Raw genomic sequence first — 72,089 nt, 5'->3', positions numbered from 1 at the left:
CATTGTACAAGCAATTTAAGCATATTCTCCCCACATTCACCTCATGAATCCTTTTATTCAAACAAGATCACATTTTCAACTTCATCATATTACTATCAAAACCTAATACGTAACACATGCATCAACATAATCAAAATAATCCATATACACATGCTCATCATAATCATTATCATACTCATAAACATGGGTTTCATTCTAAATCACTAGATAACTAAAATTTAACCAAGATTCAGCTTAAACATGATAACATTAGCAAGATTTCATCCTGATTTAGATCAAACCCACGAATTTAACAAAACCCACTCCTTGGTTGTTCATCAAAACTGAAAATTAAGACTTACCTTGGCTAGAACTTGCTTAGATAATCACTATTTCGACTCATGCAAGTTCGAATTCAGCCCAATTCGCATCCAATTTCGTTGATTAGGGTTCATGAGGGGTTTCCCCCTTTCTTTCTCTTCTCTGATCGAACACACACACGCCCAGGTGTGTGTGTTTGGGGGTTTTTATTTTTGTTTTATATTTAGACTTTCCCTTTATTCAAAAACCACCCCTCATGTTTGTTACTTGCTCATTATTTAACTCAATTTCATAACCTATTTGTTTTAACCAAGTTTTTAACTAGGTTTAATAACCTAGTTATTCCATTCCTTTCTTTTAAACGTGATAACATACTAATAGCTAACGAACTCGAGTTTTTGGGGTGTTACAGTATACCCCCACAATTAAGGTCCAAATCATCAAAGGCGTCTCCGAGAATTCACATACCCTGTTCGAGCTTGAAAAAATATGCCCTTCCGTACAGTGGCGAAGCTTGAGATTTCCGACCGGGGGTCGAAAACGTATATACCTAATAAAATTATAAAACCGGAGGGTCGAAAACGTATATACCTAAAAAATTCTATACAAAAACTACATACCGGACACTACTGTAATGTTTTATTATTATTTAAAAAAATAATAATCAAATTAGTATTGGGCTCAATAAACCTAATGCCAAGTGGACTAAATTCTAAACCATAAAAAATAAAAAATAATAATCAAAATAGTATTTGGATCAATAAACCTAATCCCAAGTGGGCTAAATTCTAAACCATAAAAAAAATATTTGTAAATGGGTCTATATTGGAATTGACATGTGTTTACTATTTAAAAAAATAACATATACATATCGGATTTTTTTTAAATCACGTGCCCCTCGAAATCACGGGCCTTGTGCGAAGTTTCTCCCCACACACACCTTCAAAGCCGGCACTGCAAATCATGCAGGGTAAAACATATAAACACTTTGGGATTCATTAATTCTCTTGAAAATAAATAAACTCTACCTAGATAGAGATTAACCAACACTTGCACTATTATAAGTTTTGCAACTTAATTTGACACTTCAAACTTTTACACTTTATCTCAATACAATTTAATAATTATAAAGAGTTAACTGTCATTTTTGTCCTTTTAGTTTGTCTAATTATACCATTTTAGGACAAGTTTCAAATTTGCACCATTTCTGTCCCTGACATTCTTGAAACATGTTAGTTTCGTCCAAAAAAACATGTGAGTTAACTGTCATTTTCGTCCATGTGATTTGTCCAATTATTCGATTCAACCTTGGTTTTTTGGACGGAACTGGAATGTTTCAAGAATGTTAGAGACGGAAATAGTACAAATTTGAAACTTGGCCTGGATTGGCATAAATGAACAAATCACAGGGACGAAAATGAAAGCTAAGCAGTCAATAGCGGTGCTATAGCGGTTAGCGAACCTCAGGGTGTGTAGCAGTCCAAATAGCGGTTCCGCTATTAGCGGCGCTAAATACCGCTATTTGGCTGCTATTTGCCGCTATTTGGAAACCTATATAGCGGTTATAGCTTCAACTCATTAAAAACCCAAGTCGAAGAGTGTACTGCTTGGTCCTTAGTTGCTAGGTAATAATAGAGAAGAAATGGTGGCTAATCGAAGTTGTTGTTGGTGCATTTCATTTGTTGACTTCGTCTTGGATCGAGTCATAGTGTTAGAATGTTAGATCAGGGCTCGTTGTACGAGAAAATAGGATATTGTATAGGAATTTAGAGATAGGTTCGCTTTTGTGGACAGAATGTGGTTCGCTTATATGTCAAGAATCAGGTCCGCTTATATGACCATAGGTGGTCCGCTTATACGGACTCATTCCTTTGGAGCGAACCTGAAACTCTATATATAGCCACAAAAGCGGTTCATTTGTAATGGTTGGATGAAACTCGTACCGAAGTGCTGCCGGATCGAGAACTGCTTGTAATTTGTTATATCTTAATGCATTAGAGTGTTTAAAGTGATATTTTAGCTGTTCCTGAATCAAATACTTGTTTTCCGCACCTGTATTTGATAGAATTACCTCTGAACGACTCGTTCGGGCCACGAAACGATCCTACAAGTGGTATCAGAGCTTCAGGAGGAGGAGTTCTACAGAGAATAGCTGAGATTCTTCAAAATTTCTGTCTTCTACACCTTTGTTTTCTGTTTCAAGCATTTCCAACGGTCAGAATTAGCTCAAAATCTCAGGGATTGTGCGCAACTACACAGAGACAAACCCTTGAAAGTTTGGTGTCAAAATTCGAAGGAAAAATGGGTTAAATTGATGTCCGAATGTGGTCCGCTTTTATGGACAGGTTATAGGTTCGCTCCTGTGTGCACCACTGGTCCGCTCATAGTTACAGTTTTCAGGAGATCCGCTCAAAAACTCAGGTCTGGTTCGCTCATAGGAACCAGTTGTGATTCGCTTATTCATACCAATACAGATTCGCTCCAAAGGTTTTATTGGTCCGCTTTTGTGTCCATTCGGCATTCTGGTCCGCTTTTGTGTCAGATTGGCATTCTGGTTCGCTTTTTTGTCAGCTTGGTATTCTGGTCCGCTTGATTGAACAAGTCTGGTTCGCTCATACAGACTGAGTTGGGTTCGCTCATTAGTCAGTACACATATCCGCTCTTGTGATCATTCAGAACATTTCAGATCGCTTTTAAGGCTGTTATTGAAAATTTTCGAAAAACTTAAAAATGGACGAAGAATTTTTCAACGCATTCGCTACACCAGTAACCCCAATCACTCTCGCACAAAATACGATGCTCGAAAACGAAACGGGCACAATGCAAAAACCACCAAGGCTCATGAACATAGAAGAATTTAAAGGTTGGGAAGGTAGGTTTGAGAATTGGGTTCAAGCGAATTATCTTGATGCTTGGGAATGCGTAGAGACGAAGTATGTTCGACCATTGAACGATGACGAAGAACCCGTTCCGATAAAAGATCTTACTGCTGATGCTAGGAAGAAGTACAAAGATGAGAAAATGATGCTTAGTCTTCTTCAACAGGCAGTGAAGGAAGATATCATGGTCCTTCTACAGCATAATGGAACTTCGTATTCGATTTGGAAAGCGTTACGGTCGAAGTTTAGAGGAAGTGAGGAGATGGTAAAGAGCAAGAAATCACTTCTAAAGAAAGAATTTGATTTGTTCCGAGGGCTAAAGAATGAGAGTACGAGAGAGATTATTGAACGTTATTGTAATTTGCTTGCAAATATGAAAAGGTTAAGTATTGAGAAGAGTACTGATGAGCTGATTGAGAAGCTTGCTGATGCATTGCCTTATGAGACGTGGGGCACATATTTGATGATGCTCAGAAACAAGAAAGGTTTCAGTAATCTGACGCTTAGTAAGTTCATTGAGAAAATAGAGGCTCAGGAAATGGAACAGAGAAAAGTGATCAGAATGAAAGATTTCGATGGTGAACAGGACATCGGGCTGTATTATAAAGCAGGGGTTAATGAGAAGAAATCTTCAAATCTATCTTCAAAGGTTGAGACTGCTTACAACGCCAAGAATTCATCTGGAAGTCCATCATCGGGGTCTAACAGCAAAACCAGCTTTACTCCATTTTCATCATATGATCCAAACATCTCTGCAACTAAAAATGGAAGAAAATTACAGTGCAACATAGTGTTAAATCTTGAGAATGATCAAGATTATTCTGAGGAAGTCGCCAAAAACCAAATGTCTTTATTAGGAATGGTTTTGGAATCTTACACTTGTTTTGTTGCAGGTCGTATCGAGAATCCAATGTTAACCATAGAAGATTACGATCAGATAGATGCTGAAGAAATGGAGCTGATGGACATAAAGTGGTGTCTAGCTAGTGTTTTACGGAGAGCTGAGAAGTTCAAACAAATCACGGGGAGAGATGATCTTCGTGATGCAAATGTCTCTACTTTAGGTTTTGACAAATCTAAAGTTACTTGTTTTCGGTGCAGGGAAAAAGGACACTTCAAGAGAGAGTGCACAAACCGAGAAGCAAGTGGAGCTCAAAATCCGTTCAACAACAACAATGATTATTATCGAAAAACCATCTATCACCAAGTTGGTCAATCATCTCAACAACAAAAACATCAAGCTCAAACTGCACATGGAAGGGATGTGATTGAAGATTCAGGAAAGAGAGCATGTGTGGTAAGTCAAGACGGAAAGCAGTCGTTTAACTGGGATAAATATATTCCAGATAATGGAAAAGCGTGTTTGATTGATCAAGAAGATGAAAAGCTACCAGAGGGTTTTAGCTGGGCAAATTTCACTTAGGATGATTACATTCCTGATCAAACTACAGCTTACACTGCTTTTACAGCAAAGATTGTAGATGATAGTGATGATGATACAGAGTATTGGGCTAGAAAATATAGAGAAGATATGAAGTTGGTTGCTGAGAGTGATAGTGAAGATGAAAAAGTCAAGAAGAAGAAAAAGAAGATCAAAACGCCGGTGAGTAGTGATGATGAAGAAGTGCCGGTGGTGAGAAGGCAAAAGGTGACAGAAGTGCCTAAGTTTAAAGTTGAAGAACAAGTTGATGCAAAAGAAGTTCCTATAAAGTGTGAAAATTGTGAAGCTATGAAGAAGCAGAATAGCACATTGATTTACAACTTGAACAGTCTGAAGGAGTCTTATGATGTGCTGAACAAGACGATGAATCAGTACAATCAAACGAGTGAAGAGCAAGCTGTTGCTATGAAGACACTTCAGGGAGCGTTTATGACAAAACAAAAAGTTGTAAACAATTACATTGAAAAGTGTGCTGCTTTAGAACAGAAGCTTGAGTTGCAACGAATTGTAACGGAAAGAGTTAATCGTTTATTGAAAAGTTACTCATGTACTTCCTATGTGATTGACAGGATTTATCCGACGGTTGAGAGCATGAAGGTATGGGAAGAGGATGATGTAACTAAAGAAAAAGCAGCTGGAAAAGGTGTTGATGAAAAGGTTGTTGACAAGAAGGAGAACAGCAAGAAAAAGGACACTGAAAAGTCTTCATCTGGTAAGAAGAAAGGTGTCAGTTATAACAATTGTCCACCCCCGCTGGAAAATGGATATTTGCCCAGATATCCAAACGATGAAAGAGTCAAAAAGGCCACAAATTTACAGTGGGAGTCAGAGTCGTCGGTCAATCTTCCAAAAAGTATTGATGTTGTGTTTACATCATCTGACACTGATCAACAGTCTCAATTGATGAAGAAAGTCGTGGATCATGTGTTAGAGAGTGATGATGTTGAAGAGTCAAAGTCTGGGTCATGCACACAGAGTCAAACAGAAAAACAGGGCAAATTTGTTTATGATAGAAAGTTTCTGTTATCAAAATCTAATTTGGATGATGGATTGTTTAAAGTTGCTTACACTTTGAATGATTCTGACAAATTATATTCTGATGAAGAATTTCCAATAAGAGGTGTCAAAACTGATTTAATAAAAAAAGGTTTTTATACTCACAGAAATTAATATTTCTGAAATAAAAGACTTATGTCTTAATGTAAAACCTAAACCTTACACCTCAAGAGTTCAACAGAGATTAAACAAGAAAAGGAATTACAGTTCTGGTTCAGATTTCCAAAAGAGATCGAATCATAACGGTAACTTCAAAAAGAAAGGACTTGGTTTTACTCCTACAGAAAAACAGAAAAATGAAAAATATGTTCGTGATTTTAAATCAAAAATGTCATTTGTTTCAGGCACATCAACTGATGAAGAAGAAAAGACAAATTTCTGGAGGGAATCAAATAGTGAGTTTCTTGCGAAGAAGCAAGACGAACAGAAGCGAGATACAAGAACCTGTTACCGATGTAACACTGTTGGACACATTGCAAAAGATTGTTCGAATGCGATACAATCAAAACAGGGAGTATTTCGTAAAATCAAAGAGAAAGTGTTTGCATTCGAATCACCACTTGATAGAACAAAACTGTTTAAAGATTCTATTTTTGAAATTGGTGAGAGTTCGAACAAGTTTTACAAGAAAAGAGCAAAATCTGACAACCAGAAATGGGTTGTTAAGAGTATTGGTGAAAGCTCTAGCGATGATTCTGATAGGTCGAAATCAGAGGAGCTATCTTCTGGCGATGAAACTGATTCCACAAAGTCAGTTGAGCCACAAGTTGTTTCAAAATGTGAAGCAGATGTAAAAGATGAAAAATCAGTTCCGATTGTTAATGATGAGGAGTTTCCATTACTTCGGACTGAGAATTATAAAAAGAAAATTGGTAAAGTTGAAATTTCTAGCCAATCTTATCATGATGAACAGGAATTTGATGCTGAGAAGGTCTTTAACCCCAAGGTAAAACACATCTTTGGCAAGATGATTGATGGAAAAGTCAAAGGGGTTAAGGAATTTTATGAGAAGAAAACAACGAAAGAAAAGGTTGAACCATCCCTGGTTTGTGACTGGGATGGTACATATTATGAACAGTAAGTCTCAGGACTTGCCGGAGCTCCCAGGTTGGTAAGCGTGGAGCATGAATCGGCATCTTTCTTGAATTTTATTCGGTAACGTCAATCATACAAACGGTAAAGAGGTTTGTTTATGTTTGTTGATTATAATTACACGTGGTTAGATGATTTGATTTCATATGGTAAATCAAGGACTGATGTGGGTTAAAATACACATATTTGTCCTGTGTAAATTGTATAGTTTTTGTATAGTTTTTATTTGTTTTATTTACTTTTTAGTATTATATTACATTATTTGGTGTTTTGGCAGGTCTTGGTGCAAATGGAGTGAACATGAGTAATAACTAAATAACCTGCCAGTTGAGTAGAGTAGGGCGCCAATGACCGAACTAAAATCGCCACTATTTTCTGTGATTGGACCGAACCCACTTATCTCTATATAAAAAATTCAATGTTGTGGGCCTATTTATGCACATGGAGTCAGGTCCAATTCATTATTTGTGATCCGTTAGAAGTCAAGTTTAGTGAATATTGGGTGAATTTTATTGGACCAAGCATATATATATTTTTGAGACCTACTGTTCCCTAGATGGTTTTTGAGGTTTTAGGGAGTTAATTGAGGAAAGGAATTAAACTAAAGGAATTAACTAAGACAAACTAGATTACCTAGACGCAGGCTGAAGGCTACTAAGGTGGAATCAAGGATGAGAAAGTACTACCCAGATTTGGAATCCTATCTGTGACTCTCAGTTTTCTCTCGGCAATGGTAACTATGATGGAACCAGGTTCTAATAATACGACACTCTAAGACTAAAGATAAGTTGAATCTCCTCCCGGTCTCATCAACTTCTCCTAAGGTCCTAAAGGTCAAATAAAGCTCGCTGGTATGGGTTGGATCACCTCCCGGTCTCTCCAACAATACTAAAGTACCCAAAGACTAGATCTCCTCTCGGTCTCCAACAATACATGTAGTGGGTCTAGTCGTTTTTGTAAATATATGTTTATTAGTTAATTTTTTTATATATATTTTTATCATGTGTTTTATCTGTGGAGGGCCCCATTACACCAAATATTGTCCAAACGATTCGGGGTGTCCTATAGATTTCGATGTTAACCCTCTTATGCAGCCACAGTCATATCAGTCTTGGAATGGGCAACCTGAACGAACACCAGAGGACTTCCGTGACTGGGTAAAGGCTGCTAAGGAAGAAAGAGAAAGGGGAATTCGAGCCGCACTTGATAGTTTAAATTCACAGAGCTTAAAGAGCCAAGGCCGTTACACGTATGATATAAATGGAAATTATCTAGGATATCAAACAGCTGATGGTGAGATGGATTATACAATTTTAGATCCGGGGGGAGAAATGTGCATTGGGATCTCACAGTCAGGTAAATATTACGATTCTACTTTTAATTATTATAATTCTCATGAATCAGATTTACCCTTGTCTTGTGAGGATGATGTCGTTCAGGTTTCACATTCTGAGCCCTTGTATGAAGAAGATGAGGATCACACTCAGGAACCGGAGACGATAATGGACATTGAAGTCCCACCTCCGGTTCAGCAGGTCGTTAATTCCAGTTATTGGTGTCCCACGCCATGGGATATTGATGATGGATTTTGGAGTGATGATGATGAGGGGGTAGTAGAAGAGGCAGAGTTGGAGGTGCCTGACTACACCGTAGACAAGAGTGAAGAAGTTGAAAAGGAGCTACTTGACAAGATGGAGGATGAGAAAGGTAAGCATGTACCATCTTGGGAGGAGGAGTTTGGTGATGAGTTGGTAGGTTTGCCAACTCTTGAAGATGAAGAATTTGACCCGATCGGTGATCTCGCCTATCTAGAGACATTACTTGTAGAGACGCCGACAATGGAGATCAAATATGCACCAAACGTAGAAGAAGAGATAGTGACTGAAGAATTGGATAGCTGGCCCGTAAAGGTTTTAGATGTTGGATTGTTGCACACACCAACTAGAACACGGGAGAGGGCGAGAAAGAGCTTGGATCAACACCAACTAAGGATTCAAGGATGGTACCGAAGGAAGAAGAAGGAGAAACCATTGAAGTTTGCACAACACCATCCTTCTCATTACATGCCACGAATCAGGTTTGGTCCAGGTAAGTTTAAGTATTGGTGGCCTGACCCATTTGAAAATGTTAAAAGGTTTATAATTTCCACCCTTAAAATTTTAATTTATAATAAGGAACGGGTGGAATTAAACGGGTTGGACCGAGGTTGGATAAAGGAGAAACCTCCTGATTAAATTCAAGTGTGGGGAGGTTTTGTATAGTTTGTATAGTTTGTTCGGTTTGTTTGCAGTTTTCTATTCTTTTTGTATATTTAGTCGTTTATTTTGTACCATGAGTCTAACTTAGTAGTTTTGAGTCGTTTTTTTTAGAGTCGGTACTGCTTTGGTTTTGCTTGTTTTTGTTAATGCAGGTTTGGATATGTACCACCCGTACTCAATCTCCATTCGGGTGATTTTGGAGCTGCTTATCAGATATCAGGCATTTTCCAAGTGTACTAGTTAGAGTCAAAGCCGATCGCGAATGGAATGCTATACGATCGAGCAGGATCGTGTACGAGTTCGGATTGAAGACGCGCGCAGCTGGCACTGATTTTTATCCTAACCAGCTAAGTCCTTTCCAATTCGTTATCTTTTGTATATTATTTTAGGTTTTATTTCTTATTTATTTTTAGTTGTCTTTCATCCTACATTGGGGACAATGTAAATTTTAAGTGTGGGGATGGGAGACTACGTTTTTTAGGTAGAATTGAGTCAAAAAAAAATAAAAAAAATTAAAAATTTGAAAAAGAAAAAAAAAGTTGGTTTTGTGAGTCCCGGTCTTTAGCGCGTAGAAAACAAGAACCTTTTCAAAACGTCGGTCAAAAACGGTTTAATTGTCGAATTTACGAGTTGGAAAACACGTGTTTCTTTAAGTTGCGGGATAGTAGGTTGACTGAATCGGTTTTTGGGAAGTAAAAGGGTTTGGGATGCCTAGGATAGTGGATGGAGCCGGAGAGTTAATTAGTTGTGCATTGTCGATATCGGTAGCCCTTATTTACCACATAATAGTGAGATTTGAGCCTTTACATGTTCATATTTATATGTTCACTACTTTCGTTTCATGTGTGTTTACCGACTTTGTTGCATCACTTTAGAACTTGTGCGTTTTGATACAGTTTGAGACTTTCGGTTAGGATTTGACATGGATATGATAGAGGCATTAGGATCACCTTGTTTGTGTTACCTTTGTGTTTGACCTGTTTCATCATTACCCCTAGATACACCACTTTGAGCCTAGCCATTCGTTTGTTACCCGTTTGTGATTTGATAGCCGGATCGTGTTATGTGATTATTATATATGAAAAAAACGAAAAAAAAGAAAGAAAAAGAAAAAAAGGAAAAAGAAAAAGATGAAAAAAATAGAATAAAGTTGTAGGTCAAAATGACCAATATGTTAGTATTTGTTTCGTGCTTATCCGGTTTATCGTGTGATTATGTGTTTAGCCACTTATTCCAAAAAATAAAAATAAAAAAATCCTACCTTTAGCCCTTACCTGCCCATTAAAGCCCTCTTGATCCGTGTTGAATTTTTAACAAGTAGGTGGAAATCTGATTGACGTACAAGCTTATGATAGTATGCTTCATAGTTTGGTTTTGAGAGTTCACTCAAAATTACATATTTATCAGCCGAGAGATGAGTGATATTGTGAGGGGTGTTGACAGTGCATAATTGATTGCTTGAAGGTGAGAAAAACATGATTAGGTGGGCCGTTTTCATTTAAATATTATGATTCGTCAACCTTTTGAACTTTGTAAGTCTTGCAAAACCGCTGTGTTTGATGATTCGTAGTTCGCGTTATAATTTGTTCGAGACTTGCGTTATTGTTAAGTGTTTAAGTTGGACATGTCGCTTAGGATTTTGCTTAGGGACAAGCAAAAGGTTAAGTGTGGGGATATTTGATGTGGGTTAAAATACACATATTTGTCCTGTGTAAATTGTATAGTTTTTGTATAGTTTTTATTTGTTTTATTTACTTTTTAGTATTATATTACATTATTTGGTGTTTTGGCAGGTCTTGGTGCAAATGGAGTGAACATGAGTAATAATTAAATAACCTGCCAGTTGAGTAGAGTAGGGCGCCAATGACCGAACTAAAATCGCCACTATTTTCTGTGATTGGACCGAACCCACTTATCTCTATATAAAAAATTCAAAGTTGTGGGCCTATTTGTGCACATGGAGTCAGGTCAAATTCATTATTTGTGATCCGTTAGAAGTCAAGTTTAGTGAATATTGGGTGAATTTTATTGGACCAAGCATATATATATTTTTGAGACCTACTGTTCCCTAGATGGTTTTTGAGGTTTTAGGGAGTTAATTGAGGAAAGGAATTAAACTAAAGGAATTAACTAAGACAAACTAGATTACCTAGACGCAGGCTGAAGGCTACTAAGGTGGAATCAAGGATGAGAAAGTACTACCCAGATTTGGAATCCTATCTGTGACTCTCAGTTTTCTCTCGGCAATGGTAACTATGATGGAACCAGGTTCTAATAATACGACACTCTAAGACTAAAGATAAGTTGAATCTCCTCCCGGTCTCATCAACTTCTCCTAAGGTCCTAAAGGTTAAATAAAGCTCGCTGGTATGGGTTGGATCACCTCCCGGTCTCTCCAACAATACTAAAGTACCCAAAGACTAGATCTCCTCTCGGTCTCACTAATCATATAACTGAGAGTCACAGATAGGATTCCAAATCTGGGTAGTACTTTCTCATCCTTGATTCCACCTTAGTAGCCTTCAGCCTGCGTCTAGGTAATCTAGTTTGTCTTAGTTAATTCCTTTAGTTTAATTAGTTAAAACCCCAAAATCCAAACAATTAAAACCAGTTAAGTATTAGTTGAGTCAGAGTCTAGTTAGCGTCGCTAGTGTCTCGTGGGTTCGATACTCGGACTTCATTAGGCTTTACTACATACGATAGGTACACTTGCCTGTTAGTGGTCTAGCATTTAGAGAGTCTTAGTTATAAATTTAAAACTAGGGTGTCTAGATTAGGTTAGTTTTTTTTACAGACCACATTTACCACATCAAGTTTTTGGCGCCGTTGCCGGGGACACTTAGGCGATTGCGTTATTAGCTTTGACTGATCTTATTTGTTTAGTTGGTCTTATTTGTAATTTGAGTCTTAGGATTTGAGTTCTAGAGTTTGTGTCTAGTAGTAGTGTGTCGAGTCATTATTTTTGTAAATATTTTTTTTATTAGTTAGTTTGGTTTTTCTTTCCTCTATACTTTGTGCTGTTTTTGCTACTCTCTTCATGGCAGGTTATCATAGCGAGTACCCTCCCTATGTTTGGGCGTTCGTGGAATCATGTCAAGTATTCGCTCAGATAACATCAACAGCACAGGACCAAGGAGATCCGAGGTTTCCCGAAATGTTCACCATTCTTCAGCGAATGATCGAGACACTGGGTCAGATGTTGAGGGAAGGCATGAATCAACATGTATATCCAAGGTGTCAGGACTGTGGTGGACCACACTGGTATGAAGATTGTGCTGTTTACGTGAATCAAAAGAAAAATCAAAGTACAATACGGTCTACATGGGATGATTACTATGGTAATGATATTGGTTTTGAGAGCTATGGGGGAGAAGAAGAAGTAGTAGAGTTAAAAGAGGTCGAAGAGGAGCTTCCCAATAATCTAGAGTTGTCTGGTATAGGACTGGAGACGACAACGGACGATTCAGTCCCAACTCCGGTTAAACAGGACGTGACGCCTAATTGGTATTCCACGCCATGGTATTACGGTCCTGAACCCATTGATGATGACTTCTGGAGAGAGGATGATGAGAGAGAAGAAACTAAAGAAGAGCCACTCGCCAAGATGGATGATGAGGAAATTGAAGAGCATATACCATCTTGGGAGGAAGAGTTTGGTGAAGAGTTGGTGGGTTTACCAACTCTTGAAGAGGGAGAATTTGACCCGGTTAGTGTCCTTGCATATTTAGAGATATTACTTGTAGGGGGCCAACCATGGAGATCAAACAAATACCAAACGTAGAAGAAGAGAAAGTGGCTGAAGATTTGGATAGCTGGCCCGTAAAGGTTTTAGAAGTTGGATCGCCACCACAATTAAAATCACGGGAGAAGGCACGAAGAAAACGCTTGGATCAACATATCGTGAGGGTGCAAAGATGGTGCAAACAGAAGCATAAGGGGAAACTGAAGTGCAAAGACAACCATCTTCCTCGTTACATGCATTTTATCAGATTTGGTCCAGGTAAATTTAAATTTTGGTGGGTTGACCCGTTTGAATGTCTAAAAATATTTTCTAGTTTCATAGTTAACTTTTTAAGAAATAATGATGAACAATTAGAATTAAACGGGTTAGACCGGGTTCAGATCAAAGAAAAACCTCCTGATTAAATTCAAGTGTGGGGAGGTTTTGTAGAGTTTGTATAGAGTCGTAGTTTTTTGTATATTGAGTCTTAGTAGTTTTTGAGTCGTTTTTTTGTAGAGTCGGTACTGCTTTGGTTTTTGCTTGTTTTTGTTTATGCAGGTTTGAATTGTGCCACCCGTACTCAATCTCCATTCGGGTGATTTTGGAGCTGTTTTTCGAATATCAAGCATTTTCTAAGCATGTCAGTCTGTGTCATAGCCGATCGCGAATGGAATGCTATACGATCGAGCTGGATTGGACGAGAGTTATGGAGCATACGCGTTATAAAACCAGCTAAGTCCTTTCCAATTATGCCCTTAGTCTTTTTATTTCTTATTTATTTTTAGTCTTTTGAGTCGGTTTCCATCCTACATTGAGGGCAATGTAGAGTTAAAGTGTGGGGATGGGAAACTGTCGTTTAGGTCTTAGTTAGGGAGTCTTGAGTCATAAAAATTTAAAAAATAAAAAAAAAATTAAATTTAAAAATAAAAAAAATTAAATAAAAAAATGTCTTTTGAATAAAGAAGTTTGCAAAATTAATACGGAAAATGATAGAAAAGATGGGTTTTTGTTCGGGTTCAAATAATGATAATATGAGATTAATTAAGTCGAGCTTGTGTCTAGTTAGGGATATGTGAATAGGCCCGGGTTTGGTTTTAGGTCCCTTTGATTTAATATTACCTTAATTGTCGGTCTACTAGTGGGTTTTCATCTAGGGAAAATGGGAAATTGAAACCGCCAATAAGAGTATAAAGAATGCCGTTATAAGTTAAAACCGTTAGAATTTTTAATCTTGAAAAATAGAAAAAAAGATGAGCTAGAAACTGAATGAAAGTAGCGCAGACCAATGTAATCTTGGTTGGGGATAGCGACTTTACAACCGGAATACCTCTAGGATGTGTGAAATCGAACTTGCAAATAAAAAAAGTACCGAAGCCTAAGTAATCCGAGTTGGGGATAGCGACTCTACAGCCGGAATGCCTATGGGTTAGGGAAAGCAACGTCTACGCTCATTAAAAAAAAAGAATGAAAAGAAAAAAAAATAATGCTGAAAAAAAAGAAGAAAAAATATTTGATTTTAAATTCTCTTGGTTTTGATATAAGACGGTTGGGAATTGGTCCAGTGATCGCTCCTTTTGTTCTATAAGCTTGAGGCGGGATTAGGTGGACCGTAGCTTCTAGCGTGAGACCCTAGGTAGATTGACCGCACTTGAACTAAATTTGCATGATAAGGGGCTTAGAACTGAGTTTGGGTTTAAAGGGACAAGCATATTTGCAATCGCGGCTAACACAAGTTTTGATCTTAACAAGTATAAATAAGTTTTTGACCCGAGTATTTATCCATCTCTGATTCCGTTTGCATAAGTCTTTTTCAGGGACGAAAAAGGTTTAAGTGTGGGGATATTTGATGTGTGATAAAATACACATATTTGTCCCGTGTAAAATGTATAATTATTGTATAGTTTTTATTTGTTTTTTATAGTTTTTAGTATTATATTACATTATTTTGTATTGGGACAGGTCCTGGTGCAAATGAAGTAAAAACGAGTAAAATGGAAATATCCAGCCAGTTGGGCAAAGTGAAACGCCAGTGACTGAATTAAAATTGCCACTATTTTCTGTGATTAGGCCGAGGCTACTATCTCTATTTTAAAGCTCGGGGGACCATTATCACAATAAGCTGAAAGTAAAAAATTCATTGTGATATGTATTAAATGATGAGGGGCCAAAGTTAGATAAAAGATGAAACTTGAATTAATGTAACACATCATAACCATTCGTAGGATACATGTGTGATGAGATGATTATTATTTTTTAGTTGATGACATATATTGATGGAGGGAATCGGCCATATTATTACCAATGTTTTAAAAACCGGTATTTTAATCATACAGGATTAGGCTTAAAAATAGTTCAACCGGTTGAACCGGGTTGTACCGGGTGGTTCAACCGGGTTAACTAATTACCTGTATAATTTCATAAATTACAACTTTAACTCAAAAAAAAAAATCCAAAGTGCATTATAACAAATTAAAAACAATCCAAAAGTTAATCCATAACAAAAAAGATGATTCAAAAGTATTTAGTTTTCCAACAAAGTTTAAGCCATTGGAGTGTTGTATGCATCAAGTTCCCGGTCGCTTAAAAGATGAAATTCACTATCGTCACCATCCTCATCAACTAGAGCATAACTATTTTCGTTTCCTACATTATTAAATAAGAAGTTTTAGTTGCAAATAATCATAATATATTAAACTTACGTAAGATAAGTGACATATATAATAAGTAACCTTGTGTTTGAGAAACCGGGTCATGATCTTCCTCACCAAACATGTTATCTATATCATCGTTATGAAGTTCTCCTGCCGGCTCTTCTTCAACCACCCAAAATTCCGCATGACTAATACTTTCACAATCAACTGGGTCATAGGATCTTTTAGCATATTTGAGTCTACGAAAACAACTACCCAAATGTCAACACTTATAAAGTAAATTACGATGTAATAAACATTTTAAAGAATTCAAGATATCGTACCTATTTTGTAAACGTAAGTTGTAATGAACAAACACAAGATCATTTAGTCTTTCATGTTCCAACCGATTTCTTTTTTTTGTGTGAATCCTTTCAAAGACACTCCAATTACGTTCACAACCAGAGGAAGATGCGGTTTGACTTAATATTCGAACGGCAAAGTTTTGCATTAACGGATAATCTCCACCAAATAATCTCCACCATTCGGCTACAAAAGAAAATAGTTATCAAAACAATAACAAATAAAAAACTAATATTGTTAATAATAACATGAAAAATATATCTATCTTACCGGGTTGAATTGCTTTACGAGAAGCAACGGCACTACTTCTACCAAAACATTCTTCGCCATCACGAAACTTGCCTAAAGCCGTTGTAATATCAATAACCTCATCAACCGAAAAATTCTTCTCGACCATTTCGAGAACACCCTTGAAAACTTCTTTACCTTTATAAAGATTTTCTTTGTCATACTGATAAGCTGGATTTAACCAATATGCCGCACAATGAATACTAGAACATAACATCTTTTTCCATCGAGCATCGATTATATCTGTATATGGCTTATACAAATCTTCCTTTCCCTTAAATATTGCCTTAACTCCCTTATCTGCCTGAATCATCCCCTCAAAAACATATGGCAAAGAAGGTTTTTCATCCATATCACACAAACGCAAAACCCTCAACAAAGGAGCCATTACTGTCACAGTAATCAAACAATTGCTCCAAAAAATTTCATTCATCACAACTTCTTTACATTCAGTTGCATTCCCCAGTTTTGACATCTTTTTAAATTCATTAGATATGACAAGAGCTTGCAAGTCATTTTTATGATCTACCAAACTTTTTAATGCAATGAAGGTCGTACCAAACCGGGTAGGACCTGGACGAATGATTTCTGTCCAACCCTCTCTTTTTCTTAACCAATTCAACGGCATCTTATGATTATAAATAAAAACAGTAATCCTAGATGCAAGTTTAACCAACTTTGCAACATTCTCCAACTCTGAAACATCCTTTAACAGAAGATTAAGACAGTGAGCTGCACAAGGTGTCCAAGTAACTGAAGGATATTTTGCACATAACATTTTACCAGCTGCCTTGTAATTAGCAGCATTGTCAGTAACTATCTGAACTACATTCTTAACCCCAACCATTTCCGTAACTTCAGCAAACAAATTACACAAATTCACAGTATTGCTCTCAATATCAGATGCGTCTACAGATTTAAGAAATGAAATTCCTTTCTCACAATAAACTAAGAAATTAATCAAATGTCGATGCCTAATATCCCGCCACCCATCACTCATAATCGTGCAACCATTTTCAACCCAGTCACTTCTATATGAATCTATTATTAGCCCAACTGATGTTTTTGCATCTTTCAACAGATTGACCCTTAAAGCATGATAGTTAGGTGCTTTGTAACCATATCCTATAGATGCTATTTTATCTACCGCTAGTTGAAAATAAGGAGAATTACAAGCATTTATAGGTATACATGCGTCATAGAACCACATAGCAATAGCCAAGTTAACCTCATGTACCTTTTCTTTGCTTTGCATAGCTTTTCTAATAGTAGGTTGAGAAGGATCGCTTGTAGTTTTTGTAAAGAAAGGATGCACATTTGATTTTACTCTCTTTTTTCCCTTTTGTGCTTGGTCACTTATTTCCTCAACGTCTTCGTCATCTAAGACGTCCACACTAGATCCAATGTTAGTAGATTTACCTTTTGCTTTAACTTCAATTTCTTTAAGAAGTCCTTGCATAGTAAAACGAACATCCGCCGTTACCTTTTTACAAGGCTCTATATCACCTTTAACGCCCGCAAGGTGTCGCTTCATTCTTGTTATACCGCCACCACGCACCATTTTTTGACAAAAATCACATATATATACCGTCTTACCTTTCTCATCTTTTTGACAAGTTACAAAGTCCCAAGCTTTATCTAATTTTGATCTATAACTTGATTGAACATGTGGCTCAGTTTGGTTATCTTCCATAATCTACATAACAAGAAACTTATTTAAAAAAAAAATATCACTACATATAAAAAAAAACTCATAAACAACCTACATCTTAATATGCCATCAATTCCATATTAAAAAGAATAAATAAGATAAAAAAACTCATAAAGAATATCACATCAACAACCTACTATCTCTCGGCTTTTGATATGATTTTAAAAAAAATAAATCAATTCCAACCTACATCACATCACACCAACATACATCTTAATATTCTATCAATTCATTATTAAAACCTGCATGTTGGATATGCTTTTCAATATTCCATCAAGTTTGAAAGGTCACATGAACACCTACATACTAAAACCCATTAAACCTGCATCTTTTGAAAGAGACTGTAGTACACTAATACTTACCAGAGTTGAAGAAGATGAAGGTTGAACACTTGAAAACTATCGAATGAATTTTGATCAACTGATGATTATCATTATGCCAAAGAAGATAAAAAACGCCGTTAGGTTAATTATTAACCCAAAACTTACATTGGGCTTATCAAATTGTAAAAACAAACCCAAAACATACGTTGGGCTGTTTCGGTATCAAATTATAAAAAAACCCGGTACGGTACACCGGTTTATACCGGTATTTCGCAACTTACCGGCGGTATCAATCCAATGCCGTTTCATGTAATTACCGGCCTGTTTCGTACCGGGTGAAGATCCGGAATCCGGTATTACCGGTATTACCGGCCGGTACGAACCGGTTTTTAAAACATTGATTATTACTATTAGATTGGGGCGGCTGATTTTGATATCAGAGGAGTGCTTGTTGGGCCGAAGCCCATTTAGTTTGAGAAAGATACATATTGACGCAAATTTGAGGGATATAGAGTGTGGTTTTGACGGCAATAATTGGACGCACGAAGTCAGACGGCAGTTTTGGTTGGGAGTAGGCTGCGATCAAGTGAAAAAAGAGAGGAGAAGGGGATTGGTTTGAGTTTGAAGCCACGGTTCAAGATTCAAGTCTGAGTTTGTAAACAAGTTAGCTTTACAGTTTTTAATTAGACTTTGTGTTTTTTTTAAGACTTGTGAACATGATGTTTTTGATATCTCAGACTTGTTTATTGTTTATGATTATGATTCTTGGCTAGTTATTTTTCTACCCGGGTTTGTGATGATTATTCGTGTCAATTGGTAATTTCTCGGTTTTGGTAATTTTGTGATGGATAAATATTAAAGTAAGAGACCTAAATATTTTTGACTAGATGTGTGTGCATACTTTACTTTAATTTATTATCGTTCAATCGTTCCTCATGTGTCTTTGTGAATGTCTTTCATGTATAGATGCATGTTAGGTTACCTACTTTGTGTTTGTAACTAGTTTATGGTTTATGGTGCACGTATCCCATAGGAACATTGTTTGATAATTTAGAGGAGTTTAGTATTCTACCTATTCTTGAGACCGGGAGGAGATAGATAGTTAGGATTGTCTTTGGTGCTAGTTATTTAGGTGCAGTGAGACCGGGAGGTGATCTGTCTAAGTGGCCTAGTATTATTTGTTTTCCTAAGTCTTGTCTAGTGGTTTTAGGTTACCCCGGCACTCTAGGGTGTATTGTGATTAGTGAGACCGAGAGGAGATCTAGTCTTTGGGTACTTTAGTATTGTTGGAGAGACCGGGAGGTGATCCAACCCATACCAGCGAGCTTTATTTGACCTTTAGGACCTTAGGAGAAGTTGATGAGACCGGGAGGAGATTCAACTTATCTTTAGTCTTAGAGTGTCGTATTATTAGAACCTGGTTCCATCATAGTTACCATTGTCGAGAGAAAACTGAGAGTCACAGATAGGATTCCAAATCTGGGTAGTACTTTCTCATCCTTGATTCCACCTTAGTAGCCTTCAGCCTGCGTCTAGGTAATCTAGTTTGTCTTAGTTAATTCCTTTAGTTTAATTAGTTAAAACCCCAAAATCCAAACAATTAAAACCAGTTAAGTATTAGTTGAGTCAGAGTCTAGTTAGCGTCGCTAGTGTCTCGTGGGTTCGATACTCGGACTTCATTAGGCTTTACTACATACGATAGGTACACTTGCCTGTTAGTGGTCTAGCATTTAGAGAGTCTTAGTTATAAATTTAAAACTAGGGTGTCTAGATTAGGTTAGTTTTTTTTATAGACCACATTTACCACATCAAGGACATTAATTTGTACTTGTATTTTCCTACATCTGGTTGGAAGACAAGATGATGAACCACATCCCCGAACATTTGTTTGATAAATCTACAAGTGGTAAAATCAATCAAACTTATTTTCCGGAAAAACCATTTTGATTAAAACAAACTTAAGTGTTTTGAAATCTAAATGGGAAAATAGTTTGTTGATAGGGGGAGTTCTGATTGTTTATGCCTAGTGAATGGCGATTTGAGGTGATTTGATATAGGTTGTCATGTTTCTGTACAGTTTGTTTTCATAATTTCGTTAATGTGTTTGTATTTTAGGGGGAGTAAGAAAATTTCAGAAAATCCAAAAACATTAGAAAATTTGAAAAAGCCAAAAACATGATAAAATTAAAAATGAGTTTTGTTGCGAAAAAGAGGAAATGATAGTACATCAGTGGACTATCACAACATGCTAAAGAATTGGAAAGTCAAAATGTGATAAACGATCTTACTACGGATGTGTCAGTAGATTTTCGCACATTTAGTAAATTGAAACGAGATATAAACCTAAATCAAACTTGCTTGATTCGTGGGTAACTATTCTTGAATATATGGGTAACCCCCGAAATCTTGTTTGAAAGGTCCCGTATTCTGAGATATTAGGTCTTTATACTCAGTGATATCTGGGGTATTATCCCGGGACTTCTGCTGAATGGAAGTTCTGACCTAGTCCCCGGATAATGCTTTCTGCAAAATGCTTGAAACATAGCATTGCCCTCAGCAAGCTGATGAAACAATAAAATTGATAGTCGCTGCTGTTGTAATCAAAAGATCCTCTAAAGGGGACACACCAAAAGTCGAGCCGTCATCTCTCTGCTGAACGGAAGTTCTGACCTGAGCTCTCACGGTTTCGCATCTACCCCTTTACAGATATCATCTGTGGTATACTCACCTGTAAGACTGAATATTTGGGATAAAGTCTCTAAAACATTAATATCGTATCTCGAATCAATTGAAGTCTGTGTGAAAATTTAAGTGGACAAACATACTGACAATCTAGGTAAATTGTTTAGAACTGAGAATGTTTAAAGCTTAACGGTGTTAGTGATATGTCTCAAAACTGATATGATCCTCTTGCACGAGCTCACAAAAATATTGTCTGTAAATAGTTTATTTCTGCATTTTCATTTTCTTTCAGAAAAATCCAAAAAGATTTTTGATGTGTTTTAGCATAAACTTTTGAAAAGTCAAAAAGATTTTTGACAACTGATGTTGAAAAGCTGATTTTCAAAATTCGTAGTGCTAAACATGATGAACAATTGGTTTGGGTGTCTGTGTTTGTTTTGATAAAAAAATGTCACAATTCCAAGTGGTTCATCAGTATCTGATTGGCTGGATAGTTTGTTGTTTGGTGAGGTTTAAATGCTTAAACGTTTATCATAAATCTTATGTTTGTGGTAGAGTTTTATGCAGGAAAAGTCAACATTTGAGGGGGAGCACATGTTGGACTTGATAAGCTCAAAAGTTGTAAATCTCATTGTGAGGAGGAGTCTGTTGATGAGAAGAGAAAGAGATGAAGATAGAGAGAAAATGTTGGGATTGAACCCTAACAGAGGAACAGATAATGTAAAGCCAAAACCGGATCCCATCAGTGGACTCCTAATAAGCAGCAGTTTACTCTAATCTCTACCCTTGGCAGTGGTTATCTAACAGCTGATAAATGTTAAGTGCTGCTCAACTACAACAACTGATAAACCAAACTCTGATGATTACCTAACAACTGCTGAAGACAAACTCTGTTACTCTATCTACTGCTGTTTCCTAAGTGCTGCTGAAGTTTCAAGCGCTGCCCTCTCAAAGACTGATCACCTTTGAAGGAAGCACTGAAGACTCAACATCTGTGCTAAGGCTACAACAGTGGAACGTGAAGCAGTAGTTTTCCTTATGTTTTGTATGTTAGTGAATATCAGATGTTACATAACAGTAGTTTGAATAGGACAGTATTTGTAGTTTGTTAGGTCGTTAGATGTCACTATCATGGTGACGTCAGCTGAAGTATATCAGTAGTTTGGTTTGCCTATAAGTATGACATTACTCTGTACTGTTACACTTGATCGTTTTGAGTGAGTTCTTCTCCTCAATTCATCCTTTCATCTTGTGCAACCAACTCTGGTGTATCAGGCTGAGGGGGAGTTTAGATTGTAAGCTTTTACTGTAATCATTTGCTTTGTATCTCAATCATTTGACTCAATGAAAAGCAATTGTTTATCAATCTATACTTTCCTTTGTTTGTGTTTACTTTGTTTGCAACTCATTTCCGCTGCACTTATTAATTTTATGCAAACAAACACGAATCATGACAGCCTCAGATCCTAACAATTGGTATCAGAGCTTGGACAGTCAAATTCGATCTAACAATCAATTTGACATAACAGTTCAGCTCAAAATTCATTGATACTAAGGTTGGTTGCATTCAGTTGAAAAACAGAGTAATGAGCAAATCATGATCAAAATGGTTATTCAAAAACTCTGTAAATCAACAAAGATGTCATATGACACACAAATCTCACACAACAAATGTTTTCATACATATGTCACTTATAGTTTTTAGATTTGCAAAATATCTGATAAATTATGAGATCGTTAAATGTTTCAAAATGAATTACAATTGTTGTTTTCGATATTTGTGATGTTTTTTTTAATAAACACTAAAGTATGTACCTCAGATCAGCAAAACTTGTGTTCATCTAAAACACCTGCATACTGCTGATATCGAAAAGAGGGAGAAAAACTTTAGTCAAAACCTCTCATGTGTTCAAAGGCATGTTGAGTGCCTACAAAAGGACCAAATCAACCTTGTCTAACACATATTGAGAAAAATAAAATGTCAAAACAGTCCTAATCATAAGTAATGTGAAATCTGAACTAAAACATGTTAAAACATGGTCAGATCTCTTAAAACATTGCTTCAAAATGATTATGGACAAGGTATGTTCAAAATATAATCTCCTAGTGAGTATTTCTGAACATATGAATAATAAGGGTAAAAAGGGAAAAGGGAAATAAACAAAATCTTAAAGTGTGGCTATCTCAAACTTTTGAAATCAAAAGCAAAAGAGTATAAGCATAAAACACTCTTGAGGTTCAAATTAGATCATCAGTGGTCATTGTGCAACTGTGTGCATTCATCAATACAGGAATTGATTCTGGTAACAATAGCATCTTTAGGGTGTGTTCCCGAGTTAAAAATCCCTCCCCATCCCTCCCCTCCCCTCCATGTCTTTCCAAATTGGAAAGACTATTATCAGGCAAAAAAACCCCCATTTTCCCTCCCCTCCCCTCCCCCTGTTAAGTGGATCTCTGGAACACAGCATTAGTGATGGTGTTTAAAAGGAATTTACAATCAATTGACAAGAAATTGACCCAAACAATGGTCAAAATAACTTGAGAATGATATGATCATGAATTTACTGGAAAATTGTCGGATCCTTTTGATTATTTTCAAAACTTCCTTTGATTTTTGTTAAGGTGTTTTCCTCTTAAATAAAAACCAGATATATTTCATTCCTTTATGAAATATATTTTGTTCTTTTACTCATTTTTAATAGTAAAAGTTCATCTCTAGTCTGGATGTAATTACCTTGTTTTTGTGTGTAATTACTATCCTTAAAACTGGTCAAAAGGAAATGACATACACACCAAGGTCATGTTAAGCTCAAAGTTAGGTTTTCACTGATCATAAATTGATTGTAAATTGACTTAGACTACTGAGATACTCATACTCTAGTTCAGGTAATTAGACACAAAATGAGCAGCTCATGTAGAAATGTTTTCATCATCTAGGATGCTAAACCATTGTCTAAATGATAGACACTTGGCAAAACCTAGAACAAAAATTGCTGTAAACAACTGCTGGCAATTTAATCTTGATAATTTACATCTAAAATGTATTTTGTTAAGAATAGCATTTCAAATGCTCAAACAGATGATTAGATAAGATACTGTGCTTTCACAAAGCAAAATCAAGTTCTACATCTGAACAAGCAGATGCTAACATTTTTGTCAAGAGTTGAAACACTGCTGCACTACCAGTTGTTGAGACAAAAAAAAATCTTCATTATTCTACCACTGTTGTATCTAAAATGTTGTTGGGCTTTAACATCTGTTTTCTAAAGTCTGTCCACTGCTAAAGTGTCAACCTCTGTTCTTCATAAACACTGATGTTAAAATCATTGTTTCAACCACTGATACATCCACTGTTTCATTTTATTACCGTTGTAACTACTGATGCTTGATCCATCGGTAGTTGTTAAAACAACTGTCTTCCATCATTTACCATTCCATCAGATGTTTGACACGTGGTCCGTTTTTAGCCTTCAGATCAAAATAACCGCTGCCACATCAGCAATCACTTTTTCCCTAAATAAAACCCTGATTAAATCCAAACAGAGGATTACACTGTCGAATTGAATTCCAAACATTCTCTTCACAAAACAGTTTCCCTCTCATAACTCCAAAAATCTTCTTCGATATTCATCATCAAAAATGACGAAGCCAAAATCGAAATAAAAAACAAAACCTTCATCATCTTCATCCAAAACAGCAGAAGCCACTGAAATGGCCGCTGAAACCATGGAGATACGCTACAAAGCTCCACACAATTATGTGGGTATACTCACAAAACCCACCGATAACCACACATTCGACTCCATCCTTGACATCCTTTCTGCATCAAAGTACAAAACTTTGATAACAGCAGACGCTCATATTTACCTTGATACCCAGAGAGAGTTCTGGAAAAATGCCACCCTTGAAAAACAAGGAGACATCATCGCTGCCATCAACTCCTCGATACAGGGTAAGAAGGTAAAAATTTCTCCGAAATCCATCTCTGAAACCTTTAAACTCGATGATCTAAATGGAAAAAACCACTTTTACAAAAGACGAGTTGGTAAAGGATTTCATGAACAGGGGTTATGCAGAACAACCAAAGGTAGATACCCTACAAAAGGGTTATTTCCCTTCTGCACCCAGATTTTTATTTCACACACTGCTCATGTGTGTTTCAAATAAAACAACGTCCTTCAATGAGATACCAACAAAAATTCAATGCCTGGGGTATGCAATTTTAAACGATAAAAACTTTAACTACTCCCAGGTAATATTTGAGGATTTGGTAAAGAACGTTGATAATAAAGCTTTTCTGCTCTTTCCGAGATTTCTAAGCTATTATTTTGAACAAACATTTGTAGAGAAAGATGCAGAACTGCCCAAACAAGGTGTTTCATTCAAAATAAACTTTTTAACAAAAGAAACTTTTTCAAGAATGATGGCACCAATAAAATTAAAAACAAAAGAGGCTGAGCAGATTTTAGAAACTGCTACTGACCCTGAAGCAACCACTGCTGAGCCCACTGCTCCAGGTGATCAAAGTAGCACACCCACTGCTTTGAAACCAACACCTGCCACCAAAAGGACCAAAAGAAAACCATCTAGAAAACCCACCAAACCCACACCAAAGGCAACTCTGGAAGATGAGATCCCAGAGTTAATGCCAGTGACAACACAAAAGTCACAAGAAACCACTGCTGCTACTTCCTCACAGCAGTTGGAAGAAAGATCTCAACCCCAGCCTAAAACTCCTCCTGCATCCTCACAAAAGGGTCAGGTTGTAAGCACAGGGACACCACATTATGAAGCTCTGTATCCACTCGGATCCATCTTCCACAGTCCTGATCCCAAGGACATGTCTCTTTCTACCCCCACACCCTCACCAATAATATTACCACAATCAATAATGCCCCTGTTGCATGCAGTTGATATGGCACAGACACAAACCAGTTCCTCTCAATCACCTATCACTGAGAGTATACCTCCACAAGTGACTGGGTCTGATGTGCATACCTCTGCTATCCCAGCAACAGTTGAGGAGGTTACACCCCTTGAGTTACAAGTAACTCTTGGTGGTAGTTCAAGTGGAGCAGCAACTACAACTGATGGATCAACAGATCTTCAGTTGGACAGTTGTTTCATAACTAAGACTCCCTTGAAGGCAATTTCTTCCATGGCAACATCGGTAACCACCAGTGAGTTAAATATAACCACTAGTACCATCAAAGGTTTATCGATTGCTGAAGAAAGAAGTCCCCAGTACCAAGAACAAGGGGCATCAATGGATGATTTTTGGGATTCACTTCCTAAGTCAAACATTGATACAACCACTGCTGGTGGGGATTCAGATGATCCTGTTAATTCAGGTGATGATTCAAGATATAATGAATTGACGGCCAGAGTTGAAAACCTGGAATCTTCAGTTGCAGAAATAAAAGATATGGTGCAGCAGCTGTTACAAGCTCAAATAGCCCAATCATCTGCTCCTCCTGCTCAAGCACCTGCTCCACAAGCATTTGCTGCAAATGAGCTATGGAACATCCTCCAACCACTGCTTGAACAACAACAACAAATGGCTGCTAAAAAGCATGCTCTTCAAGTGCAAATGTTGACCAACATGGTTGAATCTCGGTTCAAAGATACTCAAGCTGATATCAAGGCTATAAAGGCCAGCATTCAACAGAATGCTCAAAGTGAGAAAGCTCCATCTGCCATTTTCTTCATGGATACACCCCTGGTAGATAATGCCAAAAAGGGGGAGAAAAACAGGTTGAAAAAGAAAGGTATAGAAGATGGGATGCACATTGAACCTGAGAAACCCAAAACAGCTGATACACCAGCAGTTACAAAAACTGCTGCAAGTAGCCAAACAGCTGCCATCTCATCAACACACACACCTCCAACACACACCACCTCATCACACACCATCACTACTACTGTTCCACCACCATCTGTGTCTACAACACAAAAATCCTCATCAAAACCAAAAATCACCAAACCACCATCATCCAAAGCCACACCACCACTGCCTCCTGCCATAAAGCAGAAGACAGCAGATGTTACAACATCTGCTGTAGTGACAACAGTGATTGAAGCACCAGTTGTTTCAACCACTGTTAGTCAATCACAATCCACTGCCATCCAATCTCAAACCACTGATCCACCCAAAACATCATCAGCCTCTTCTTCAAAAAGGAGAAGGGTCTTCATTCCTGATGATGAGTCACCACCACCATCACCACCTTCAAATATCATTTCCCATTCTCCATCCCCTGCTCAAAAGCAGAAGACATCTGCTGACATATCAGCAGTTGTAATGACAACAGCAGTTGAGACACCAGTTGTTTCAACCACTGTTAGTCAGACATCCACCACTGCCCAAATTCTTCCTATATCTCTTCCTATATCACAACCACAGCTCCTAAAAAGAAAAAGAAAGCCAATCACTGCTGATGAAGGTAGTCATGATCCAAATGCTGCAAAGTATCCACTGGAACTGGAAGCCATCAAAGATGAGATGAGGCAGTTTTATACAGAAGCAGACCCATCAAAAAGAAAATTCTCCTCACTCATCGGCTATATAGCTCCAGAAGATATAAATGATTATCTCAAGATAAAGGCAAGGCAAGCTAAAGTTAAAGCCAAGGTTGACAGTGAGAAAGAAAGGCTAAGCGAAGAAGGCATTGCGAATAGACTGGAGTTCTACCTTGCAAAGGTTAAGCAGATGGAAGAATATGCACAAGAGCTAGACAAAGAAAAGGTTGATCAAAAGAAGAGATTGAGAGATCAACTTCTAGCCTTCATCATGAAAGAAAAGTTCTATTCTGCTGAAGAATCCCAGTTTAAAGAATGGCCTTTAGTAGCTTTGAAGCATGAGGCTGAAAGGATCCAAAGAATCAAAAATGATCCCTCAAAGAAGAAAACTGCTCCAAACTGGAGTAAGTACAAAAAACTCATTGCTGATCTCACTGCTGAGTATAAAAGAAAGAAGAGGGAGTTGGTGGATGCTAAGATAGGCACTGCTGAAGCCATATCAAAATGGTCTAGGCAACAAACTGATGAAGCTTATGAAAGACTTGAGAAGCAGAGGATGAAAGCCTCTAACTCTCCTAAAAGGTCTGACTACAAAAAGCTTCAAGAGCAAGTCAAACTTTTCGAAACACAGATCAGCACAGCAGAAGATTTTGTCACAAAGCTGAGTAAAGAAAAGAAGGAAATGCTATATGCTGGAGTAGATAAGAACAAAGAAGCTGAACAGATTGAAGAAGCTATGAAGAAAATAGCTTCAGATAAAGAAAGATTGGCTAAACTACAAGTCCTTACCAAAAAGGTTAAAGTAGTAAGCCAAAAGTCATCAGCAGGCATCACAAACAGTGAGCTGATTGACAAAGAAGTTGAAGCAGATATAGCTGAAGCCAACAAGATCATTGAACAAGCATTCATACGAGTGTCTGAAGCTCATGATGCTGCTCTTCACTTCTTCAGGCCAATCACTTCAAGTTCATCTGATAATAAAGCTCTCCCAAGAAACCCATTAAGTTCAAAAATACTAAAGTGGATGTCTGATCAAAAGACCTACGTATTGACTTTGCTCAGATTCAATGGTGATGTGAAGCATATATCAAGGAATCAGGCACTAGGCCTAGGTGCTGAAGATCTACAGGATCTCCTTGAGCTTACACTGTGCAGGGATGAGGATGATACAAGTTCCAAGGATTTTGAGGAAGATTTTAAAAGAAAAGCAATGGAACTTCTGATGAAAAATAAAGGTCCTGAATAAGGAAGGGTTTTGGCATTATCTGTTCCAGGGGGAGATTGTTGGGATTGAACCCTAACAGAGGAACAGATAATGTAAAGCCAAAACCGGATCCCATCAGTGGACTCCTAATAAGCAGCAGTTTACTCTAATCTCTCCTCTTGGCAGTGGTTATCTAACAGCTGATAAATGTTAAGTGCTGCTCAACTACAACAACTGATAAACCAAACTCTGATGATTACCTAACAACTGCTGAAGACAAACTCTGTTGCTCTATCTACTGCTGTTTCCTAAGTGCTGCTGAAGTTTCAAGCGCTGCCCTCTCAAAGACTGATCACCTTTGAAGGAAGCACTGAAGACTCAACATCTGTGCTAAGGCTACAACAGTGGAACGTGAAGCAGTAGTTTTCCTTATGTTTTGTATGTTAGTGAATATCAGATGTTACATAACAGTAGTTTGAATAGGACAGTATTTGTAGTTTGTTAGGTCGTTAGATGTCACTATCATGGTGACGTCAGCTGAAGTATATCAGTAGTTTGGTTTGCCTATAAGTATGACATTACTCTGTACTGTTACACTTGATCGTTTTGAGTGAGTTCTTCTCCTCAATTCATCCTTTCATCTTGTGCAACCAACTCTGGTGTATCAGGCTGAGGGGGAGTTTAGATTGTAAGCTTTTACTGTAATCATTTGCTTTGTATCTCAATCATTTGACTCAATGAAAAGCAATTGTTTATCAATCTATACTTTCCTTTGTTTGTGTTTACTTTGTTTGCAACTCATTTCCGCTGCACTTATTAATTTTATGCAAACAAACACGAATCATGACAGCCTCAGATCCTAACAGAAAAGCCCAGTGGCTGATCAAGACAGAAGATGTGAAGACACAACAGTGTGTTATGACTCGATGGCACTCCGTCAACATCTGAGGGGGAGCCTGTTGGTGCATTTCATTTGTTGACTTCGTCTTAGATCGAGTCATAGTGTTAGAATGTTAGATCAGGGCTTGTTGTACGAGAAAATAGGATATTGTATAGGAATTTAGAGATAGGTTCGCTTTTGTGGACAGAATGCGGTTCGCTTATATGTCAAGAATCAGGTCCGCTTATATGACCATAGGTGGTCCGCTTATACGGACTCATTCCTTTGGAGCGAACCTGAAACTCTATATATAGCCACAAAAGCGGTTCATTTGTAATGGTTGGATGAAACTCGTACCGAAGTGCTGCCGGATCGAGAACTGCTTGTAATTTGTTATATCTTAATGCATTAGAGTGTTTAAAGTGATATTTTAGCTGTTCCTGAATCAAATACTTGTTTTCCGCACCTGTATTTGATAGAATTACCTCTGAACGACTCGTTCGGGTCACGAAACGATCCTACAGTTGTTGAATCGAACCTTACATGCTGATCGAACTTTACCTTCCCTGCTGTAACCGGAACAGAGCATCCATCATCATCGTCTAAAGAATGTGTATATGGGAACAGTGTGAATGTGGATGCGGCCGTTCCTGTTGCAGCAGTGAAGAGATGTGGAGTGGGAAAACGGCGTATGATGAAAGTGAGGATGTTTAGGGTTATTTAAGTTTGGGTATTTTAACATATAACCCCCTCCATTTTCATTAGTTTATATTTAGTCCTCATACTTGTGAATTTATATATATTTTTTCAGAGATATATTTATATATATATATATATATATATATATATACACATAAATTATGCATGGTACCGCTATATCACCGCTAGACCACCGCTATAAACAATATATCATATAGCGGACCTTGACCGCTATCCGCTATTTTACCGCATTAACTGCATAGAATGAAAGTAAACTCTATTACAAATATGATTTTCCTAATAAATCACATCTCTTTATGATTCACAAATCAAAATATAATCTACATACAAAATATATTTTACTTTTTAGATGTTTCACAATGAAAGAACAGTCATGGTCGATTTAAAGAACTGTGGTAGTTACACAAACAATTACAATAACCATACTCACTACCTAGAAAATTTTACAAATAGCAAAGCTATTGGTATAGTTTAGGAAGATGAAATGTTGGTAAACCTTACCTTTATCTCTAATTCTCTGGGGATAGAGAGACTACTTCTAAAGAAACCTCTAACTCGACAACAAAAATCACTAAAATATAGTTATAGAAAGCTTCACAAAACAAAAGAACTACTGAAAGCATAACGGGTATGGTGGGGCTTGGGTTGGGGCATTTGTTGACACGTGAAATGGGAGCCCCCCACCACTCAAACCCACGCCCATGGGGTATGGTGGGGCTTGAGTTGGGGGCTTGAGTTTGGTTTGGCCATTGAGAGCCTGCCATGTCACTTACTAGCCCGCCCCACGCCCGGCTTCAAACCCACGCCAATGGGGCCACGCCCAAACCCACGTCCCAACCCAAACCCCCGGGGTGATGGCTTGGGCGTTTTCAGCCAACCCACACCCCAACCCAAGCCCCATATCCCATGCCCTTAAGTCAAGATAGACATAAAATCATATAAACAACATATACAAATACACAAACATTTAATATAGAGTATTATGAAATAGTTACTTTTTACATATGTGACCAGTATTATGAATAATTAGACAAATGTTACTTAGAGCTTTTGACAAATGCTAAATTCAAAACTGAATAGTATCCCTTCTGTTATTTACAAAAAAAAAAAAATGTAACAAGCTATTAAATTCCTATATGAAAAATCGAACTATTTTGACTTAAAAATATGTCCAACTAAGCCGAATTCAACCGGTTAAATCAGTTTATTCAGTTCATTTATACAATTAAACTGATTCCATTGAATTTGAATTCGGTTATCCAAATAAGCAAAATTTCTGAAAACGATATCCAAACCTAAAACCAAATTCACAATTTGGTTCAGTTCGGTTTTTTCCTGTTACAAATACATTTTGATTTTCGAAAGTAGTTTTCGTTTATTTTAAGGCTGATTCTAAACACAACCCCCCCTCCTGATTATACCCTCCCTTGTGAGAGGAAAACTGTCGGTCCCACGCGGATCCCACCTGTAAGTATGTGAGAGGAGAGGGGTGAAAAAAGTAATTAGGTGGTGTAGAAAGTAGACCCTTTTTTAACACCCCTAAAGACTAGGTTGGATATATACAACTTGCATATAGCAAAGGACCGTTTTTGTAACTTGTTCTTCTAAACTTGGTCTCTATATATTATTGTATTATTATATTATTCACCTTCAAGTCAAGGATCATTACTTGCAGAGCGAGTTATTTGAGTTTGGTGATGGCGGCGTGGAGGATGCAGCGGCGATTACTTTCTCTCATTACAAGCAGCGGCAGGCAACCTAACATCTCCTTCCGTAACGGTCAGTTCTCTTTCTTTCTATCTGTATATTTAAACCCTAGCTAGCACACGATCTTCTTCTTCATACAACCTGTCTGTATCCATCTATTTTCTGTTTTCTCGATAAAAAAAACGAATGATACCATTTCCTTTTCCCCCCTAGAAATTTCAATAATTGATTGCTCAATCATTTTGGGGAAAAAATCCGGTCTAACCATTCTCTGTATAATGCTTAACAATTCAGAGGCACAAACAGTCTGAACCATTAAGTGTTGAACCAGTAAAGGTCTGAACTATTAGGAACCCGTTAATTAGATGATAATTAGAAATCATATAATAAATGAGCCTAAAAGGAATATGATAATCAGCTAACGTGGACCTTTGAAGACTTAAGGATGTAAGCTGCAGTCTTAAGGGTGTGTGTGTATACAATCTTTATTTCTAGAAAGGATTGTGATTTAGGCCATGGGGTATGGGGCTTGGGTTGGGGCGTGGGTTGGGGTAAAACGCCCAAGCCACCACCCCGGGTGGGCTTGGGTTGGGGCGTGGCCCTTGGGGCTTGGCTTTCAAGCCGGGCGTGGGGCGGTATGGCCATGCTAGGTGTCTAGATCCCATTCGCTCACCCGCCACGTCATAGTGGGGTTTCAAATTTTGAATTTAAAATTCAAACGGTTGGGGGAAAGCAAACCGCCACCCGGTCACCCGACAACCCCTATATATTGTAACCCCAACCCACTGGTCCCCCCATCCCACGAACCCAACCCCACCGGCTACCCACCACTGGTCCCCCCATCCCACGAACCCAACCCCACCGGCTAACCCGCTATGGCATCCTGGACCCATGAAGAAGAAATGGCTCTCGTGACAAGCGTCGTTGACGCTATGAAGGGACGGCCACCGGGCCAAACAAAATATTGGGTGGAAGCGTTCGCAGCCTACCGACATAACGTCGGTAACGACCGCCACAACCTCAACGCGTGCCAACATAAATGGCGCGAGCTACGGCCCAAGCTTGTGTGATTTTTTATAAATTTTTTGTAATTTTTTTTATTTATTTAATATTCTGCCACTGGTGCACCCAACCCAAGCCCAACCCACGCCCCGCCATACCCCGCGGACACGTAACCAGGCGGTGGGGGGGCTCCCATTCCACGTGTCAACAAATGCCCCAACCCAAGCCCCACCATACCCCATGGTATTACATATACTACAAATCCGAGTGTGATATATATGCACTAATGCATATGCTATTGTGTTTTTTGACACTGTGAAAAACATACTGTATAAAGAAAAATAGGATCCTGAGAGATTCCAACTATTGTGAGGGAGCCCCGTATAGTTAGTAGTATCGCACTTTAACCAGTTGGCCAAAACAACAGATTTGCCGATTAATGATTAGTCAGTTACATTTTTATAATAGGTGTTCTTTATATATTTTTAGGGTTAAGTTATTCTACAAAGACTCCTAATTGTAAGAAGTGTAAGAAGGATTTATAGAAGGATTTATAGGTGGTGGGTGTTTAGGTTTTTTTTTTTTTTTTTTTTTTTTTTTTTTTTTTTTGTGTGTAGTGGGTTTTCTTTAGAAGCCTTTGTACCCTTCTTACAATAAGGAGCCTTTGTATTTGATCCTAATCCTATATTTTTATAGGCCCATAGATGGGCCTTATATTTTTGTTAAATTGCCCAGCCCTGAATCACTGTTTCATCTTATTTGCGTTTTAGTTTTAGAACGAACTGATTGTTGGATATATGATGTAATTGTTATTGTAATCATGTGTGGTTATCGATCATATGACGAATTGATATTAATTTTGTAAATTTTGTTGAATTATCATGAACATTGCTTAGATTCAGCGCCGTCTTTTCTTCCTTCTATTAGTTCATTCCTTCATGGTGAACAACTCCACAAAAGCCAAACCCGAGCACTTTCCAAAGCCAGCAATCTGACTGCGGAAACCGCGATAAAACATGAAGCATCAAGTTCAAATTCAGTTGAAAACTCAGTGACTATGAATCACCCTGCAATCAACAACAACAATGATGTCGCATTCACTGCTAAATCTGAACTGAAGATATCACCTAGACATGACCTCGCCATGATGTTCACTTGCAAAGTCTGTGAAACGAGATCAGTGAAGACGATTTCTCGTGAGTCTTATGAGAAGGGTGCGGTGGTGGCTCGATGTGGTGGTTGTAATAACTACCACCTTATTGCCGATCACTTGGGGATTTTCGGTGAGAAATGTACCATTGAGGACATCTTGGCTGCTCGTGGTGAGGAAGTTAAGAAGGGAAATTCGGACACTTTGAATCTTACACTTGAGGATCTGGTTGGTATGACAAAATCTTGAAAATGCAATGCGTACGATTGATAGATTGTCGATATATCTTTCCGTATATGTTGCTTGAGTTTGTTATGTTTATGTTTAAATCTTGAGATTATTATATAGTGATTTGGAAGTTGATAATTAGTCCATTTGATTTGGAAACTTTTTTTTATTAGTCTATATATATTTTAAGTGTTTCTTAGTAAACTTGAAATATTCAGGACATGTATTTGGATATGTAACTAGTAACAAAAAAAATCTCGGACTAGAGACGGGTATGGTGATTGGAGATGGCTATGGTATTATCAGGCGGCATGTGTTCGATTATCGAAGAACAATCTCATCCTTGTTTACCTATATCTAAATAAGATTTGTTACAGGTGTAGTTTAGAACCGGGTTAAGGTTAACGAAATATCAACAATAATTCTAAAGAGGTGTAGTTTACAACCGGTCTCGGTTAATGAAATATCAACAATAATTCTAAAGAACATCATGACACTTGTCATTTTTTGGAGTCATGCACCCTTTTACCGTATGAGCAGCACCTTTTGCATATAACCTTTTCATCGCGTAACTCGTTTTTTTCGGACGCATATGACCAATAGAAAGTTTTGCTGATGAATTCAACTCATATGAACACATCTACAAAGTGGTTTATAACACTATTAGGCTAGGCGGGGTGGTCCGTTATGGACCATCCATCACGCGTTAAACCCAACGTAACACCGCCGCCGGTATAAATTCAACGCGTTATATATTGAACGTGTTATACACATAACGCGTGAAACTTCAATCTTCATTTGTTCTGCATGTTTGACAAATGTTGTATGTTTGACACCTGTACCTTGGACCCATTGCATATTAACACCTGTTGACCAATGTGTTAATTAATTGAAGTTGGCTTTTTTTATCCCTAGTGATACCACCCCCACTACATTTCTATCACTAGTGATAGAATATTGGGTGCTGACATGGCATGATTTGATTGGATAGTGGGAGTGATAGAATCCTATCACTAGTAACCACCCATCTCCCCTTATAAACTACATGAAAGTTTTTTACAATAACAAAATCAATCATTGCAAGTTGATTTGTATAGTTATTAACGGAGTATAGTCAAGACGTGTAAGTTAGCCGTTCAAAAACAAAATAAAAAACAACTCCTATCGAAATTTTAGAAAACGATTAATGTAGCTTCATAGCCGTAGGTTTACACAACACCTTATAAAACAAACAGTTTCATAACTTTCTCTAGTTTATAACAACATCACAAACTAGTATGCCAAAACACACGAAAAAACCCATAAACCCAACATGCAATGAATAACGAGTACTAAGCAGGTATGAAACACGATTATATAATGATTACCAAAACCCATCAAATAACCATCCATCACCATCCCGATTTCTTTAAGGAGTACCAAATAAGTATGAAACACGATTACATAATGATTACCAAAACCCATCACATAGCCAGCCATCACCATCCCGATTTCTTTAAGGAGTACCAAATAAGTATGAAACACGATTATTATATAATGATCACAAAAACCCGTCACATAGCCGGCCATCACCATTTCTTTATGTTTTCTTGATTTGCTTTAACGAACTCTTTTCTTGGATTTCAGTGTTGCTTTTTAAAACAAAATCTTCCCGACATAATCAAGTAAATTCTAACCCACTTTTACACATTTAGTTCAAAAGGGCAAAATATTCAACATTAAAAAGATCGATCACAAGATAACAATCCAACATAACAATGAATGTAGGCTCTTTACGAATAGTAGTTTCAAGGCGAGACTTGCTTCTGCTGCTGCTGCTGCTGCCAGGATGGAAAACTACCTGCAGACACAAAGAAAATCACATTATTGAAAGCAGATGATGTCACAAATTCTAGCCATAAAAACTACATGGGTTATAATGGGCAAGAATCAAGCAAGGGTTTTAGACAAACAACTAGCAAACAAGATCATACATTCGCAGTAAAAGTATCATTGTCATATTCATTCATTCTTCGCTTGATCCAATGTTTTAATAACAAGATAAAACAATGACAATGCAATTATTGACCAGTCAACAATTGTCTATCATGCATGCAGGTGAATATAAACTATATACTGTCAAAATTCGGTACGCGTAAGCTTAAAAAGTTAATTAATTAAAGCTATGTTGTCAAAAGCGCACCAGGCGCGCGCCTAGGCGCTGAGGCGCAGCGCAGCGCGGCTAGAGCGCCTCGTGGTGACCTAGGCGATGATTTGGGCTTTTTTTTTGTAAAAGTGACGTTCAGGCGCTCGCCTAGAGCTGCTTAATCGGAAAAACGGCCAGAAATGTAAAAAAAGGGCCTGAATTGAAAGATAGAGGGAGTAGATAGATAGGAACCTGTTCTAGCAACTTGAAAAATACGTTGAAGGTGGTAAACTTGTGGATGAGCAACTTGAACCTTCAAGCTAGATAGTTGTAACCCTAATTCTCACGTACTACGGGTATGTTTTGGGGTGTATGGCGGCTTTTCAAAACCTGAACCCTAATCACTCTGTTACTAATGGGTAGATTGGGCTGGGCCATCTTTTTATTTATGTAATAAAACTGTGAATTTATTTTAATAAAATAGATGGGTGGCCCAATTGATTTGTTTTTAACCGTTCTTCAATTTTATTGTTTTAAGTTGTTACAATTGCTAAATATATTTTAAAACACATGAATTATTATCATTCTACATATTCTAAAAAGATATAGTAATAATTTTCTATTATATTTGTATAATAGTGATAAACTATTAATTTTTTATGCTTATTAAATATATATTTTTTATTATTTTTATTATTGCGCCTTATTTAAAAAACCCCACGCTTTATTTTTTGCGCCTTGCACCTAGGCTCCAGGCAAGGCCTTTGCGCCTTAAGTGCACCTTGAGCTTTTGACAACATAGAATTAAAGATACATTTGTTTTTGCAAATGTAATCAACTGACTGATAAATGCAGGCAAAAAGAGTGCTAAAGAATCAAACAACATCCATATGGTTAAGGTTCAGTCGTGAATCTGGTAACAATGGGGTTAAATCAAACGGTTGCACAGGCAAAGTAGACCATCTGCTTAAGGGCTAAGGCTTACTCACACTTCAACAACTACAGTCCAATTTATCCAAAACAAATGTTATGTCTGCCGATCATATTCTTACTGTTCTATGGGGGTAAACATTGGCCGCAGATTCACTCAGACACGCATACACCAATTAATGAACAGAAGATATAAACAAAAACTGTTTGTTCGACACTTCCTATTTATCAAACCAGAATTCAATAACACACATAAAACTGGTCGACAAACATCCTATATATGCTAGATAGAGCTGTAAACGAACCGAACGTTCATCGAACAGTTGGTGAACCGTTCGTTTATGTCCGTGAACGTTTGGTAATGTGTTCATTTATGTTCATTTATGTTCATTTATGTTCATTCATTTAAAGAATTTTATATGTTATGTCTTTGTTTTATTCGTTTTAGGTTTAAAAACTTTGAAACCCTAGTTATACTACATGCCTCCCCCAATATCCCTCATTTGACCATTTCAATATCATTTTGTGTTAAAGCTTGACAAACTTCTTAGTTTTGTGTTAATCATGTTTCTAATAATTATGTCAACCGTGTTGTAATGAAAAATGCAGATTTTTTTTTTTCTAAAAAGAATATATATTCATGTATATTCATTTGTGTTCATGAACAGTTCATGAACACATCCATTTCCTTAATGAACGAACACGCACAAGAAATCTCGTTTGGTAAGTGTTCGTGAACAATTCATGAACATGCTCATTCCTTAAAAAAACGAACTCGGGCCATGTTTGGCTTAGCTTTTCAAAACAACTTATAACTTTTTGGAAAAGTTAATAAGTCACAACGGAGTCACTTATTGACTTTTTCCCTCACAAAATAGTTTCCCCCAAACACTTTTTAACTTTTCAAAAAGTCAATAAACAAATAAGTCAATAAAATAAGCAATCCCAAACACCCCCTCAAACAAGAGCTTGTTTGTGTTCGTTCGGTTCGCTTACAACCCTAATGCTAGACCAAACCTTAACCTACCAGGCCTCCAACTCCTAACATCTAGTAATTCTAACAACTAGATAAAACATACAAATAACTCAAATACTTAACCAATAATAATAATAATTGAGTACCAAATGAGAACACTTAAGCAATGCTATTCAAAACAAAGATTAAAAACACATAGCATTCGTACCACTCACCACTCTACTGCTGCGGCTGATTATTCGGTGGAGGTGGCATTCCAGGGCGAGGCGGTCCAAACCCAGGCATCTGTGCACCAGGCGGCGGCATTCCCGGTCTGGCAGGAGGCGGCGGGCCCGGCATTCCAGGTCTCGGAGCTCCAGCTGGCGGTGGCGGACCTCTCATCATATTCGGCGGAGGAACCATAGGCCTCTGTCCAAACTGCCCTGGAGGCGGCACCGGATACTGCCCAGGCCCAGGCGGCCGTTGCGCAAACTGAACCGGCATTTGCGGAGGCGGTCCACGTTGCATTTGAGGCGGAGGACCCTGTCCAGGATACGGCATTTGCCCAGGCCTAATCACCGGCGCCTGAGGATAATTCATAGGCGGTCTAGAAATCTGCGGCTGCATCATTCCAGGAGCCGGTCCACCAATCCCCCGAACCGGTCCAGCTAAACCCGGTTGAGCTTGAACCAACGGCGCCGTGGGAATTCCACGTCCGGCAGCACGGCCGAGACCTGGACCGGCCAACGCGGCGGCTCCAACGGCTTTGGCGCGGTTTTCGTCGGGCGGCGGAGGGCCTTCAACGGTCATGGAGATAACTTCTTCGCCACGTAAAAGAACGAGGCCGAGAGTGCGACGATCTTCGCGTTCTTCGGAGTTTTTGGAACCTTTTGCTGGTGGAAGCTTGCGGAACTCTTCGCAGTCGCCGATGACGAGGTTCATGTGGCGGTCGAAGGCCATGAACTTGCCTACAAGCTGCCGGCCGTCCTGGATTGTGATCCGCATACGGTAGTTGATGAATTGGAGCATCTTTGAGCCCTTCGACATCGACATTTTGGGGTGTTAGGGTTAGGGTTTCGGGGGTTTGGGGAAGATGAGAGGGTTGGGGTTTTAGGAGCGGAGTGAAGCGTTGTTTAAACGAGAATGTAAGTTTTTAAAACAAGTCCCTCGTGTTTCATTCTTTTTGTGATTGCCCCCCTGTTTCGGATGTTTATATGGCATGGCATACATAGGATATAACCTGCAATTTTAGAAGAGTTGAGGCTAAACGTGTAATTTGGGACAACTACATAGAGCATCCAGGTAAATTATTCTTAACTTCTTAAGGGGTTACGCTAAATCTAAATTAATTTTTTTAACGGCAAGAAACGACGTACTAATCATCGTGACATCGGACGTTGTGGTCAAAGTCGACTACTCGACCGCCATCAGCCCATTGGCTCTCCCAGATGCGCGAAAACCTGACCTCCACCCGCCCGAAGGCACGACAATGGAATAATCAGTAAAACCTCGCCTCCCATTCAAGACGAACCAGCGCCACCCGTATTCGTCCTTCACCTGGATGCCGCAAAAAAATAATGGGGAGAGTTGAAGTCGAACCTGGGTCACAAGAAACACCATGTCTTTTCTCAACCACTCCACCCCTACCTCATTGGTAAATGTAAATTACTTATTTGGTTTTTTCTATAAAAAATATTTTGGAATATTTTCATTAAGTCGAAGTAAAATAATTATTTTACCTGTTATAAAATAACTGTCTATTAGCAACCAATATACACGATAAACATGAGAACATAGATCATATAGAGAAAGAAATATGGAGAATGGGATAATTCTTATTGAAATTGAGTATATCATATCAAATACATAGGACCTCTATATATAGGCCATATTATTAATACAATAGTAAATAAAGAGACGGGAGTTAAGAACGTGGAGAGTCACCATAAATAATTTGTTCATAACAATCCCCCTTGACTATCCACGTGATAAGTGAAAATAATATATAAACTTTTAATATGCTTGGTTGTCAACTTGATACGCTTGGAGATGCTGCTTCGTTAAAAACCTTGCTACGAAAACCCAGTGGGACAAAACCTCAGTTAAGGGAAAAAGAGTGCAGCGCGTATTTTCTCCTCCTGATACTTTTGGATCAGGTATGTTGCCTCATTAAAAACCTTACTAAGAAAACTCATTGGGATAAAACTTAGTTAAGGGAAAAAGAGTGCAACTTGTATAATGCTCCCCCTCATTTTTACATGTATCCTATAAGTGACTCAGGTTCGGCTTCTTTACAAGTTGCTCAAAACTTCGTAATCCATTGATGTGCAGCTTGGTATGTTGTTTGATCCATTAATGTCAAATCCTTCAATGAGCATTGATGTATGATCTTCATGTGAAATTTTAATTCCTTCACTAGTAAATAGATACCATAAGATCCATGAATATCTTTTGTTACATTCCATGCATTTACAAAACTAACCAAACTTGTTGATGGGTTAGTAAAATATGAATCCATATCTTTTGTACGTTAAGGGTATAAAAATATATGTTTTACCCGTTACATTATCTCCTCGCTATACACGAGTTATGTCTTGTCAAATGAATATCATGACATGTGTCCGTGTATATATACTGGAAATATATACAATTTGTATTTAACTATGGTACTTCTGGACCAATGATCTTTGCTTCTTTGATAGGAGATGATAAGAGTCATTTTCTATACCAACTACTTGGACATCATAAAGTGTACGTATACCATAAGCTTTGTGCGTATGAAAATGTCCACCATCTTCTAGATGTATTATGATTGATGGATAATAATAATAATACAAATGCTTGTTCTACATATCAAGCCACATATTTGCAATACTATCTTTAATTTGCAAATTCTTCCTTTAATAATTGAGCTCATTTTTATCTTTTCAGGAGATTCAATGATATCATCAATATATATTAGAATACTCATAAACCTCATATTGTTCTTTTAATGAAAGCAAATGGATTCACTACAATTTATGTGTTTCTCTCTTTGCTGAGCTCATTAGTAAGTCGATTATACCACATTTGAATCGACTATTTTATTCCATACTAACTTTTTTTAACTTTATAAATATACATTCTCGTACTCCTTTCCACTTTGACCAACAATGTATGTGCATATACTCTTTAGGAGTGTTGACACACAAACCTCCTCATTGAATTTATATTATATGCAAAGGATGTCTTAAACACTTGCTTCATTTGCAAAATCCATATTGTATCATGTTTATACACTGTGTACATTGAGATGCCATAATAACCATGTACACATTTTCTATGTATGTTAATTGGAGTATTGGTGCACAATAATAATATCCATAAGGTGTTTCAATTAACCTCTTAAGCACTCAAATGCTTTACGATACTCATGGGGAGTTCCAGTTATATTCAATTCAATAACATATACAACATGTATACGTATTCAGATCCGAATTTATATAATAATCATAATATTCTCGAGAACTTATTTTATATGACTTAGTATCAAGTGATACATAACTTTCATAAGACGCATGTCAATTCTCTTTTATATATTACCAGACTAATAAGATATTGGAAAGTCAAAACATCCACCACGGGAGAATACGTCTCCTCATAATCAGTCATAAGTCTTTGCAAAAATTCTTGTGCCACCAATTTTGACTTATATTACTTAATTTGATTTTCACATGATTCGCGTAAAAGACACATTTGTATCCAACATATTTTACAACTTCAGTTGTATGTACTGTTGTTCCAGAAACTTTCCATTTCATTAGAGAACTAAACTCTGCCTTATTTGCATCTTTCTATTTTGGCCAATCATTTCTTAATATTCATTCATAGGCAGATCTTAAATCTTGATCCTCATCATTTAATCATTTTAAGCGATACATTATATACAAAAGTATAACAACGTCGATTTTTATTTCGATTCCATACATATCTTAGACATGATACAACTTATTGAGATCTCTTTATTTTCAGGTACCTGAGGTTCTTCTTGAACCATCATGTCTATTGTCTATTCAGTAGATCTTATTACTATAACCTCGACTTGACCATCTTAATTACTTGCTCCAATTTTCGAGGAATTTTATTATTGGAATCGACTAGCCTACCACGCTTCAGACGTGCAATAGACTTATTACAAAATATGTGGTTGTCCTCTTGGACACAAATATAACTGGAGCATAAGCAGTTGATTATGTGACTTACTTAGTCACTCTATTTAGGTCAGTGAACTTGTTTGGTAATTTCTTCTTTAATATTGGGAAATGAATTATACTTTAAACTTCTAGTTCATAGTTTATAGTCTGAGGATTAAGATGACATGATAATTCATTTCACTTTTCACTTTCCAACTGCTTGTTATCTCCCCCTAATGTTGGGAACATTCATTCACTAAATTGAAAACCAATGAGCCATAAACAAATTTCTCACTAATGGCTTTAAGTATTCAATCATAGACGATTATTTATACCCAACATATTCTCAAACTTTTTAGAAATCACATCTTTGTGCGGTATGGTGGATGAGTTTCAATATATGTCGTACAACCAAAATCTTTGATGAGACATCTTTGGTTCCTGACCAAAATCCAACTGTATGGGGAGAACTATAACTTATTGGCTTGATGTGAATTGATGATACTATATATAAATTACATGTACCTAAATAAACTTTTGCTCCTCTCATGATCATTGGCTTTTTGTAGCCAATAGTAATCTGGATTAATATGCTTGCTATCACATTAGCTAAGCCACAATCACACAAACTTCAGGTTGTGGATTTGATAACCATTTAGACGATGCATCGATTTCAAAATACTAAATGGTATCATGTCGGGATACACATATTCCCTTATTATTTCCAAAATATTTAGGGATCTAAACCATACTTTAGTTGGTATATCATTAACTTCCCTTAAGGGCAAATATTGCATGCACTTAACAAGAATAATCTTGTAGTTCTTCATTAAATTTCACATCATTATTGACTCGGTGTTGTCTAACCGATCATGCCAATTAATCAAATAATCATGATTCATAAACTTTTGATTTATGATCAATATCATAAGATGTGAGATAACAATGTGTTCTTATAATTACTCCCATAATTCCTCACTTCTAGTGGTCAATCTCATTGTGACCATTATTACAATTTTGATAGTCGATCTCATTATTAACTTGGCTATCTTACAACTTTTGTTAGCTGGATCTCATTAGTAACATGATCAGCATTATAAGTTTCTCAATTACATCCATCATCCCGACATTTTCAAAGATCTTATAATCATATTCACTTCAAGGAATGATGTAAACCAACCAAGTTCATGGTTCGGACAAACGGATATGAAATCATTTCAAAGTTGTTATCCTTGTTCCATAATATTGCTACTTTAACATATTTGAGATCGGCAAATGAAAATTATTTTATCCGATTTTACCTTGTAAATAATCTTCTCTTTGCATAACACCATAGAGAAGTAATTACGTGTCCGAATCATATAAGGTCTAACATCTTATAACCTTCTACAAACTCAATATGAGATTTAGGGAGTATGACATCTCGGGTGTCATGTCTAAACTTTTGACTCTCTTTCATGAAAGATATTAAATCGTTTTAGATGATCGATTGAATACTACAAATGAGTATATGATAACATATGAAATACACAATATAAAATAAAGTCGAATTATATAATACATGGCATCATAATATAATATGCGACCACATAAAACAATTTATTATTATCACAATATGTGATCACATAAAAAGTTGGTATGAAAACTTTATGAAATATGTGTTTTCATCACACTTAAAAGCAAATATTTAAATCATACATATTACCTGTAACCAATTAATATTTTTCACTTTTAATAACATCATTTAAGATAGAAAATTCATTAATTCTATTGTATCCATGGTTCAATCATCTCTATCGAAATCGGCCACAAGACCAAAAACGTTTGTACAAAATAGTATTTGTACAAAATACAATTTCATATGTTGAATCAAAATAACATTACTTGTTAATCATGAACTTGTAGTAATACCGTATTTTTAAAGCACTACACCATAAAAACCTTTTGTATTTCTTAAATTTTGTGTAGTATTTATAATCATACAAACCACACACTGGAGCACGTATCTAAGATACTTCATAGTATTCTTTGGAACATAAATGTATATTTATATAATCATACAAACCACACATTGAGCACGTATCTAAGATACTTCATAGTATTCTTTGAAACATAAATGTATATTTATATAACTCAAGTAGAAACATAAAAAGTATTTTAGCACTACATTAAACAACTAAAAAATTCATGGTAACGATTACTATTTCATGATCCCTTAAATAGGATTTGAATTTCAATTCCATTATTTATCAAGACTTATAAATCTTTAAAATGATGTGAAAACAATAATTACCATTTAAGAAATATAACTTTCTTGAAAATCATTTACCAACATTTCAAACCCATTTGTAAGGATAAAACTAAATTGAAAGCAAACTTGCGTTTGATGACTAAATTAATTTATATTAATAAGATAACTAATTTTCTTTTAATTAGAACCAAGATGGGGACGTTTTTGTTTTTCCTAAGTGATGTAACTGTGTCCTCTTAAAAATTAAATACAAAATATATGTGACTTGCTTCCCTTGTATTTTTCTCATCTAATAGTTACCTAATTTAGAGATGGGCGGATCAAACGGCATCACCCACAAATCATCTTCCCCAAGATTATTAGGGTATTAAAGAAAACATAACAATTGACATTTAGTGATAAACTAGAAACGTTCGGGAAGTATTAAAACCTATAGTCCTTTAATATTTCAAACAATTAATCCAAATATGAAATTAATACACATTAAGGAAGTTACAAAAATCATGGATCGCTAGTGTTATCAAAAGTGATTATAAACTTGACGCTTAACCATAACCATATTTTATAGTAGTAGTAATAATAAGGGAATATTTCATAAAATGGTAACCAAGTTTTAGGAGTGTTTCAATCAGGTCACTCAATAAAAAATGTGTTCTAATTAACTCACTGAAATTTATTTTATGTGCTATTCTATATAATTAACCTGAATAGCAGGTAAACTATCCTAAATGGCATTTTTTATTAAACATATTTACATAATTTAATGAATAAAAGAGATAAATCAAATCAAAAAGCACATATTAATCAAAGAGAATCAAATCCAAAAACAAATACACATCATCGTTTGATTCATTCATATTTACTATATTGTTTGGTGATCACCATCAAAGTAAACTTCATATTTGTTAATGATGTTGAGCTTTTTTTCTTCCCAGACAAACATTGAATTTAGTTCTTCATAGATATAAAATTTAATTTTTTATTAATAAAATTGGATTATGTGTAAGCAGGTTTAGATCTAAATATGACTAATTCCATGGTTCAGGATTTTAATAAATTTTCAAAATTTTAATAGTTTTTTGTAATATTAATTATTATTATTATTATTATTATTATTATTATTATTATTATTATTTGCAATTTTCTAATCCATGTTAGCATTTCTAAGTCCTGTCAAAATACTTTTTTTTTATAAAAAAAAAACTAAATACATGTCATGTAGGATAGACATGTTGGATGAATGACCTTTAATTTAGGTAAACTATCTAGAATTGGAACATCAAACTAAACTTTAATGACCTAATTGGAACAAAAAAAATTACGAGTGATCTGATTGAAACACTCCTGAAACTTGATTACTATTTAGCAAACTTATTATATAAGTTTAAAACATGATAATTTAAACATATTTGATCGAAAGAATATCATAAAGAAAAACCAAACAAAATAGAGCATCAAAATTCATATAAATTTTTTAAAAGGACATGGATTATCTAAAGCAACAAAGTGTATGATGAAATAATATAGTATTTTGTAATTCATTTAGGGATATAGCAAACTCAAATAACCATATTATAATTCGACAATAAACTTAAAGTTCAATTATTTGCTTAAACTTAGTTTATCTTACATAAAACAACAATTTCTCATAAGACGATGTAATCAAATGATTTGTTGTATGGTCTAAAATTTAAGAAAAGTCAAATCAAATGCTAAGATCAAATTTGTAAATTACTAAAGGTGAAGGGCTTGTAAACAAAAACTCTAGAATCATATGTAGGAGTGAAAGTCAAAGCGTCAAGCTGATGCTAATTGAGTTTTCATCATTTTTTTTTAGTTTAAGTAATTAATGGGGAGGTTCAGGTAACCCACCAGCATATTTCATTTTCTTAGCCGATGAATAAGAACCAAGATAAGTGAGGATTTAATATCTCACCCCATTTACCACTTACTCTAATTAAACCTTTTATTCACCCCTAATTAAAGTAAAGATTCATTTACAACCTACTGAATGTGGTGGTGGAATTCTTTTTAGAATATTAAAAGCTTTGCCATAGAAATTTTAATTTGGATTACTTTTTTCAAAAAAAAAAAAAAAAAAGATTAGTTTACCAAAATTATGGTATTTTGGTTTACCTTCATCATATACAAATCCTTTTTCTTTCGTGGCTGGAATTTTTTTTTAGAACCAGGATCAATGCATCCAAGTGTAAGTCAAATATAATGATAGGAAAAACTATGAGTATTTATTACCTGATTTGTGAATAGAGATCGATTCCGTCATTCCTCCTTTCTGATTCGCCTATGGTCAAGACAATCGCTTCTTATTCTGGTGTCTACAATGTCAATGGACTTGCGATGGTATTACTCCATGAGTAGAGAAAAATGAGCGAACTCGTGCTGATAACGTGTTATAAAATAACTGTCTATTAGCAACCAATATACACGACAAACATGAGAACATAGATCATGTAGAGAAAGAAATATGGAGAATGGGATAATTCTTATTGAAATTGAGTATATCATATCAAATACATAGGACCTCTATATATATGCCATATTATTAATACAAGAGTAAATAAAGAGATGAGAGTTAAGAACGTGGAGAGTCACCATAAATAATTTGTTCATAACATTACCCTTATTATGAAAAAAAAAAAAACAATTAGGACGAACTAAATTTCAGCTAACCCCACATTATGAGTATAATTCTTCTTCGACGGGTACATCTCATGATTTTTTTCTACCACCTAGATAAGGTTCACTCTAAGAAGGCGTCTGAATAGTTCCTACTACACACCCGAGGTGTTTTGATCCAAATACATGTTAGTGTCGTCACCAAGTTCAAAGACAACCGTTATAACAATAAGACATGTCATCACCACCACCACCATTTCTCGTTACCACCACCATCACCGGTTTGGACTGCATCAAGGTTCTTGAACTATATTAAGGTCCACGTTTTGATTTTACTCTATTTGTAACAAAAGCTGAATAAAACATATGGAAATTGACCTGTAATAATCCCACCGAGACCTTATTGGCCATTAACAATCCCACCTCAGAATATTCCCCCCACCAGTCCCACCTTTCACCTATTTTTCCTACAATGGTCCCCCGTTAAAAAAACTTAACGGAGTTAAGCTTTTTTCCAAATTACAAACATATTTTTTAGGGCTTTTGATTAGAACGACGATACGAGTCCATTGATGTAAAACTTGTTTCGAAACGGTGCTCCAAACGATGAAAACAGCGCTTCAATTCGGGTGTTTAAATTTCCAATTAACGAAAATCAAGTCACTTGGAGCACCATTTCGAAGTAAGTTTTACATCAATGGACTCGTATCATCGTTCTGATCAAAAGCCCTAAAAAATCTGTTTGTAATTTGAAAAAAAACTTAACTCCGTTAAGTTTTTTTAACGGGGGACCATTGTAGGAAAAATAGGTGAAAGGTGGGACTGGTGGGTGAAATATTCTGAGGTAGGATTATTAATGGCCAATAAGGTCTAGGTGGGATTATTACAGGCCAATTCCCCAAAAACATATATAAGGAGTAAGGACATAAAAGAAGAAATTAGATCTAACAAAATTTGAAGAGAAAACAAATGAAGACTTTAGTTTAGAATTAGTGTTGATTGATTAACATAAATTTGCATAACTCATCATACCCAACAATTAAAATTTGACTATATAATTAAGGAAACGGACACAAATCTATCAAGGTTTCATATGAAGATTAAACTAAAATCCTAGACATAGACTCTCTCAGCACGAATTATACAAGCGCGTTGCTTGTGTTCTGGCATGATGGTAATTTTGCTGTTTAGCAACTTTTGAATAGGTAAGTGTTGAACCAATAAGAGATCTGAACCATTAAATGTTGAATCAGTAAGAGATCTGAATCATTAAGAACCAGTATAATACTTAACCACTAAGAGGAAAATATCTGACCAATTCAGATAAGAGGTGTTAACCATTCAGACTAAGTATAATGCTTAACCATTCAGAGGCAAATATCTGAACCATTCAGACATCCGCTTGCGAAACAAACAGTCTGAACCATTAAGTGTTGAACCAGTAGGAGGTCTGAACCATTAAGAGTTCATTAAGAGCCGAAACAAACAACCTATGAATCTCATAGTATGGTTTCGTTAAACATTCCAACCAAATAAGCCTCAAAGGCTTCCTAAAGAGAATCGATTGTAAAGCTCTGAATTTAAGATCAGTTCTAAAATCATGAGTAATTTCCCTTACAAGCCTGAAAACGGGGATTTTGGCTAAATCTAGCAAAAAGAAATTTTATCCCTCTCCTTCACCATACACTTAAAGAACAGAAAGCTCAAGAAGGTTGTGTGCTTGGTAAATTAAAGCAATAGAAATGTTTCAAAACATCTTGGAGGTGATTTGAGGTTAAGGAAACATCAACCACTCTTTGCCTATTATGCATGGTGAAGTTGATGATTTTAAATCTAAGGGGATACGGAGTGGTGCAGTAAGGGTGAGCGGCAAGAGGGTTTGTCGCGCGTGAACACCGATGCCGACCCCCCTTTGCCGCTCGGTTTCAATCTTGATCGGTGACCAAATCTCGCTGGGGTGAAGGGAGGAAGGAGAGAGAGAGGGGGGGGGGGTGGGGTCCATGCCATCTCTCAACCAATCACACTTTTTTTTAAAGTTTACCACTTCACCAAGTGTCTAACCATTGCCAACACTTTTCAGCATAGTTTAAACACTTTTCACTGATTGACGTGGCGCACTCTAATTAGTTGATTTTTTAGTTTGTCACTCTTAAGTGTCTAACCACTCCTTATACCCTAACAAATATTTGTAATGCATATTGGTGGGTGGGATGAAATGGATCAAGAACAACCCAAATATGTAATACTATTGCTTAAACATGTTTAGTAACAACATAAAATTAATGCTATAGAAATATTAAATCACGTTTGGAAATGGAAAATGAAGAATGATGAACATTATTAACTTTTCTTTTTCATGTTAGACCAATGTGAAGCTCAATATCTATGGTTCTAATTAGTCTTAAATACACGCCTATGTTTAAAGATTAATTTGATACACTTGATAAAAAAACATAAGGCTTATTAGATTTTAATAGTCCTAAGTTTCACCTTTTAGCCGATAATAATCACTACTTTAAAAATTTCCTCCAACGATCCCAATTTGTAATAATTTGGCCCCATTAATCATTTTCTAACATATAAGAATTTGGTTTCCTCAATAGATTCAAGTGCACCTGCAGACTCCTTAAATGATTTAAGTGCACATATGTTGGAAAATGATTAATGGGAGCCAAATTCTTATAAGTTGGGATCGCTGAAAGGAATTTTTAAAGTTTAGATTTTTATCGGCCAATAGGTGAAACTTAGAATTATTAAAATCCAATAACCTAAAAAATAGAGATATAAGCGTGGATTGGATAAGCTTAATAACTTGTTGCCCAATTACCTTTTTTCTCGATATAATTTTCATTTGGAAACTTCGTTGAGAGCATAATTTGATATACTTGATAAAAAATAGAGATACAAGCGTGAATTGAATAAACACAGAATTTGGCTTGCTTGAGGAGAGTACATAAAGTTTTGAAGATGACATTACACATCAAAATATGTTATTTGAAAAAAAGAAAGGTTTTTAAAAAAATCAAAACAAAACTAAATAGTAAAATTGCGTTATATGGTGATTTGAAGAAAAAGCATTTTGTATGTGGAATGCATAATAAAAAAGTTATTAGATTTTAATAATCTTAAGTTTCATATGTTTGATCGACTCAAACTTTAAAAGTTCCCTCTAACGATCCCAACTTATAAGAATTTGGCCCACATTGATCCTTTTATAACATATAAGAATTTGATATCCTCAATAGATTCATGTGCACCTGAGCATCCTTATTGAATTAAGTGCACCTACAATTTGAAAAGGGTCGATGGGGGCAAATCTTACAAGTTAGGATCGTTTAAGAGAATTTTTAAAGTTGAGATTATTATCGGCCAACATGTGAAACTTAGTATTATTAAAATCCAATAACCCTAATAAAAACTTGATAGGTATCAAGTGGCGCAACAAAACCAACACACGATCATGGCAAACAATAATCACACGTAACAAGAAAAATAAAAATGATAAACGCATCAAAAGAATTTTACGTGATTCGGTCCCAGTAGAGGAGCTACGTCCATCGACTACACCTAGATTATTTCACTAAGCTCAAGGCACAAGATTACAATTATAATGACTAGGTATATATAGTGAAACATGATTAAGGTTTCTTACTTTGGGAAGAAGAACCAAAACGGGCCTACATCCGAAACCAAAATTCGGCCCAAAGACCTTTACAACCCAACAAACTTGGTTTAGGGCGACAATTCTTAACACGACACATAAATAAGCATGTTTTGGGTTAACTAACATGACCCATTTATTAAACACGTCAACATAAACACAACCAAATTAATAAATGAATTAACTCGAGTAGTTTCTTCCTAGGAAAAAATGAGTTGCTTGACGAGTCATGAGCTAGCTCGATTTGTAAACGAGTTGAGTTCAAGCTCAAAATTTTCAACCTAGCTAAGTGTTTCAAGCTAAGCAAACTCATTTATATCTGAGTCGAGCTTGAGCCGACATTGACTCAGCTTCAGCTCATGAACATTCTTAGGGATAAAGAGGGTGGATAGGGGTTACCAGAAAGAAGTGGTACCGGTGAGTGAGGGTTGGATGGCAATTGAAGTTCTTTTAAGTAAGATGGAAAAAATAGTAAGGGGTGTTTGTTTTTTTTTTTTTGAAAAACATTTCAGAACCTCTTATGTCTGCCCCACGCAAACCACGCGCAGACGTTTGAGCCTGCAGCTTGTTTGTTTTTTGAAAGTGATTTCATTAAAAAAAAACCTCTTCCCCAAACAAACCTGGCCTCACATCTTCACACATCTTCTAAACTATGCTCTTTCAAAACACATCTCTTAATCCTAGGATACTCCACAGCCGACCTGCATTTTCTTCCCCACATCGACCTCCATCGATTCTCCACAGTGGACCTGCATCATCTTCCCCCACATAACGAGATCAGCAGTGCTGACCTGCATCATCGATTCTCCACAGCCGACCTGCATCATCTTGCCTCAATTTTCGACCTGCATCGATTCTCCATAGCAGGTAACTTTATAGACCCTTTATACTTATCTTTTTTATCATCTAAATTCGACCGATTTCGATTATCATACCTTAGGTGGCTTGTAGGTGGTCCCAATGTACCTACAACCCATCTAAGTAGCATTTTTATTTGTTTTTTACATGAAAGGGCGATGTTAATCCATCTCTTTTAGGGCTTGGAGTACTCTAACTTTGTTTTCTTTGGTTTCCCCAAAGTATACACCTTCGCATCCGATAGCTCCGCCAAAAGATGCACGCGATACACCCTTGTATGGTAACACATAAAGTAGATTTAAAATATAGAAACTACTTCCAAGTTTAGCAACAATCTATAATGTATTTCCTATTATTGCAATAAAGGAACTATATTTTCTGAATGGCTAAACTTGCATACCATGTGGATTGAAACCCTAACAGGCTAACCTTCTACTACCTTAAACTCTATCTAACTCACCAACATTAGTGAACTATTCGCAAATGGATAATAAATGAACTATTTAACTTTGTTTTAGAACGAAAACTCATACTCTTTATAATTCTACTATCAAACTACACATATTTTCACCATGGGAATTAAACGCTTGTCATTTGAAAAGGTAACTTATCTAACACTTTGGTATGGCTAGGCCAAACAGCCTTTGGTAAATGAAGTATTTAACTAGTCATACATTGTTGTTTTTCTTAGATTATTAATAATTTGACATCTTTAAAAAATTGTACTCGAATATTTTCTTATGTGATTTTAGAGTTTTGCCCCAAAGTTTAATTGGTAGTAAAAATGGTCTCTTAACTTTCTTTTTTCCTTTTAGTGCAATTTTTTTCCTTCTTCTCAGGTTTCAACATTGTCACTTTTGCCTCCAGCTTTTTAAAAAGTTTATACAACATCACTTTGATCCCCTCGACTTTATAATAGGTCGGTATACATTCGAGTTCGTATACATTTTACGTTACGTAAATCACTTGATGTTATAAATTCATGTTTTTGTTTTACGTTTTTTCACGGTTTTGGTCGTCGTTGGTTTGCTACCTAACACAGTTTTACGCCTCCCCCGTGCCACCCCGCAACGCGTGGTTTAAATACTAGTTCGGATAAAATCTTTTTAAAGCTACAATAGAGAAGAACGCATGGGACAACCCTATATTAGTTGTGTATACCCAAATGGGACAAATGGGGCAATACAAAGTGAAATATCCTTTTTTTAAACCCCAAATAACAACTTTACATTAGAAATACATTGTGGTTTTAAGAGAACAATCCTCAAAATACATGAAAACTTGGCGTACAAATCTTTAAACGAACTAATTTCATCTATACATGTTTTACATCTTGTCATGATATATAGTGATATGGACCAAAAACTTATAAAGTCAACCAACCAGCCGTCATAAATTAAGTAGGTTATTGATTCAAGACAATAACTCGAATCATATGACAACACATAAGTACTTTAAATTTTGTAAAACAAGCTAAACTCTTAAACTCGATTTATCACCATTAATATATATAGGAAGTCAACAATGTGGGTATGTAGGATTGACTATTTGCGTATCATGTTACAAAAAATAGACACTTGGATATAGATGAGAATTTAAATTAGCCCGTAATCTTTATGGTTGATGTCCCCATGATCAATAATTAAAAAAAAAAAAATATAAACGTGGTTGCTACATGTTTAGACGCGTTGCTTGTTGGGGGTGCTAAATTTCAACATGGGATGCCCATCAATGGCAAAGCCATAAAGTCTCCTACACGTGTACGTATTATTTTATATATATAAAATAACATGGATTTGTGAGTTGCTAATTATTTTAGGTGTAAGCTAGTTTTAAGAAGTTGTTTAATAATCTGAGCTAAATAAAAATAACATCTCAGTTAAGTCTCAAATACTATTTATATTTTGATATGTTACAAACAGTTGCATATGCAATTGAATAGTTACTAAGAGGGTGTTTGGGGTTGAGTTTTAAAAATAGATTCTGCGTTTTGAATAATCAGAATCAGATAATTAACTGTAATAAATGTGGTGTTTGGATTTGATTATATTGCTTAATATCACAATAATCATATAATCAACTATTTGAGTGTTTGGCAAATATATATTTAAAAAAATAAACAAGTGAAAATTCTTTTCTAAAAGCAAAAAACAATTTTTGGAAAACTGTGTTTTGTTGCAGTAGAGGGTAGTTGCTTTTGGAAAACTGCGTTTTGTAACTTTCTAAACGCAAATAATCAATTTTTTAATTCTTTTACCCAAACACTCAAAAATGATTATTTACGATTTCAAAAATCAATAATCTAAAAATCTCCTTCAAAACTCAACCCCAAACACCCTCTAAATAAGGGATATGACTCAGTCCATTCATATTTCTAGTTGTTCTGAAATAATTAAATTATAAATTATAAATATAAATATAAATATAAATATAAATATAAGGTAAGGTTCATTTGAGAACCATTTATTGTGAAAACCGCGAGAACCAATGTGAACACAACAAATAACCTAAATGTAACACCTCGAATTTTTGTGTCCAATAATGTGTTGACACGTGTCATGAGTTTACACGTGGCATTAAATATTAAATAAAGGACTAAAGTTGACGAACCTTGAAAGTATGTGAATTCGAGAGTTAAAAATGTCAACGAGGGGTAAATATACTGTATAGTAACCCTAAATGATGCTCGTACCTTCAAACAAATGAATCATGGATCGTACGGAGCGAAACGCGGGAGAAAGTGAGAGATTACAAGCTACAGGGGTTAATTGTGTCAACATGTTTAATTTATACCTCTGAGTGACCCTTTGACGAACCCGAGGCTTTGTAGCAGTAAAATACGCTCACTAGAATATACGATATAAATTTCGCGAAGTTCCGTTTTAAAACGAGAAAGTTATGATCAAATTCGTATGCGAGGGGTTAAAAGCGTCAACAATAAAAGTTAAGGCTTTTCGGATACTAATTAAACTAACCGGGGACTTAACAATGCGGGTAAAGGTCACGAGGCCCTTAACTGTAAATAATCGAGGGCCAAATCGCAAAGTTACCCCTTCAAAACCGAAAGGTCAGGTTAATGATTACGAAAGATTTGAAAATCTTGGTAATCAACCCTCAGGCGGGCCGCGTTAAGGAAACGGGTGAGCTAATGCGGGCCGCGCGCCATTTAAAGATTCGTTTACTGACTTAAGGATTCAGGCGGCCCGCGTCTGAGTTGCTTGAATCCTAATGCGGGCCGCGTGAAGGTCCCAGATGCAGAATTCTTGGACAGATTCAATGTTTGAACTTGTAAACGATCATTGATGCATTAATTGAAGCATGGGCGCCCTCTACATGCCCCCAGCACCCAGGGACACCTGCTGATCATCCATGAACCATTGTAGGGTGAGTTGTAATGACCTTGTGCATGAAATTTCACTATAAAAGGACATACATTGCACACAATTGAAACACACCTCAAACCTGCATTCTAGTTCATCTCTGGAGCTCTAAAGCATTCTTCTATCATCCCTAGTCGTGCACCAAGCTTCTGTAAGTATGCCTACCCTTTTGTGGCTTAGTTTATGCATAGTTTAACTTAAAAGTTAATCCGTCGTAATTAACGATTGACTTTGCGATAAATCACAAATGGTCTAGTGGTTTGTCGAATCAAAGGTAGTTATATGTTGGTAATCATGTGGGCTTTAAACCCCCAAAAGGGCACCCTCTAATTCCCACTCTAACTAGTCCGAATGTCGAGTCAAACGTGCTTAGAAAAAGTCAACAGAAATGCTATTTTGCGATTTAATGCATAATCAGTAATGTAGATGGTGTGTAACCTGTTTAAACACTCATAAAACATGATAATAACTATATTAACTAGTCTAAGCTTGTTTGATCCGACCATTTACTGTTTTGACCCGGTTCGGAGCCGAAAGTCGCAAAGCTTTGACTTTTGCATTGACTTCAGTTCTGACCCGTTAAAGTATGATTTAGATATGCCTTAGGACTCTCTTAGGACCAGGTTACATGATGGTATAACCCTCTGTGACCGGTTCGTTGTTTGTCCGAGTCTTTTACACATTTCCGTTAAATGTTTAAAAGTTGACCGTAACGCCCTTTTTAATTTAAAACGAGAATTGCGGACATGTGAAAGGACCGTAACATTTGTTACTGATTTCTAAGCATGTCCCTAAAATTTCACGTCAATCCGAGGTCCAGAATAGGAGTTATGCTAAATAGCGCAAATTACGGAAACTTTAGTAATTTAATAGCGCAATTAGCATAACGCCTATCTAAACCCAGATTTCGACACCAAACCTTTTACACACTGATATAAGATAATATTTTGGAATTTTTAAAGATTTTTAATTATTTTTAACCTGCTAATAGCCTACGGTTATGGCAACGGTTCGGTAAATACCGAATATACCCTTTTCGGCCATAACTTGAGTTCTACAAGGTCTTTTGACCCGATTCCATTTGCCACTAATTTTAAATAATAAATAAAGTATTTTGGACTTTATAAACTGTTCGGGAAACTCAGATTTCCTGTAGAACTCAGAAACCTCCTTTATAAATCCTTAAAATGACCGAAATACCCCTACGGGGCATAAAATGGATTTAAACTCGTTACGGGCATTATGGAAGGTATCCTATTGATACCACAACCTCTTTAAAGCATATTGACTTAGGAAACCAGTGTAGGACTCTTACGGTTACCCGTTGCGCCTTTTGCGCGCACGGTTCGGCTTATGTAACTAGTTTACATAAACTAGCCGAAACGGGTCAAACCATATTGTTTTGACCCCAAAATCCAGAGTGTGGTTATTATACCCATATAAAACAAGTCTTCAAACTTGTTGGGTCCAAATCACATTCCATTCACGGTTTTCGCCTTTCACGCGATTAAACCGTAACTATCCTTTGAAACTGACCGGTTTAAGCTACGGCTAAATTAAAGACCCGTTAGGATTCTAATAGGTTATTTTAAACCTCCGTTCCAGAATAGGAGACCAGTAAAAGCTATCTGCAATTTATTTCGATTAAGGATTTATACTTGCAAAGGTAAATACTTTTAACTTATTTTCCGTTATACGGGCTTGGGTTACGGTATATAGCATACCGCTTGATCGGGCATCAAATTCTCCACCGTTGAGTGGGTAATTGAATAAATTTGATCGGCTCGTTTAAACAGTCTTGTTACTTAAAAGCCTTTGGGGGGTTAATGACCATGTCCCGGATATCCCTGGCAGCATTTTACGAAATGGCCACGACCTAAGCGCGGAGTGTAGGCGTACACTCGTCAGTGCATAAATAGTTGATGTGGTGTGTCTATTGATCTTTAACCCGGACAAGATCCGGGCTACTGAACGCATAAGGAACATGTAATCCGTTCACAAGATTATAAATTTAAATAATTCTCCCAAGTTATAAAAGAGTTTGTGTCTTGTGCATTCAAATCAATTTTAATAAACATTTTTACAAAAGTGTCGGTTGAATGTATTTACCAGTGTAAACTGACGTATTTTCCCAAAAAGACTAAATGCAGCTACTATGCGTAATTGGCTGGATATTTCTCCTTAGCATCATAAAGAGTCTCGCAAGCTTAAGAGGTGAATTCTGCACCAGTTGCACCACCTCCGCCACCTTTCGGATATGACAATCCGATACCAGCGTACGGCGACTCCACCGCATACAATCCGTTTGAGCAGCCGACTCACACGCACTACAACTATAACTATGATGCCGATCCACACGTGGTAGCAGCTAATTATAATGCTCTCCATGGAACCTCTTGGAGACCAGATTACTCAGCTCATGGGTATCCAATACCTCCTAGACCTCCAGTTCAGCAACCGTCGCAGCAACCACGTTTTTCTCCACCGGAGCAAGAAGAAATCCTACACCGTTTAAACCGTTTGGAACGAGACTTCGAACAGAACGTAAGAGTAATCGTGGATTTCTCAAGGGCCTAGCAAACCTACTAAAAGGGAGGAAGAAACGAGATCATTAGTCTCCTTATGTATTGTTGTATTTACTATTACAATTTAGTCCCTGCGTGGACAATTGCAGTTCAGTCCCTACGTGGACTTATCTTCTAGTCCCTGCGCGGACATCTATCTTGTATTGGTCCCTGCGTGGACTTGTTTTTCTATGAACCTCTGCGTAGGTATTTATTTATTTAAAAAGTCCCGTTTAGGGCAGCGTGTAATCATATTTGAAATTTATGGAATGTTATGTTACAAATTTCATTTTTGGTTATTATTATATATGAAATAAATCAAAAATCATTCCTTTTAAATTAAATCTGCCTAAATAAAGAATCTTAAGAGTGAAACCTAGCCAGGTGTCATTATAAGACCCGGCCAAGATGGTAAGACCTGATTAAAAGATTCAGATTCCCTGTTAACCTCTGTAAACATGTTAACGTTCTTGGCAGATGTGATTCGTTAAAATCGCACGCGTCATTCCTATATAATAATCCTTTTAAGGATTCCAAAGCCCAAATTAATGATTTGTAAATCATGGGTTAAATCGTCAATGAAAATGATCATTTATTTAACATCCATTAGTGATGTAGTGCCTACGGGCCAAACTTATTAAACATCCATTAGTGATGTAGTGCCTACGGGCCATACTTATTGTCATATAAGACAAAAGGCAGTGGTGGTCTATGACTCCCTGTCAGGAAGGGTAAAAGGACTACGGTTCAAACCTTCATGCCTTGATTCTCTGTAATCCCGGCTTATATTATAAAAAAACGTCCTTGTGACTAGGCTTTTATGCCACTAACAATATTGTTTGTAATTAGGATAAGTTGTATTCAAATCCTAAATAAAAGTGAGTAACAAATTAACCAGATATGGTCTCTGTTTACCATGGTTAATGAATTGCCATAAAAGACAATTCCATAATAAACTCCTAAATAAAACTTTGTCATTATCTTCTGTAGCAGATTCAAGTTACAATGGCTGATCCAAATGAAGTGAATAGTTACTCGAAAGAAGATGAAAATGATAATGCCCAGATTCATTTGACGGGCGCGGAATTGAAAGCTCTTGTCGACGGTGCTGTTAAGGCAGCCTTGGATCGACAATACGAAGAGTACACTGAGTCCCGGAGCAGAACCATATCTAAACCACATTCAAAGCCAAAAACCCACTCAAAATCTCATAGCAAACCCCCGTCTAAGCCTAAAAAGGACGATGATAACCACTCATCCAATGAAAACAGTGTTCGTCCAGAAAAAGTGTTTACTGATGCATCTCGCGCCAGGGGTTGCACCTACAAGTATTTCGTATCGTGCAAACCCCGAGATTTCACTGGGGAGAAGGGCGCGGTAGATTGTATGACATGGTTAGACGAGATGGACACCGTGGTGGACATCAGTGGCTGTGCAGAGAAAGATGTGGTAAAGTTTGTTTCGCAATCATTCAAGGGCGAAGCCCTGGCTTGGTGGAGGTCGTTGGTTCAGGCCTCGGGGAAGGCTGTTTTATACAGCATGACGTGGGAGGAATTCATTTCTCTCATCAAGGAAAATTACTGCCCTCAACATGAGGTTGAAAAGATCGAGTCCGACTTCCTATCATTGGTTATGACGAACCTTGATTGTCAAGCTTAACTCACGAGCTTCAACACGATGTCCCGGTTGGTTCCGTATCTGGTAACCCCGGAACCAAAGCGAATAGCTCGTTTTATCGGTGGTTTAGCCCCCGAAATAAAAGCAAGCGTAAAGGCCTCTCGGCCAGCGACCTTTAGGTCTGTAGCTGACATTTCTTTGTCCCTCACTCTGGATGCGGTCAGGCAAAGATCGCTGAGGAACAAAGAAGCTGAGAAGAGAAAACGTGAAGATGATACTTCACGAAGGTCGGGCAAGAAGCACCGTGGAAACGGTGACAACAAGAGAGGGTCTGAGTCAAGGAAGGATGGGCAACAATCTGGTGAGAAACCCAAGTGCAAGAATTGAAAGAGACACCACTATGGAAAGTGCAGACTCGAATCGAACTCGCAGACTCAGTCGAAGTCATTTGCTTGCGGGTTATGCAAGTCCAAGGACCACAAGACCTTGGATTGCAAAAAGATAAAGGATGCAACTTGCTACAGTTGCAATGAGAAGGGGCACATTAGAACCAACTGCCCTAAAAACGCCAAGAAGCCTGAAGAGGCCAAGAAGACCAATGCAAGAGTCTTCAGGATGGATGCGAAAGAAGCAGTGCTAGACGATAACGTGATCACAGGTACTTTTCTTGTAAATGATATCTTCGCAAGAGTACTTTTTGATTCAGGCGCTGATAAGTCTTTCGTAGATCATAAATTTTGCAATTTGCTGAATATGTCTGTCAAAACTTTAAATGTGAATTATGAGGTAGAACTAGCAGATGGCACCATAGAAACCGTCTCCACTGTGTTAGATGGATGTGTGATATCCATTAAGAACCACTCTTTTCCTCTATCTCTAATTCCCTTTAAATTGGCCGGTTTTGACGTAGTGCTGGGTATGGACTGGTTATCTCACAAGCAGGCCCAAATCGTCTGCAATAGAAAGCAAGTGGTGATAAAAACTCCATCTGGTGAATCGCTTACCATTCGGGGAGATACCCAGTATGGATTGCCTGAGCAAGTGACTATGCTCAAGGCTTCAAAATGTCTAAAGAAGGGTTGTGTCATCTACATGGCACAGGTGATTTTTGATGAGCCTAAACCGAAGATAGAAGACATTCCCGTCATTTCGGAATACCCAGAAGTTTTCCCTGAAGATCTACCTGGTTTGCCACCAGATAGGCAAGTGGAATTCAGAATCGATATCATCCCTGGAGCAGCACTTGTTGCTCGAGCACCTTAGAGGTTAGCACCAACCGAAATAAAGGAGTTGAGGACCCAACTGGATGAACTGCTAGCTAAAGGTTTCATCAAACCTAGTTCATCTCCCTAGGGAGCACCTGTCCTGTTTGTCAAGAAGAAGGACGGATCGATGCGTCTGTGCATCGATTATCGCGAGCTTAACAAAGTCACGATAAAGAATAGGTATCCTTTGCCGAGGATCGACGATTTGTTCGATCAGTTACAAGGGGCAAGTTATTTCTCAAAAATTGACTTGAGGTCAGGCTACCATCAACTAAAAGTCAGAGATGAAGACGTACATAAAACCGCATTTAGGACTCGTTATGGTCACTATGAGTTCCTAGTGATGCCTTTTGGGCTCACTAATGCACCGGCTGCGTTCATGGATCTCATGAATCGCGTTTGCAAGCCGTACTTAGACAAATTCGTCATCGTTTTCATCGACGATATTCTTATCTACTCAAAGAACCAAGCTGACCATGAGAAACACCTTCGCTGTATTCTCAAACTCCTGCATCATGAGAAACTCTATGCCAAATTCTCTAAGTGCGAATTCTGGCTTCGAGAAGTCCAATTCCTAGGACATGTTGTCAGCGAGCGTGGTATCCAAGTGGATCCCGCTAAAGTGGAAGCTGTCATGAATTGGCAAGAGCCAAAGACGCCTACAGAGATTCGTAGTTTCCTGGGGTTAGCAGGATATTACAGGCGTTTCATTGAAAATTTTTCAAGGATTGCTGCGCCCTTAACTTCCTTGACCAAGAAGAAAGTAAAGTTCGTTTGGGGCCTTAAGCAGCAAGAGTCCTTTGATATTCTGAAGCAAAAGTTGAGAAACGCTCCTGTACTGACATTGCCTGAAGGTACCGAAGAGTTCGTAGTTTACTGCGATGCATCACACACTGGCATGGGATGCGTGCTTATGCAGAAAGGCAAGGTTATTGCCTATGCTTCAAGACAGTTAAAGGTGCATGAAAAGAATTACACCACCCATGACTTGGAGTTGGGTGCCGTTGTGTTCGCACTAAAACTGTGGAGGCATTATCTGTATGGTATCAAGTTTGTGATTTATTCTGATCATAAGAGCCTTCAACATCTGTTTAATCAGAAGGAATTAAACATGAGGCAGCGCCGTTGGATGGAGACTTTAAATGATTATGATTGTGAAATCAGATATCATCCCGTCAAGGCGAATGTAGTCGCTGATGCCTTAAGTCGGAAGGAAAGGGTGAAACCCATCCGAATCAATGCCAAGAGCATTAAAGTGAAGAATAATTTGATTGAAAGGTTGTTAGCTGCACAGAGGGAAGCTGTGTTGGAAGCTAACTATCCCAAAGAAAAGCTAGGAGTAACTGAGGAGCAGTTAACTCTTAGCAAGGACGGAATTTTACGATTAAATGGACGAATATGGGTTCCAATTTATGGAGGACTACGAGATGTTATCCTCCAGGAAGCCCATAGTTCCAAATATTCTGTTCATCCTGGAGCTGATAAGATGTACTAGGATCTAAAGGCAAATTATTGGTGGATAGGCTTGAAAAAGTCTGTAGCCGCCTATGTAGCCAAATGCTTGACTTGTGCGCAAGTCAAAGCTGAGCATCAAAAGCCGTCAGGCTTGCTACAACAGCCTGAACTTCCCGAATGGAAGTGGGAATGTGTAACTATGGATTTTACTACCAAGTTACCCAAGACGAGGAAAGGAAATGATACAATATGGGTTATAGTTGATAGACTGACTAAGTCAGCACATTTCTTACGCATCAAGGAGACTTATAGCTCCGACATGTTAGCCCAGCTTTACGTTGATAAGATTGTAGCCTTACATGGCATACCGGTGTCTATTATCTCCGACAGAGATACTAGATACATGTCGCATTTCTGGAAAAGTTTCAAGCAATCTTTGGGCACATGTTTGAATTTTAGTACAGCTTACCATCCTCAGACAGACGGTCAGAGTGAGCGTACTATTCAAACGTTGGAAGACATGCTACGTGCATGTGCTATCGATTTAGGTGGTAGTTGGGATAAGAACCTACCATTAATCGAATTCTCCTACAACAATAGCTACCATACCAGCATTAAGGCTGCGCCCTTCGAGGCATTATACGGTAGAAAGTGTAGATCGCCTGTTTGCTGGGCGGAAGTTGGAGATGTCCAATTATCAGGACCAGAGATAGTCTTCGAGACGACGGACAAGATTGTCCAGATTCGAGACCGTCTCAAAGCTGCCCGAGATAGGCAGAAAAGTTACGCAAATCCAAAGCGTAAAGATTTTCACTTTGAGGTAGGTGAAAAAGTATTGCTTAAAGTATCACCCTGGAAGGGGGTGATGCGTTTCGGTAAGAAAGGCAAATTAAGCCCGAGATACATAGGACCTTTCGAGTTTATCGAACGTGTCGGGTCAGTTGCCTACAAGTTAAACTTACCAGAGGAGCTCAATGGAATTCACAATGTGTTCCACATCTGCAATCTAAAGAAATGCTTCGCTGATGAATCACTGGTAATACCACATACAGATGTGCATATAGATGAGAGCTTAAAATTTGTGGAAAAACCTTTGTCGATTGAAGATCGACAGGTAAAGAAGCTTCGAAGGAAGCATGTACCTATTGTTAAGGTCAAATGGGATGCCCGTAGAGGTCCCGAATTCACGTGGGAGGTTGAATCCACGATGAAAGAAAAATACCCTTATTTGTTTCAGTAAATCTCGGGTCGAGATTTATTTTAAGAGGGTGAGGATGTAACACCTCGAATTTTTGTGTCCAATAATGTGTTGACACGTGTCATGAGTTTACACGTGGCATTAAATATTAAATAAAGGACTAAAGTTGACAAACCTTGAAAGTATGTGAATTCGAGGGTTAAAAATGTCAACGAGGGGTAAATATACTGTATAGTAACCCTAAATGATGCTCGTACCTTCAAACGAATGAATCATGGATCGTACGGAGCGAAACGCGGGAGAAAGTGAGAGATTACAAGCTACAGGGGTTAATTGTGTCAACATGTTTAATTTATACCTCTGAGTGACCCTTTGACGAACCCGAGGCTTTGTAACAGTAAAATACGCTCACTAGAATATACGATATAAATTTCGCGAAGTTCCGTTTTAAAACGAGAAAGTTACGATCAAATTCGTATGCGAGGGGTTAAAAGCGTCAACAATAAAAGTTAAGGCTTTTCGAATAGTAATTAAACTAACCGAGGACTTAACAATGCGGGTAAAGGTCACGAGGCCCTTAAATGTAAATAATCGAGGGCCAAATCGCAAAGTTACCCCTTCGAAACCGAAAGGTCAGGTTAATGATTACAAAAGATTTGAAAATCTTGGTAATCAACCCTCAGGCGGGCCGCGTTAAGGAAACGGGTGAGCTAATGCAGGCCGCGCGCCATTTGAAGATTCGTTTACTGACTTAAGGATTCAGGCGGCCCGCGTCTGAGTTGCTTGAATCCTAATGCGGGCCGCGTGAAGGTCCCAGATGCAGAATTCTTGGACAGATTCAATGTTTGAACTTGTAAACGATCATTGATGCATTAATTGAAGCATGGGCGCCCTCTACATGCCCCCTAGCACCCAGGGACACCTGCTGATTATCCATGAACCATTGTAGGGTGAGTTGTAATGACCTTGTGCATGAAATTTCACTATAAAAGGACATACATTGCACACAATTACAACACACCTCAAACCTGCATTCTAGTTCATCTCTGGAGCTCTAAAGCATTCTTCTATCATCCCTAGTCGTGCACCAAGCTTCTGTAAGTATGCCTACCCTTTTGTGGCTTAGTTTATGCATAGTTTAGCTTAAAAGTTAATCCGTCGTAATTAACGATTGACTTTGCGATAAATCACAAATGGTCTAGTGGTTTGTCGAATCAAAGGTAGTTATATGTTGGTAATCATGTGGGCTTTAAACCCCCAAAAGGGCACCCTCTAATTCCCACTCTAACTAGTCCGAATGTCGAGTCAAACGTGCTTAGAAAAAGTCAACAGAAATGCTATTTTGCGATTTAATGCATAATCAGTAATGTAGATGGTGTGTAACCTGTTTAAACACTCATAAAACATGATAATAACTATATTAACTAGTCTAAGCTTGTTTGATTCGACCATTTACTGTTTTGACCCGGTTCGGAGCCGAAAGTCGCAAAGCTTTGACTTTTGCATTGACTTCAGTTCTGACCCGTTAAAGTATGATTTAGATATGCCTTAGGACTCTCTTAGGACCAGGTTACATGATGGTATAACCCTCTGTGACCGGTTCGTTGTTTGTCCGAGTCTTTTACACATTTCCGTTAAATGTTTAAAAGTTGACCGTAACGCCCTTTTTAATTTAAAACGAGAATTGCGGACATGTGAAAGGACCGTAACATTTGTTACTGATTTCTAAGCATGTCCCTAAAATTTCACGTCAATCCGAGGTCCAGAATAGGAGTTATGCTAAATAGCGCAAATTACGGAAACTTTAGTAATTTAATAGCGCAATTAGCATAACGCCTATCTAAACCCAGATTTCGACACCAAACCTTTTACACACTGATATAAGATAATATTTTGGAATTTTTAAAGACTTTTAATTATTTTTAACCTGCTAATAGCCTACGGTTATGGCAACGGTTCGGTAAATACCGAATATACCCTTTTCGACCATAACTTGAGTTCTACAAGGTCTTTTGACCCGATTCCATTTGCCACTAATTTTAAATAATAAATAAAGTATTTTGGACTTTATAAACTGTTCGGGAAACTCAGATTTTCTGTAGAACTCAGAAACCTCCTTTATAAATCCTTAAAATGACCGAAATACCCCTACGGGGCATAAAATGGATTTAAACTCGTTACGGGCATTATGGAAGGTATCCTATTGATACCACAACCTCTTTAAAGCATATTGACTTAGGAAACCAGTGTAGGACTCTTACGGTTACCCGTTGCGCCTTTTGCGCGCACGGTTCGGCTTATGTAACTAGTTTACATAAACTAGCCGAAACGGGTCAAACCATATTGTTTTGACCCCAAAATCCAGAGTGTGGTTATTATACCCATATAAAACAAGTCTTCAAACTTGTTGGGTCCAAATCACATTCCATTCACGGTTTTCGCCTTTCACGCGATTAAACCGTAACTATCCTTTGAAACTGACCGGTCTAAGCTACGGCTAAATTAAAGACCCATTAGATTCTAATAGGTTATTTTAAACCTCTGTTCCAGAATAGGAGACCAGTAAAAGCTATCTGCAATTTATTTCGATTAAGGATTTATACTTGCAAAGGTAAATACTTTTAACTTATTTTCCGTTATACGGGCTTGGGTTACGGTATATAGCATACCGCTTGATCGGGCATCAAATTCTCCACCGTTGAGTGGGTAATTGAATAAATTTGATCGGCTCGTTTAAACAGTCTTGTTACTTAAAAGCCTTTGGGGGGTTAATGACCATGTCCTGGATATCCCTGGCAGCATTTTACGAAATGGCCACGACCTAAGCGCGGAGTGTAGGCGTACACTCGTCAGTGCATAAATAGTTGATGTGGTGTGTCTATTGATCTTTAACCCGGACGAGATCCGGGCTACTGAACGCATAAGGAACATGTAATCCGTTCACAAGATTATAAATTTAAATAATTCTCCCAAGTTATAAAAGAGTTTGTGCCTTGTGCATTCAAATCAATTTTAATAAAAATTTTTACAAAAGTGTCGGTTGAATGTATTTACCAGTGTAAACTGACGTATTTTCCCAAAAAGACTAAATGCAGGTACTATACGTAATTGGCTGGATATTTCTCCTTAGCATCATAAAGAGTCTCGCAAGCTTAAGATGCCTACGTTTGTTGAACAATACTTATATTTTTATTTGATCCCCTGTGGATACTTTTCGACTATTCGCAATACATTTGATATTGCAAACAATGGTTGAAATATAATTATCTTTATGCTTCCGCTGTGCATTCATATATATTGTGTGGTTTGACTATATTGTTGCCAACTACGTCACGGTAATCCCCCATCGGGCCCACCGGTGAGACACGTGGAAATCGGAGTGTGGCACTAAAAAAACCTACCCCCCACCCAAAAAACCTAAATCCCCACCCCCCCCCCCCCCAAAAAAAAACCTAACCCCCCAAAAACCGATAGGTACGTCAGTATTGCCATACGTCGCGCGTTACGGCTGTGACATCTTAGTTGTTTATAGTTATCGGCACGTTATGTGACGCATTAACCATATGAAAACACGTGTTTCGACGTACCCGATCTAATTAGGTGTAACCTATATAAGCATTGTAATTATAGTGCATGATGATGACATTAACGTGTGATGCCCACATATGACGTTACGCGTTTTTGACTTTATTACACACAGTACGTTCGTGACACTAATGTCATTTGAAATAGATAAAAAGAGAGTATGGGGCTGTTTGGTAGCCTCTTAATGACCATTCAGATGCTACCTCTTAATGGTTTAAAACCTCTGAATGAATAAGAGGTAACCTCAAGTCTGAATGGTTAAGAGGTAACATCTGAATGGTAAATCATCACATGTCACATTCTTCTACCTTCTCACTGGTAAAATTCCTAATGGTTCCATTAAGAGGTAGCCTCTAAATGACCATTCTGAGGCTACCAAACAGCCCCTATATCTCAGTCATTTTGCTGTGTAAAGTTGTAACAGTAATTTTGACAACCATGTAATATCGTAAAAGTAATTTAGACATTAACATCGTTAGGCATAAATTTAAAAAAGTATATTAATGTATGACACACTACGGTCTAAAATCGTAAAAGCAATTCAAATAAAATGAGACATCAAGTTATTAAGTAGATAAATTTGGTGGATCAAAGATATTAATTATCAAAAGTTAGAAGTGAATGTATAACTTACTTAAGAAAATATGGGTGTAGGTATCAATTTACAAAGTGTAACAACCAACTTTTATTTTTTAAAATCCAGACTATATATATTAAACTATGTGTAAACAATTAATTTTAGTAAAAAAAAACTCAATAAAATAAAACTCCATTTGAGAAAAAAGGAGGAATCACAAAAAGAAAAACTCCAGACCCAGTTGAGAAAAAAAAGAGAGGAATCACATAATATAAAACTACAGTTGAGGAAAAAAAGATAAATCAGTAGTCGAACTCTTTACCTCCTGTTTAGTTTGAGGCGGTAGAACCCGCAAACCAAACTCCAATCTCGATATTTCATACTTAAACATTGTTTATATAAAAGTAAAGGCGGTGGCTGTGATGTAATAACCACCGACTTTTTGTTTTAAGATATATTAAATGTGTAGAAAAAGAACTAATTTTGATTTTTATTCATACACTAGTTTTTTTATATCGCACGTTGCGACGAAACCGAACAAATGATAATGTAAAACAAACATGATTTGAAAATAAAGCATGTTGTTTAGAAAGTCAAACCGTTAGAAAGATTTAGTTTATCAACATACCGTTTTATGATACCAAATAAATACTTTATTCTGAATATAACCTCGTTTTAACAAAACTTATAACGGAATGTCAGGGAAAGAAATCAAGCACAACTACGTACTTAAGTTTTTAGAAAAAAGTTATAAACGTAACTTATTAAAGAAGTATTAAATTAATCGATAAATTAATATATGTTAAAAAAAGAAAAAAAACAATTATTAAAATAAGGTAAAGATAATAGATGTTTAAAAAAAGAAAAATATGTTATTAAAAGTAAATATAATAATAAACTATTATAATATATTAAATAATAAAATAATAAAATACTATATATTATTATAAAAATAAAGTTACTATTAATCGTCCCTTGAAATCAATATATATAATTCTTCATGTAATATACATTTATAAATAACCAAATACTACCTATTCCATATTTCAAAACTTGTGTGACTTAAACTATTTTAATAAAAATATTAAATACTAAATAAGTAAGTTCTCAATTACAAATTTCTTATAAGGATTATTAATCAGAGATATAAATTTAAATTAAAGAAAATAAAGTAAGACATCATCAGTTTCTTTTCATGCAAAGGCATATGCTTTAAATTATTTTTGGTTATTTTTTTTTATTTTTTTAAGTGAAATACTTGATGTTTTCATTAAAATGCCAAAGTAACAAATTACAAACAAGTGGCAGGTAAACGGGCAACAAGCTGCGCCGCAACCCCCTTTTGAATTGCAAAACCAATCCTGCTAAAGACGAAACGACCCTTAAAGGTTGAGAGATTACTATTCACAACCCGTTGAACCCTGTTTAGGAATTCCACAGCCTCTGGGGCTAGGGAACCAAATGTATCAAAAGCGAATGGGATAAACACATGTTGATTCTCTAAACAAGCCTTCTCATGTTTAGCGACCTTGCTTGATTCCGCCTTCAACGCAGCTTGGCCAACAACAAACCCATTATCCCTGAGCCCAACAAGAGGGGACACTCCTGTAAGGTCCACACAAGCGTGTTTTCCCCTGGCCCACCCAAACATAAGAATATCAGCTGGTCGAAGAGTAGACCTCCCATGGAGCGGATCCGTCAGAAAGTTCACCGGAGCCTCCTTTTTTGCTGAAATCCCTGCCCGCTTTAACTTTGGAGTGTCAATTGAAAACAACTATACATTTTCTTCGTCTTGTTTTCCACTTTTCCCATCTGTATGTCGTAAAGTAATTGTTCACTTTAAGAAAAGTAAATATATATTATCAGCCTTTTATTTTCCTCTAAAATAATTATTGTTATTACAACCTTTAATGATAATTTTAGTATAAATACAAAAACAACACGTTAAGTTGTATTTATTAACCCCGCCGACAGAGCTTACGAACATCTCATCTCTCCTTCATATTAGCTCGCTACCCATCCTACTCAACCCCTCTCTATTCCTTTCCACGGATTTAAATGGATTCCTTCCTCTCTCCTTCCCCTCTCACATACTTTGCTCGTAGAAGTCCATGAGTGGAACTATCTCATTCATTTTCCTTCAAATGGCTGACATGTTTTCTCTCTCCTCCACTTAAACTAACAAAAATAAAAAGATTCCACATCTTAGAGGTGTCAAGTTCGAGTCTGTGATAGGAATTTCTCATTGAGAAGTTTAAATTAGGGATCTATTGTACGAAAGGACTTTCTAACACGGACCCAATTAAGACCAATGTATACTATACCTCTCGACATTCACGGATAATTCTCACCTTAAAAAAAACATGTTAGAGGTGTCCTTAATAATAATAACAACAACAATATAATAATATGATTATGATTACAATGGTAAATTTTATTATTATATTAAAAAAGGAAAATTAAATAAAACAAATTAAATAAGTAGCACCAAACACCCCTAACATTTGTCTCTTTGTGTTTAATGTTTAATTTCGCTTTCAAAGACTTTCCCTCCCTCCTTCCCCACTCATCCTGATCTCCATATATACACTCTTCATCATCACCATCTCTCTGCAACTTCAAGATAAGTTCGGTCAGCTAAACTCCACCTATCTACCTCCATTTTTATTCTCTCAATATGAGTGTTCTTGGAGCCTTGTAGTTCTTCTTAGCATATTCCCAACAATCTTCAACACACATTGCTAAAGGTACTTCATCCTTTTCTCAACTCCCTTTGTTTTCTCTTAGTTACTTTCACTAAACCACCCTTTGTTAGTTGTTAATTATGCTGTCTACAACATGTCGGTTCTTCGTTTTAATTTCGTTTTGTTGATTTCTGGATTCTAAGTTGTTTTTTATCAAAAAATTGTTTTGTGTGATCTTGCAATGTATTTGATATGACTTTATGTTTTGGTTTCTATACCGATTCGTTCTTTGTATATTGATCTGTACTTTGTTCAACTTGTTTTTTTTTTCTTTTTTAGTTTGATTAAACATAAAGTATCATATGTTTTACTGAGTCAAACATATTTTAAAAGATATAAGTTCATGGTTTTAGTGGCATGACTCATTGACAACCAAAAGCCTTATGAGATGGAAGCCATGAACATTTAAAAGCCAATATGGAGAGAATATTAAACAGGTGCTCTAGTAAGGTATAGTTGGCAATTTAATATTTTATAATTTTAAAAAGAATTATCATACATATACATATACATATACATATACATATACATATACATATACATATACATATACATATACCTATATTTAAAAAATAAACGATACACTTTAGATTACTTTCAACACGTTTGACATGTTCCCTTTTGTTCGATCCATCATAACAAGCAAAGCAAACTAATGGGAGTACAAATGGTAATTTTGCAGGCAATGAAGGCCATGAGATGTTTCTCCTTCTCTTCATCCTCCCATGGAGAAAGGAATAATGACACGAGGACCGCAAAGTCTACTCCAGGCCATTCATCTCCTTCCATATCCAACGGCCAAGATGATCAGAGGAAATCGGGCTCTGAGTTTACTTCACATGATAACTCGGATGTTAGCACCGAGTCCTCCACCAGGACTTCTTTCACAAACTTGATACAAAGACCAAGTCGTAATAGTAATAGCTATAATAATAATATCAGAGAATTCACATTCTCTGAGCTAAAATCAGTCACAAGAAACTTCAGCCGCGCGCTAATTATTGGAGAAGGTGGTTTTGGATGTGTGTATCGCGCTGTTCTTAAAACTAATGATGGTTCGGGTAAAAAGATAGATGCTGCTGTTAAACAACTTGGCAGAAGAGGGCTGCAGGTTAGTTAACAACTCAACATCCTTAAACTTCATGTGTTTTTGTGTCAGGGCGATGTTGTTTGTTCGTCACAAGTGATCATTATGTTACCATTTTTGTTGTTTCTTAGGGACACAAGGAGTGGATTACAGAAGTAAATGTTCTTGGGTTCGTTGACCACCCAAATTTGGTCAAACTGGTTGGATATTGTGCTGAAGATGACGAAAGAGGGATTCAACGTCTTCTCGTGTATGAATATATGCCAAATAGGAGTGTCCAAGATCATCTGTCTAGCAGGGTTCAAACGCCTATTCCATGGTCTACACGACTGCGAATCGCGAAAGATGCTGCTAGAGGGTTAGCTTACCTCCATGAAGAAATGGAATTTCAGGTACCCTTATGAAATTGAAGGAAAATTATATTGACTTTTTAATCATGGAATTTGTTGGTTAAACTACGCTGTTAATCATGTCAGGTTGGCGGGTTGAATTGTTCAATCCGCACACGATCCATATATTTTTTATGTAAAAAAACATCAATCCCAACCCATGTACACTTAAACATGTAACCTAAACACGACCCTTTATTTAAACGTGTCAAATGGGTTGACGAGTTGGTAGGTTGTAGTCAAGTTGTAAATATATTGATCGGGTTGGTGGGTTGTAATAATTGGGTTAGATGGGTTAGGAGGTTGACTTGTTTAATTAAATAGATTGGTGGGTCTATATGTTTTAAATTTAAACAAATGGTTTCAACATGTCAACCCGAACACGACCAGTTTAATTAAACATGCCAACCTAAACATGCCCCATTTATTGAATGAGTTAGATAAGACAACCCAAAACCTGATTATTTTCATGTATGTGTTACGGG

The 72,089-nt window shown here is 36.9% G+C and overlaps 4 protein-coding genes across 7 annotated transcripts in view; 2 read left to right on the top strand and 2 right to left on the bottom strand.

The window, feature by feature from the left end:
• Nucleotides 1-15,286: 15,286 nt before the first annotated feature.
• On the bottom strand, nucleotides 15,287-17,589 carry LOC110869761. Its single transcript, XM_035975934.1, has 4 exons — nucleotides 16,011-17,589; nucleotides 15,722-15,926; nucleotides 15,477-15,637; nucleotides 15,287-15,390 (listed from the first exon to the last, which is right to left on the bottom strand). Exons 1-4 carry the CDS (start codon nucleotides 17,587-17,589, stop codon nucleotides 15,287-15,289), a joined length of 2,049 nt encoding a protein of 682 aa, XP_035831827.1.
• A 14,126-nt stretch (nucleotides 17,590-31,715) lies between these two features.
• LOC110872448 (DNL-type zinc finger protein) lies at nucleotides 31,716-34,326 on the top strand. Its single transcript, XM_022121246.2, has 2 exons — nucleotides 31,716-31,846; nucleotides 33,673-34,326. The coding sequence occupies exons 1-2, from the start codon at nucleotides 31,765-31,767 to the stop codon at nucleotides 34,173-34,175; spliced, it is 585 nt and encodes a 194-aa protein (XP_021976938.1). The 5' UTR covers nucleotides 31,716-31,764; the 3' UTR covers nucleotides 34,176-34,326.
• Nucleotides 34,327-35,752: 1,426 nt separating this feature from the next.
• On the bottom strand, nucleotides 35,753-39,339 carry LOC110872447 (small nuclear ribonucleoprotein-associated protein B'-like). 3 transcript variants are annotated; one of them, XM_035976531.1, is made up of 2 exons: nucleotides 38,394-39,339; nucleotides 35,753-35,994 (listed from the first exon to the last, which is right to left on the bottom strand). In XM_035976531.1, exon 1 carries the CDS (start codon nucleotides 39,215-39,217, stop codon nucleotides 38,405-38,407), a length of 813 nt encoding a protein of 270 aa, XP_035832424.1. In that variant the 5' UTR covers nucleotides 39,218-39,339; the 3' UTR covers nucleotides 35,753-35,994; nucleotides 38,394-38,404. The 3 variants fall into 3 exon arrangements, with proteins under 3 accessions (XP_035832424.1, XP_035832423.1, XP_035832425.1); XM_035976530.1 differs by having other exon boundaries at nucleotides 38,401-39,339; XM_035976532.1 differs by having other exon boundaries at nucleotides 35,787-35,978; nucleotides 38,401-39,339.
• A 30,637-nt stretch (nucleotides 39,340-69,976) lies between these two features.
• The window catches only part of LOC110872446 (serine/threonine-protein kinase PCRK1), a 3,100-nt gene continuing 987 nt past the window's right edge, over nucleotides 69,977-72,089 (top strand). The window contains exons 1-4 of one of the 2 annotated variants that reach the window (XM_035976529.1): nucleotides 69,989-70,131; nucleotides 70,482-70,578; nucleotides 70,811-71,239; nucleotides 71,347-71,607. In XM_035976529.1, the coding sequence (XP_035832422.1) occupies nucleotides 70,546-70,578; nucleotides 70,811-71,239; nucleotides 71,347-71,607 (723 nt within the window). In that variant the 5' untranslated portion in view covers nucleotides 69,989-70,131; nucleotides 70,482-70,545. Of the gene's footprint in view, nucleotides 70,132-70,481; nucleotides 70,579-70,810; nucleotides 71,240-71,346; nucleotides 71,608-72,089 lie in introns of both variants that reach the window. The other variant, XM_022121245.2, reaches the window with a different exon arrangement.

The sequence above is a fragment of the Helianthus annuus genome, chromosome 8 (genome assembly GCF_002127325.2).
Source record: "Helianthus annuus cultivar XRQ/B chromosome 8, HanXRQr2.0-SUNRISE, whole genome shotgun sequence".
NCBI lineage: Eukaryota > Viridiplantae > Streptophyta > Magnoliopsida > Asterales > Asteraceae > Helianthus > Helianthus annuus.
This window is presented reverse-complemented; position numbering and strand designations above follow the sequence as displayed.

Coding starts and splice junctions, on each gene's coding strand:
- LOC110872448 (XM_022121246.2), top strand. CDS start 31,765: ATGGCGGCGTGGAGGATGCAGCGGCGATTACTTTCTCTCATTACAAGC. Junction 31,847..33,672: donor TAACATCTCCTTCCGTAACG/GTCAGTTCTCTT, acceptor AACATTGCTTAG/ATTCAGCGCCGTCTTTTCTT.
- LOC110872447 (XM_035976531.1), bottom strand. CDS start 39,217: ATGTCGATGTCGAAGGGCTCAAAGATGCTCCAATTCATCAACTACCGT.
- LOC110869761 (XM_035975934.1), bottom strand. CDS start 17,589: ATGGTGCGTGGTGGCGGTATAACAAGAATGAAGCGACACCTTGCGGGC. Junction 15,927..16,010: donor TCGTAAAGCAATTCAACCCG/GTAAGATAGATA, acceptor TTTCTTTTGTAG/CCGAATGGTGGAGATTATTT. Junction 15,391..15,476: donor CCCGGTTTCTCAAACACAAG/GTTACTTATTAT, acceptor TTAATAATGTAG/GAAACGAAAATAGTTATGCT.